This window comes from Nesoenas mayeri (assembly GCF_963082525.1).
Source record: "Nesoenas mayeri genome assembly, chromosome: 6".
NCBI lineage: Eukaryota > Metazoa > Chordata > Aves > Columbiformes > Columbidae > Nesoenas > Nesoenas mayeri.
Genome location: NC_137545.1, coordinates 20846956 through 20919044, shown reverse-complemented (window position 1 = coordinate 20919044; position 72089 = coordinate 20846956). Strand labels below are relative to the sequence as shown.

Here is a 72089-nt window from a genome sequence, read left to right as displayed (position 1 = left end):
AGCCATAACATTGGGGCAGTTAGAGCTGAGCTGTAGGGCAGAAGTCTCCATGGGAAAGAATTGAGGGTGAATCAGTGAAATGCTCTGATTGTGTTTCCCCACGGTGTACCTACTCTGTCACCGGGCCATCTTTCTGAAATCTGCAAAAGACCCAGTAGGATTTTTCCTTCTCTGGGAACCCTGGTTGCCCTTAGGTGGTTGGCACCGTGTCTGACTGGTCCACACAAAATCTGTGGTCTCTTCCTGACCACCATAAGCAGAACTTTGGCCAAGACTTTGTAGAGTTCTTTGGGCTGTTGAGTGGAAGGCACAGCATTATGGATGAAGGCATTTCAATCTAATGCTTTTATTTAGAAATAAAATAATTTTTGAAAGGTACCACCCTTGCATTTCACAGTTGAGTCCACATCCACCTCCTAAGACTTAGAAGATCACATGTCTAACTTGAAGCACCATGATGTAGCCCTTCTTCATGTTCCTTGTCTGTCCAGTCACTAGTCAGCAAAGTTCAAGCATGCTCTGTCCAGTGCATCCTTTTGCTGTTCTGAACTGCAGTGATACATGGTTATCAGTTGATGAGTTGGATGAAACCCATCATTATTCAAATCAAGCATATGTGTAGCTCAAACTGGATAGTCAAGTGTCAATTGGAGCCATTCAGGGAAAGGGAATTCAGTCTTCACAGTCCTTCATGCCCATTCCTGTTTCCTGCCATTCCGGCAGGGAATGAAAACCAAGAGAGTTGGAGGATTTGGCTGGGCCGTGCAACTTCCTGCACTCTGCCAGCTGCAAACGCTCAGTGAACAATGCCGAATTGCCAAGGGAAAAATGAAAGCCCATTAACAGAGTGAGCCCAGGGATTCACTTTTGAGAGGCTGCAGAGCACTTATCTGGTGGAGTGAGACCATTAAGTGCCGCGAGGTGCAGCAACCCCCGCTCCCTGGGTGCGCTCAGTCTGGGGGTGCCTGCGCAGACCGCCGCGCCCCTTGCTGCACCCCCGGGGTGCGAGAGCTCCCGTGGGATCCTCCGGGGGCCTGTCCGGCAGCAGAGCAAGTGGAGGGGGCAGAGCTACTTTGGGAAGGGAGGTCGGGTAGCGGGAAAGCGTCGGCTCATCCAACCTCCAAACTCGCGGCAAGCGCCTCCGAAGTGTGCGGCGGCCCTGTACCGGCGCATCCCGGGAGGGCTCGGGCGGGCTGCCCACACTCAGTCCCGCGCTGGCCGTGGGCAGCCGGGTGTGGGCAGGGGAGTCGGCGATGCCTGGGACCCCCAGTGCGGGATTCCCTCGCCGGGCTCTCATTGGCCGCGGGGCGGGACGTGCCGCCCCGCTCCTGGCCCTATATTAGGGCAATATTGTCCCGGCGGGGCGCGGGTGGTGGTGCTGCCCCGCGGACCATGGACCTGGGGTACTTCCCCCTCGCCTTCCCGACAGGGCTGTGCCGCGGGGCCCCGCAGCCCCCCTTCCCCCCCAGGGCGGACGGCGCCTTCCCGGCGCTGAGCACGAAGGCCAGCGCTGCATCCCGCCCGCCGCTTGCCTGCGAGGGGCCGGCGAGGTGCGCGACCGTTCACCCCGGGACGCCGGGCCCCGGCTACCGGACGTCCCGCGGAGCCGGGACACTAGGCTTCGCCACGTCCATCTTCCTCGGGAGCGGCAACCCGCCGCCACCGCCGGAGCCCGGCCGTCCCTGCCCCTGCTCCGGCGCGGACGGCGAAGGGCTGCGGTGCCTCTCGCCCTGCCCCGAGGCCGCCCCCGCGCCCGGCTCTCCGGCCCCCGCGGCGGCGCCCCGCACCTTCGAGTGGATGCGAGCGAAGCGGAGCCCGTCCGGGAGAAGTGAGTGGGGCGGCAGGGCGCGGGCGGGGGCTGCTCCCATCCCGGCTCCTCTCTGCCCCGCTCCTGCCCCCGTCCCGACCCCCGCCCCGCTCCCTTCCCCTGCCCACGCTGAAGTGCAGTGTTTTTCGGCGTTGCAGGCGGCGCGGCGCCGTGCGGGGGGGATCCTCCAGCCTGCCCCGCACGCACCAGCTTCAGCACCCGGCAGCTCACGGAGCTAGAGAAGGAGTTCCACTTCAGCCGGTACCTGTCGAGGGCCCGCCGCCTCGAGGTGGCCCGCTCGCTGCGCCTCCGCGACGCCCAGGTGAAAGTCTGGTTCCAGAACCGCCGCATGAAGCAGAAGAAGCGGGAGCGGGAGGCGCTGGCCGCCCCCGCCACGGCGCCCGCGGGTGCTCCGGGCGGCCCCGCATGAGACCCCGCCGCTTCCCACGGAAGGATCTGCCGGCTGGGCTGGCAGCTGCCGCCTGCGGGGGCATCCGACGTGTCCTTCCAAGAGGGACCACGCTCCGCTGTTTTTTCTACTGCGACTTATTTACAGTTTTATTGATGAGGATTCAGGGAAAGGTGCCAGCCCGAAACGCTGCTGCTGCTGCTCAATTTCGGGCCGGGTCGAGGCAGCGGGCTGGCGCAGCTGGGAGCTAACAGTGGGTGCCGCTCGCTTCGGGGACAGCAGGGACCAGCTCCGCCAGCTCGTCTGGATGGGCGGGCGCGGGCCGTGGGTGCACGGGGCCGGCTGCCCCATGTTCCCCACCGCCTTCTTCGTTTTGCATTTAGAAAGAGAGGTCCGCAGGCTCAGGCAGAGTTCATGCAGAAGAGTGGGAGAAACCCAGAGAAGGCAGAGCAGAGGAGAGCAGGGAAAACTTCCTCTCATGGGAAGCGGCAGCGACAGTCACTGCTGCCAGTATAAGTCCAAGATCCCCTTTTGAAGAAAGTGCCCTCGTCCTCTGCCCTATCCTCCGCAAAACTGCTGCAAAAAACAGGCTGTTTATACTTGTATTTATTCCTCATTAGCTCCCATTCCCATTCCTTTTCCTGATGTGGCTGATTTAGTCCAAAATCTGTTTAGTAACCGTGAGGGAAAGTTTTAAAAGACCTAAACTCTTAGGACGAGCACCTCTTCCCATTCAAACTGCAGAGATGCTGGAATTTTTCTTGCAGGGGTGCTGGGCTGCCCAGAACCAGCCAGCAGCTCTGCTGGCTTCCAGCACCTCTTGCATGTGCCTGGGCAAGGACAAGACAATATAAAGCCTCTCACAGCATCTATGGCCAGACTCTCAGACCATCCAGCTCTCCCAGGCTTGATTATATCTTATGGTTAAAGAAATAATCCCTATTAAATCAGTTTGCAACAAATCTTACCACATTAAAAACCTCAAGAGCTGTTAAAGTGCAGAAAGATTATTGGGTTTGACCACAGACCTCTGACAGCAAAAGATCAAGAGGATTCCTGGGTCTTTTACTTGGGATACTTGTTCAAAAAGAGTGACAACCACTGATTACCCCATACAAGTGCAAAATTCACCAGTGATCCTCACTTCTCCTGATTTCACCTTTCCCAGAGATAAAATAGTGTCAAAGCGAATGAACTAGATGAGTTTAGACTCTTTTCCTGCCTGTGACTGGGAAAGCATTACAGTAATGTGGAAAAGAATCACATTGGGATTTATGGGAGGGTGATTTTATTTATTTGTGGAACAAAATTATCTTGGACAACTCTCTCTTTGCTCTGGATTTTTGCTGGGTGCTGGACTTTGGAGTGAAGAATAAATCATAGCACCAGGAGAGATGGATCTCAGGGGACCTGTGAGCATTGCGTCCCTGTCTGAAAACCAGCCTCAGATAGCAACAGCTCTTGGTGTTTCTTGGATGCCACTGGGCAAAAGAAACACAGAGAAAAGATGAAGATTGATGCCTCAAGTCAGAAAGTCTGCAATGTAGGGGATACTTATTCTCCATACTGCCTTCCATTCCCCAGGGCACCCCTCTGCTGACAGGCTTTCTTATGAAGATTTCTCTTCTGGTGAGGAACTGGGAAGCCACTTCTGATGGCAGCTTCAGCAGAGGTTGGTGGGAGCCCTGAGAAACAGTATGCTCCCAGAAGCCAGGCAGGCATGTTGAAATGATGCTGTGGCAGCAGGGCCACAGCTGAGCGGGGACAGGAGGCTGCCTTGGCAAGGAGGTGTGTGTCCCCACAGTGAGCAGCTGAGGGAACGGACCTGCCCAGAGGGGAGTGTTTGGTTACACATCATATCTTGGCTGTACCTGGAAAGTACAATAAAGCTAGAGGCTCACAGGGATGTTTTTGTTCTGTATATGGTGGTACAGCTCACATCCCACTGGCTGATTCACTTCATGGGTTATCACTGAAAAGTTCTCAGGACTAAAGTAGTCGTGTGAAATTAGTTGCAACCAAAGTATATGGTTTGCAGTTCCTTATTAAAGTAATGACACCAAACAAGCATTTATGCTGTAGGTTGATCATTTATTAAAAAGAGAAAACAATATTTCTCTCACCTGTTTTTGAGAAGATGCTATTTAGAGCAGAATAAAGCAAAATCTGGTGAAATTTACAAAAATTCAAGTAAATAAAATTTGTTTTGTGAGCTGAATATTAAAGACAAGTAATCTAATAACTAACCCTTTTCAGCTGTTTTTAAGGTCCATTTTTACCAAGTCTCCTGTTAGTACTCCTTTTTTTTTAAAACAAACCAAACCAAAACAAAACAACAATAAATAAGCATAGGCATGTAGCCAAAATAACCCATCTTTCTAAGAGCATATGGTTCACACATAAACTTTAGAAAACAGCTGTGTTTTCAGTTGCCTCCAAATTTGTCACATGTCTGTGGGGTTGCTGGTTTGCCAGCCTTTTATTTTCCTAATGATTTTGACATTTGTGCTAGGCACTGCAGACCAGAGGAATGTTTTCCACACTGCTGGCATGCTTCTGTGCTACCAACAGGAAAGAAAGATTCTCATTGATTTCGACGGTGCTGTATCAGGCCATTAGAGCACACTAAGTCTTCTATAATGAATGTTTTCATGCCGTATATTTCCCTGAATAAATAAATACATGTGCTGGCCTTGTAGCAGTGCCCAGTTCTGTATCCATCAAAATGACAGAGCCTGAATATATGGAGATTTACTTGCAAATTAAGATGAAACCTTACAACTCTTTTATGGCAGTCTGAATCAATTTACTGATATGAACACAACTATATTCTGTCTTAAGGACTGGTACTTAGTATTAAGTGTAATTTCTGCTCACATGGCAGGGCCAGTTTAACAAGACCTTTCTTCATCACAGTTTTAGTAGTATGAGGATTAGATATTGCTCCTTTGCACTGTTCTGTCAGCAAGATACTCAGGAGTTAATGCAAGTCATGTGCCAATTCCTGAATAATTAAATAAAAACCCCCTGTGATATACGTGGGTGCACACATGAAACAAATAAATGATAGAAAAGGTCTAGGATTCACTCATTTAACATTAATCCCAAGAGTTGTTTCTCACACATGTTCAATATGGTGCCTAGCAGCTGGAAAAAGTTTTATGTTGGGCAGATAGAGGTAAAAGCATAAGCTGCAGTTTTCATTGCATTCAGAACAAAATATTCCAGGTTTGCCTCAGTGGATACCCACCACTATATAACTTATCACAAATTATGAAAATACTATTTCCTGGCCTTATTTTCCCTCAAACATCATTAGAAAACACAGAAAGACCATTCTATTTCAGTAGTACACTTATTTTTGCCTACTGACTATTGCTCAAAGGGCCACAGGCTACAAAGGGATATGAACAAAATAAGGCTTTTCATGTGTTCCCATTTTGCCTGAAAGAGAACAAAAATATTGATTAGGAATGCTTCCAGGAAGAAAAAAGTTGTAAAATTACTGTTTCTAAGCAGTATGTATGAATCTAGAGATTTCATATCCTTTGGATAGGTAAGTGTTAACAGAAAATCATACCTCTTTGAAAACCAAGCTTAGGTAAGAACCCAGGCTTGCTTGGGTATCTGGCTTCCCATGCAGAACTGAGTAAGTATGTTGTCGCTCACAAATACAACACAGGGAATGCTTTGCCAAAGGTGAAATCAATGGTTCTGGTTAGTGGTATGAGCTGCATATACACATCTATTTTGAGCATGAAAGAACACAGCAGTAAGCCAGAAAACAAAAATATGCAACCCAATCACCACATTTTAATCTCCTTTTAAAAGTGTGCCATTTCCTCTGTTTATTGGTAAAACCTGGAACAGTGGCTTATGCATAAAATGGTACAGATTATTAGTAGAGGAGAACAGACTATCGCCTCTTTTAAGAAAAATCTTTGGAGGTAAAATTACTTGTCTCTAACAGCTAATAAATCATACTTATGATTTGTCCTGCACCACTCTGTTAGCCTAAATTCCAAGGAAATCCCAAGAACACTTGCAAATCCCTGACAACCAAGAAGAAAGAGGCATGGAGAGAAACCCCAAATAAGACATGGCTATTACCAGTTTATCATTCAGAGGTGACTGAAGTTTAGGGCAAACACATTCTTTTCTATTAGCAATATATGGCTACATATAGCTACACATGTATATGTATGTGACTCACTCAATCTCAAACATCATTTTTATGGCTTTTCCTAATGTCAGTGAACTAGAGGAGTCTTTGGCCAGGGAAACACATCCTCTTGAAAGATGAACCAAATGACAAATCATTCTGCTCCCTATCGTAACGATGTCTGTTATTCACCCCCCTACACAACCACAGCTGTAAAATGTCCCCCAGATAATTTTTGGCAATATATAGGAAAACATACTTCCCAGAGCCAGTGTCCTATTGTATTTTAGCTTTATCCAGAAATAATTTGCTTTTCTTGAGCACCAGCCATGTGAACAAAGTAATTCTCAGCTGTGCAACATGTGAATCTTTCTTGGCTTAAACTTACGCCTGCATAGATGGCAAAAATCTCAGATATAGATACAGCCCTGAGAACTATTTGCAAGCAGGACAAGGCTTCCTTTATACAAAAAAAAAATTAGACCACTGTCCCACAAAAGAGCTTCTCACAATTTGTCTCCCCAAAAGACAATTTGCTCATCCTGGTGATGAGCAAATTGAAAACCAGCAGTTCAAGCAAACAAACAAATACACGAACAAATACAGTCAGTTCCTTCCCTACCAATCTATCAGACTTCCCATCACCTGGAAAACACATCTTTTTTCTATACTTCATCAGAAAGCACTGTGTTACAAATAATAAAACACAAGAAATCCCAGTTTATTCTGGAAACCGAGGCTTTTATTTTTTTCCCCAGGATGGCACAGAATGCCTTATGCGAATGTTTAACAGGTCTAAGTCAAGCAGTCTGGCCCATGGCCCAGGCCTTAGAGTGGGACACCTACACCAACCAGTATGGGGAACACACCTAGCCTGGGTACTTATGTCCTTACACAGAGAATAAAGACCTTTGCAATGCATCAATCTATGTTGCTGTGGGTATTCATAAAATTACACCCATGTGTGAATTCAGTGGATCAGGAGAGCTGCTTCTGCTGGGAAAAAGGAACCATTCCTTCTGCCTGTACAGACTCTGAAGAACATCCACATTCCAGTAATATGACTTTGGTGACATTAGCATAGCAGGAAAATCTGAGAGGGAAGGCTTCCCAGCCATTACTCTTCATCTTAACAGTTATACTACACTAAATCTACATTCCCAATGTCCCTTTTTATGTTTCTTTAACAAGCAAGCTAGATTAAACACAATAAAGTTTAGACTGGTATTTGAAAATAGATAAAAATCTCACTAAAGTTTTTAATGACTACTCAGATCAGATTTTGCCCAGTTACTGTTCAGATAATGGGAACAGATTCTGATCCTGACAATCTCTAGTACCAGATCCATATGTTAAGCACAGATATTGGAATAATTAATTTAAAAACCCATACACTTATGGATTTATAAATTATACCATTTATGTGCGGTAACATTTTCTCCAACATCTGAATGTATCAAATGCAATTATAATTATCAAATAGTGTTAAAAGCATATAAATAAAAAATATCTATCCCTTCAGAAATTCAGCTGAGTAAAAGTGTGGTAGGAACATGACATCAATGGGTTGTCGAACTCATTTTCTCATGCTGGAGAAACTAGACCCCAAAACACAGTGCACATAACAAGGTGACATCTTATAATAGGTCCAAGATTTTGTAAGATTTTGTAATTGTAACCAGTGCTGTGAGCACTGTGACTTTCATTTTAATGTGACCAGGCAGACAGTTAAAAAAAAATGGGACAGAACTGTTGAACACTCTTAATGTCACGTCTCACTTAAGAAATGGATCACCTGGTGCTTCTGGTTGCTTTTCAAATGCAGTACCAAATCAAATAGATTTGGTAATCTGATTTGGAATTTCACAGGTGTGAATTGCTACAGCAAGAGCCACACAACAAAAGGACTATCACAACTCCAGGGCTAATAATAAATGTGAAAGAATAATAAACATTACATCCTGTCTGCATGTTGTCAGTGTCATCTGTGATGCTGCTGTGTCTGTCACCTGTGATCTAAGGCCTGCATCCGTGCTCACTCACCCCAGAGGCAGGTGGCTGTGCTTTCAAGAACTGGATGAGCATGGCTCTGGCCTGTTCTTCTGAAGATTTATTCCTAAAATTAGAATCCATTGTATTTAACAAAAAGGTGGTGGCATATCTGGATGTTGTTGTTGGTGGTCACATCCAGACAGGGACACCCAGATCTGCAGTCTCTGCCAGGCTGCAATTTGTTTCCTACAAAGCCTTCATCAGCCACGGGCCAGCCTAAGCCTGACTGGTAGCCACATGACATAAAAGCAGTGCCACCAGTTGCTCACATTTGCTGGGTTTGTCAGTCTCAGGTCTTATTCTGCATTGATCCCGTCTCCATTCAACTATGTTGACAGTTCAGACTGAGTGGCTATCTGATTCATCAGTGTAAGTCTTCTGTACCAGAGCTGAGGTATATCGGCAAGCCCAGGCACACATTTTACTAAACACATTTAATTCTGAACATCGGACTAAGAAGGCGTCAGCTCTTAACAACATTACTTTTGTAACTTTTGCCAGCCTTCAGGGAACTGAGAGGAGGTGGCAGATCGGGAATGTCACACTTACCCATGGCTGCTAGCTGGACTAGGCTGGAGTTTAGCTAGCCTGTGCTCTCTGCACACTTCATGGAAACTGAATCCGGCTCATGTGGCTCAAAATATTTCTCAATCAGGCATTCCTTTTCCATGCTCCCCTGTTCAAAAAGCTTCAAAGTGCATATTCTTTGCAAAATGTTCTGAAATTTTTGCTGTGCTACTTTTTATTTCTGTCTGCTTCATCTCAAAAAGACCAAAGGAGACACCTGGTGCTTTTCTCACATTTTTCTATTGGTGCCAGGAAAAGGATAAATCTCATCTGCCATGTCTCCTCACAAATCTCAGCAGGTCCCCAGCCTCACCAAGTCATACTCGCTACTAAAAAGACCACATGTTTTTAATCTATATACATTCAAGTTATTTCAGTCAGCATATTTTTTTTCCTTACCACAGTTGTACCCTGGGGAGAAACTATGTCAAGTATGAACTTCTACAGCTGCAATTATGATATGGCAAAGCTTTTCTTGTTCCTTTTATGGAACAAGACAATGATTTTAGATGGAGTGGATTCAACTTCTGAAGTTTCTTCTACGTCATATCTTATGAATCAGTTCTCAGCCTGCCTTAAAAATATAGCAGGGCACTCCCGTATGGTCATGCTACATGTTTAAACTTGAAGTGTTGACAAAAAAAAACCTAGAGAAAAGCTTCTTATTTATGAGACACACGGGGGGAAATGATTCAGAAAATAAAAAGTCACTTCCATGTAAGCTTTTTGAAAAAGGAAGTTTCCCATCTGGAGGCAAAAACTTTACAAAAGGTCATTCACTCTGCAGTATTTAGCTGTAAAAACAGAAAAGTCAGTATAAACAACAGGTTGCTTCTCTGAGAACCAAGAAATCAGGTAGGGCCACTCATGAATGTTTTGCCAAAGTGAGATGGACAACATGAAAATTCAAGAGCTAAGCCCCATCCCGGCTCAGCAGAAACACCACTTGTGTGAGACCAACAATGTTCATGTCCCTGTTCCAGCACGTTGGTCTCTTCCCTAGAGCACTCCCCAAGGATGTGGAGGTTGAACTGGATGGTTTGGACCCCATGAATTCCCTACCAAACTTTCTTCTTAGATGTTAAAATTTCCTGTTGGGCTTTCATATTGCAAAAGAGTCCTACACATAGAACTGGTGAGTGTTTTTTGTAGGTGGGTCTTGCTCGCTCTCTATTTCTAAGATTTTTTTTAAAGAGTTTTGGTTTTATCCCAGGGTGGAATTGCAACACATTTTTAATCTTAAAAACCTTTTGGGATACAGAAACCATTTCCTGCCCAGCTCTATAATTAATCACAGCACATTCTTCTTACAGTGTGCTACAGATAAATAATTCATTACAGCCACCACTTCTCTCCATGCGGGGTAGGTAGTTGTGATCATTTCTGCAGGAAGAATGAGAAAGTTAATTCTTTCTATGCCAGCCTCCAGAGAAGGATTTAGACCCTCTGACAAGGAGCTTGGATGAATTAATAAACCTTCTCAGAATTTACCACACTTGTCCAGAAACTGAGTTCAACAGCAACTCCTTAATTTTCCAGATAACATCTTTAGAGTCTGAGAAGACTTGCCTAACCAGTGCCTACAGTCAAACTGTGAGCAATTATTCTTACTTTCATCAACAAGATTTTGCTGCAGTATGAGCTAAACAAACATCAGGACGAACCTTTACAGCCATCGCTACTGCAAGTTTGAGTCATAATTGCCATTTTGATATTCATGTCATTTTGACAATGCAGCCTTGATCTATGCTTTAAAAAATTATTTGTTGGTGTCTGGTAAACTAGAGATTAAAAAAGGATAGACAAGTATGGAAGCAGTCTGTTAACATGGGTTGGATCCAAGGCAGCCAAAGGTGAAGTCAGTTTGGCAGGAAAGGCAGAGGAAGGCAGTGTGGACCTGTGTGGTGGCATGGGAAGGGAAATGACAGCAAAGCCCCATTGAAGCTGTTGTCTCCCTTCTGGGAGCTCCTGCTTGCAGGTCCCTCTGATATGAGATTTTGTTTAAAAGCCAAATCCTGGTCCCATATAGCATAACCTATGTAAAACCTACTGCTCTAAATCCAACAGTTGCATGGAGAAATTAGCTCTACGTGCAGCTGAGACACTGCCAGGGTGCTGGGGGCATTGATGGGCCTGAACAGCCCCACCTGGGACCCCCCCAACACACCCTGCCCATTGGCCCAGGGAATCTATTTAAAGCTCAGCCCAGAACACTTGCTTTCTTTACTTGGCCATGATTTCTGTTTAGTTGGATCCTAACCTGTGAGCTCATGTCCCTGTCTACATGAAGGTGCCTGATGCCTTGGGCTGAGAGCAATGGGATGAGCTGTGGCTGTAGAGACTCTGCCCTGCCAATCTGCAGAGCTCCCTCATGAAATTTTAGGTAAAGCTGGGAAGATCAAGGCCTGACTTCAAGATCTTGGATGTTTCAGAATATGGGGAAAGCTTCCTCAGCAGCTGCTGTGAATGACAGGGATATGCAAGAGCCTGGGGGCTGGTAATGCCTCCAGTGAGTCAAAGAGTGAAGCTGGGATTTCTGCACAACTGCTTTGATGCCTGCTCAGTGCAGGTGCAAGGATAACAGACGTGCTAAAATAGACTTGGCACCCCTGGAAATCGGACCCTGCTGAATAAAAGAAGGCTAGAAAGTAGGTGAGAAAGGGAGGGGGAATGATTTGTTTAATGGCTTTCATATGCAGTTTGAGATCCCCTGTTTGCTTTCAGAAATGCTATTCTTGTGCTTCTTAAAATGCTATGGAAACTCTTTCTATCCTCATGTGGGTTGTTGGAAATGCATCAACATTAACTGATATATCAGTTAAGTATGCAGTATCTTCTGCAAGTGCAAAGTGCTTAGTGTTAATACTGACTGTTGCACTTTTATAGAAGCATGTTCCTAGAAATCATATCTTATCTTGTTTATATGACTGTTAGAACAAAATGTGTACCTGATTGTTTATTAAAATAAGAGAGTGCTGCCAGCAACATGCAGTTAATTTTATCATAATGTGAAAATCTATTGTAAGATATGCCTGAATTGCCATAAAAGCAGCTTCATTTCTTACCCGTCATGAATGCTGTTGCAAGATGTACATGCCAGCTTCCCAAGGAAGTGTGCAGGTGCTGCAAAGGTGGAAGTTTGGCCTCAATTTTGAGTTCAGTTTCTCATATAAAATGCAACCTCCTTAAGAAACTCACAGGACTGTGAGCGTAGCTGAAAAACTTGCAACTTGGCTTGTACTTGGGTGACTTTGGCACCATTCCTCACACTGAAGAACAGTGAATTGCAAGAGATGGCTGATAGGCAAACACTCGCATTAAAGATACACCAAATGTCCTGTGAGATCCATTTGATTACGCTAGTCTAGATCCATCTGTTTCTGTTGCTCTGTGTACTTTGCCAGGCTGTTTAGTGTACAGAGAACCTCTGGCATGAAGTCATGCTGAAAACACCCTCCTGCTGCTGCCTGGCACTGGATGTGTTGGCAGGGAAGGACTTACTCAAGTCTTCCTTCATTGCAGAGATTCCCAGCAGCCATAATAGCTTTTTAAAGACACTGACAGGCAGCGTAATGCAGAGCAGCCCCCAGGATGCCCTAAGTCACACCAGAGGGGCAGTCTGGCTGTGGGCCAGGTGAGGAGAAAGTGTTTCAGTGCTGGTTTGTTTGCTGTCTCTTGGCCTATTCTCAAACACCACCCATACCACACAAGCAGTCTTCAGAGATTTCACTAATCAGTGGAATTTCTGCACAGCTCTCTTCCAGAGAGAACCATTTTTAATTGAATCTATGACTGTCACTCTCTTCCTGTGTCTTGGAAAGGCCTGACTTGTTAGAGACCTGCTCCATGGAAATGGAGAGCAGTGGTTTGGGCAGAGGCCCCCAGTCGTGTGCTGAGGATGCTTGGTGAGGTCTGTCAAGCAGCATGTGGACCCAGCTGGTTGTCTTGGGATGAAGAAACATCATACGGCAACACAGAACAACTCTGCAGTGTTCTCTACCACCTGAACAGTGCTCCAAAGAGGAACATTTGCTATCAGTGTTTGGCACACAGTACCACTGTGTCCACCTTAAACTGGATTTAGCCTATAATGTGCTTCATGAATGTGAGAACTGCATGTTGCATCTAGCAGAACTCAAATTTGGAGAAACTCATTCAAGTGCCTCTGCTTTCTGGTGATTTGTTTAATCTTATGTCCTGTCATGCACTTGGCCAGGTAGACTGTAATGTGAATGGCCAGCAATAGTGGATGTGTTGAAAAGCAAACAGTTTGAAAAAATGCAGGAGATCAAAAGTCTTTCATTGTTATCTGTTCTCATAAAAATATTCCTAACAGTTCTATCAGCAAAGGACTTATAGTGCAGGTATAGATATGCACTATTGATAGCCATATATTTTATTAAATATTAGCATAGAACAAAATAACAATACAAATTAAATATACATGTTAAAAACTGTCCAAATAATATTTAAGGAACTAATAAGAACAGTGTGTGTGTGCTGTGTGTTTTTTTTTCTTCTAGTCAGTAGATTATTCCTATTCAAATTCCATTCTATTTAAAATGAAGTTTATGTACATATGGCCTGCTCCTGTTTCCCCAGCAGACAGTTTTACCCTAGCTATTAATAACTTACCTGGTAAAGGCAGACCATGTGGAGAGATGGGCTATGAGAAAACTGTACTCCATCTTTTGGGCACGTCTGAAGTAAAGTGAGACACTTATTAAGGGGTAATAGTTTTGCTAGATCTCCCCTGGTTGACTTTCTGAAATGCAAAGCCCAAGGGACAGCCTAATTCTACCTTTTGGTTTCCCTTGAAATCCTGTCTGAGACTGCATCCTTCTATCCACACTGAAATAAGAGGGACTAGCACCTTGGGATATGCTGTTACGCCTTTAAAATCTGTGAAAGCTAGGGAGCTTTCCATGGTGTGGAGCAAGAACTACCAGAAGTAAGTTTGGCAATGATGTGGCCAGCTGAAGAAATGATTTGTGTGCAGGTCCTGCAGGAAGTTGGGCTCACAAGAGTGATGCCTTTCCTCAGAAAGCCAGGGGATGAGAGAGGCATATCGAATAAAGGTGAAGGTGGTGATGGAGTCGATTTCATTGCTACTATGTGTCATTACTGGAGATCTCCCTGGAGGGTTTCCTACAGAATACTCTTCTTAAACAGCCCTTTCGGTGAGAGCAGAGAGGATGACTGGGAATGCAGAAACAAAACCCACCATCCTGGTCTCCTGTCTCAGAGAAGGGAGCCTCAGCATCTGTGTCCTGCCATGTGTCAGCGGCATGAGCTGAGCTCCACTTGGTTTTCCTCCTGTTTCGGCTAATTCGTCTGGATTTCTTGATAGATTTCTGTTGGTATGTACTTGTTGATACTTGCTGGATTACTTCCTGATTTCTGCTCCCTGACTTAGTTTGCATCAACCACCTCAATTTCTGGAGATGTCTTTGTATCAAACTGAGCTTTATAGAGAAACCTTCCTTTCTAATTGGGTGCTAATGTGAATTTGGCCTAGCTCATACCTAGTTCATGCTCAGCCTTATCAGGACAACATTTGTACCAGGTCTTATGTTTTTAACTTTCTAAGTACTGTTGGTGATGAAAGGACTCAAATAGGACACACCAGCTGTTGCAATTTCCTAATATAAAGCCACTCAAATTCTCAAGACTGCTCAGAGTTTCTGTAATTTTGGTGCTATCCAACTTAAAACTGTAACTAGAAATGTAGCTTTCATCAGCATTTTAAAATAATCAGTCCTCTTCCATATCACTGTTTCCAGTCCTCGGTCCATTGTTCCAATGTATTTACTAGCTCTTCTGCTTTTGCTACTGCTCTAATAGCATGCTTCCACTACCATGTGAAGAATATATTTAGTAATGATGTGTAGTGATTCAATAGTTAAGTGTGACCAGAGGACCTTCACATACTTTGCAAACATTAATACACTTCCATATTTGTTCATATATTCTAGTACTTAAAAGATTTGATATCTTACTTTACAAGACAGAAATATCATTGTTATCTGTCCTTCACAGTAGAATAAGTCTGTTTGATAGAATGAGATATTATTCTTACTAAAGTGTGGCTGAAGAAATGAGGATCCAGAGGCGCTGTAGAATAATGGAACAAGTCTTTTACATAACCACTATCTTCTCTGCAGTCTGCATATTGGATGCATTTTTCCAAGCTTCAGATAGTCTTAATATTATAGATTTAAAACTAAGAAATTAATGATTGTTTAAAGGCAAGGTGTGTATCTCAAAATGCAGAGTTTATCTGGAACCTTAACCTGGGACAAAGAAAAGGCAGCTGTACCCTTTATTGAGTTCCTTTAGTTATAACTTATTGTCCCCAAGACACTTCAGGAAGCAGTTTGGTACCAGGATGTTCAAAAGAAGATATTCAGTAAAGAAAGCACCTAAGATTTTCAGAACGGCCTCCTGTCAGATTCAGATAATTTTATACCCACCTTGCCCTCCCCCCTCCATAATTTTTGTTTTAAAGGTCAAAAAGGTAGTGGTTCAACTGGTACACTGGAACCAACCTAGGTGAGCAATATATTCAAAAGCTGTATAGCCAGAACTAACACTTTTGTTCATGTTAGTATCAGGGAAGAACTGTAACTTGCAATTCAGTTAGAGGATGGTCTTTCTCCTGCTTTCAGGCTCTAAACCATATTTAGCCACTTTGGATATCTTCAGAGAACAAATAGGATTAAACCCTCATGTGTGTCAGAGCTTCACATAAATGAGTGGCAGAAGAAGTTAAAATGGCTTGAGCCACCTTTCTTGGGAGATTCTAGAGCTGGTTACAGCATTCCCAACAGGTCTTTATGCACTGAATTAAAAAACAAAACAACTTGTTGGGATCCTTTCATAAAAAATGAAATATAAAATAGTCTGAGCTTGCACATTGCAGCATTTTAGCTCCTTAGATATTGCCTTTTGCCTCTACATGTCAAGTGGAGCTCGTTAAGCTGACAAGCTGATTTTCAGTAACAGAGATTCCCTGTGACTGGGTTTTTTTGTTGTTGTTGTTAGTTTGTTTGTTTGTTTGTTTGTTTGGGTTTTTTTGGATGTTGCTCTACTGGTCCAGTGCACTGGTCCTTGTTCCCTATTCCTCTCTGTAGGACCACAGCGTAAGTTGCACACATGTAAGATGACATCAAGAAAGAGCTGCAATAGGTCTGCAATTATCCTTCTGTATATACTTATTCCGTTTCTCTACTAGAACAGAGGTGCAGCGCCGGCAGTACTTCAGAGGCCAGCCGGGCGGGCACCGCTGGAGGGTCTGGCACCCGGCTGCAGTGACAAGTGCCCCGGCTCCCCGGGCACGGGCTCCAGCCTCGGCCCCAGAGCCCACCGCGGTGCGCAGCGGTGCGATAAATGTTCTCATCTGTCAGGATGTTGGCCAGTGTTTCTTGCTACCATCCTACAGATTGTAGTTTCGCTTTCACTCCCTGTGCGGTTTTGTTTCCAAGTTAAGAGTTAGCGCCCCACGGCTTAACACGCCGCCGCACCCCGGGTCACGTTTGCACGGGATGTGACTTCCAAGGGGTTATTCCTCAGCCTGGAGTAACCGAGGGCAGTCACCACCTCCCAGAACACGGTTTATTTGTTCCCAAACACCTTTCAGCGTTTCCCTCCTCTGCCCCCCGAGCGCTGTGAGCACAGCCCCGCACCCGCAGCGGTTCACGGGCTCCCGGTGCCCGCCGGGGGAGCAGCCCCGCCCGGCCGGCGGGGGCGGGGCGGGCCCCGGATGCAGTTGCTGCCCCGGCGGCGCGGCGCCCAGTTCCTGTGTGTGCCCTCGGCCCGTGGCCGCCCGCCGCGACATGTCGCTGGTGGCGGAGGCTTTCGTGACTCAGCTGGCCGGTGAGGGGCGGGGGCGGGCGGGTGACGGCCCCGAGAGCCGCGGGCGGGCCGCCGCAGACAGGGCCGGGCCCGGCCCCGGCCCCGCTTCGTGTCAGGCGCCGGGTCGCGGCCTGAGGGTTGCGGCGGAGCCGGGGCTGCCCCGCTGTGGTGCGGCGCCGAACCCTCGCGGCCTCGGTTCCCTGGGTGATCTCTGAGGACGGGGCTGGGGCGCGGTGGGAGCGGGGCGGCTGTGGAGGGTAAGGCCGGGCCGCGGGAGCCGGGGGTGCGGAGCAGAGCTCGGCCCCGGGCGCCTTTGCCCTCGCGTCCCCCGCCTGGCGCTCCGAGGCGAGGCGGGGTCACCCCGCGCAGCTCCCCACAGGGCTCAGCGGTGCAGGTTCACCGGGCCCCCTCCTTTGTGGCGTCCCTGACGCCTCGCTATGCTAGGGCACATCTTTATTTTGACTTAATAACTTATCTGCCTTTATTCACATTTTTTCACTGGTCCAAAAAACCACATGGTATTTATAATTTCAGCAGCTGGAGTTGTGTCCTGCTCTGTGGGAGAGCTCACTGCAGTGCCACCCTGTCTCTCCCTGCTTCCCACAGGTGCTGGCTGTGTTTCCTGTGTTGTTCTTGTGAAGCTGAGAAATGTAGCAGAACCTTTGGTACTCCTTGGTGCTCTTGTGATCTGTGGCTGCTGGGCCGTGTAAGCTGGATGTGAACCTTGTCGTAAAACAGAAATGTGTATCACTGCAGAGTTATTTAGCAAAAGATGATGTTAATCGACTCTCAAGGAAAAAACATAAAACAAAATTTGCACCTTGGATAATTTGTGGCTGGGAAGTTCAAAATATATTTAATATGTTGTATGCTGAAAATCAGTGCATTGGCCAGTTGCTCCTTGCTTGTTATTCTCTGTTCCTGATTTCTTGCTGCTATACAAGCTCATAAACAATAAATACTGCAAGGAAACAGTATTTTAATTGCTACTGACCTGTTGAGGAGGAAGCTGATGTTTTGTCCTGGGAGCTGGGTCTTTTGCCGCTCAGTAGAGGCTCCAGTGTAAAAGTCCGAGTTGGATTCTTTACCATGAGTGTACAGTTTCTAGAGCAGGCTTGCCCCTGACTGGTAGTTAAAGTGATGGATCTTGAATCTGGGTGTATAGAAGTACCCACAGGCAAGGTTGACAGTTGCCCTGGGCTCTTGGGTTTGCATTAATTAAGTCCTAGATAAGGACCAGAGCCCTGGGTCCTCGGGATGTGGAGAATACTGTCATTAATGTTGCTTCATGCCATTACTAACTAGCCTTTGTGATCTCTTTAGTAAATATTGTTTATATTGTGAAACGCATGTGAGTAGGTGTTGATTCTGCTTCATTCCTCTGCTCTGCGACCTTTATGGATATTCTAGAGTGACAGCTTGCTGGTATTTACTTTTCTTCTGAAATTACAAACTCAAAACTATAGTATATGTAGGCATCTAATTGCTCTCTTATTGAATGTGCTGGTTTTTTCCACAACTTCCTGCTAAACAAGCAAATTGTTGTGAAATACAGAAATGACAGCTCCAAATTAAGCATAGCATAAGGAAAAGGCATGGTTGAAAAACTGGAAACAAGAAGACAAAGTTCTGCAACAACTGTCTGTCTCTTTGTTGAAGAATTCTTTGCCTGTTTCTGGAGAGATTCTTACCTCCCCTCTGGGGAGGCAAGCATGCTGCTTATACTAGTCTTAGGCTGTCATGTTAACAATTGTACTATTAAGGTGGTGCTTTGAGGGCATCAGAGCTGATCAAGTACTTTTGGACCCTCCTACAATTTAATCAGCTTAAAACAGTAGCACCTCATCTTGTAGCTGTCAGTAACAGGTTAAGTGATGCTCATTTTCATAGGTAAAGTAATATGTAGGCATCTAATAGAAAAATACTGGCAATGCTCCTCTATTTTTGTGGAGCAGAAATGATTGGTGCTTATTTTACTAATCTTGTACTTCTGATGGGTATGCAGCTACTTACTGTGACTGTACAGTACAAGTCCTTGTTGCAGATCTGTCCACTGAACCATTCTTTAAAATAAAATTATGACATTGCCTTTGTTTTCCCAAAAGCAAATCAGTGCCAAAAGCATTTATCTGCTTTGAAAAATGAAAAAATACCTTTGCCAGTGGGTCATGGCCTTCCTAGCTTGTCTATATTTTGTACCAGTCCCAGACTGAAAACAAATAATGGCAAAATCACTCCATTGTTCATATGGAAGATTTTTCAGGTGAGGGTGGGAAGCTTTTCGTAGTATGTTGGCCAATACCCACCACACTTCTAGATTTCCTGAGAGGCACGGACACAGAGAGTATTTCATTTTGGTACCAAGAAGATATAAATGTCCTGCAAATGTAAGAATATTTGTATGGAAGAAAAATGATGTATCTTCAAGGAAAAAATACCACTTAACAGTGTCACTTGTTTTAGTAGTGTCTTATCCCCATATCTGTGGTTGTGAATACTGTCCTTCTGTTAGGTATGGATGGAAATGTAAGAATGATTGATAATTTTTTCCATGTCCATAAAAATGAAATTTGATTGGCTTTTCATTAAGGGTCCTGTTTGTGAAGACAATCGCTTTGTCATGGCAGTTGCACTGAACTACGCTGCTGTAACATGCAACAGCTATAATGCACAGGTCTTTGGAGGGAGGTGTTTGAAGACAATCATCCCAGCATAGTTCATTTTCTAGAAAGGTTTTAAAAGCTGAAGGGAGGGTTTTAGTGGAGAAGAGTATCATAACTCTCTTTTAGACACTAACTTGCTTGTGTATGTATTAGAATTTTTTTTTTTTTAAAGTATCTTCACCTTCTCTGCGCTTTATGAATTCACTTCTGACGTTCCTGTTCACTGTCTTGGCACAAATTGAAACACAGAAAATACCATCTGAACATAAGAAAAACTTTTTTTACTGTGAGGATGGTTTAACATTGCAGCAGGTTGCTCAGAGTAGTTGAGGAGTCGCCATCCTTGGACATGCTCAGCAGTGAACCAGAGATGGCCCTGGGCAACCTGCTGCAGCTGACCCTGGAGCTCCAGAAGTGCCTTCCAACCTCAGCTGTTCTCTTACCCTGAGTTGCTCAGCTTGCGTGCGTTGCTGCAATAATTCAGCACCCTCTCTGTGCAACGTGCATTCACCTGACCATGCTGAGCACAACCTGCTGCTGTAATGCATTCATGATTAAATACAAAATGATGACTCAGTCATGTATGTGGAGTAACACAGTTGCTTTAGTGCCATTCAACTGTTTGCTTATTCAGAAGTGTAAAGAGGTTGATGCTGTGTCTCAGGGAATAATAAAATGATATTTCCATACCTTCATGAACTGCAAGCATATTGTGTCATATTTTAAATCATCCATTTCTGAAGTGTAGAAAGTATTAATTGGATAATATGGTAGAGAATTTGTTTAGTAGCTCAGCATCAATCACATATTAATGGGATAGGAAATGAGTGTTTATACTGTAAGAAGAATTAGAGTGCCAGCTTTCAAGTGGTCCAGAACATTAATCTTTCTAACTCTAGTAGTTTTGAGAAGCTGACTGCTCAAATAATCTATAAAAGATTGTTGAAAAGATGTTTAATTGATCACTAAATTACTCAATATGCTTTACTCTCCCCTTCCTCCCCCCCCCATTAGTTTTAGATCAGTGATCAAAACAGAGAAAATATCCTTGTTTGTCCTTTGATCTCTGGAAAATTACTTCTGTTTATTGCTGTTGAGTTACGTCCAAGGGTTTAGGCTACTTTTAATACTAAGGGAAATGAATGCAGTTTGAAAAAACAGATGCCCTTCTGCCTTTCAGATATTTTACATTCTTAGTGAGTCTACCTCCAATGTGACATGCCAGAGCAAAAATAAATCTCTGACGTGCATGTTTTATGTATTAAGACAAGCTGCAATTTGGCTGCGAACAAATACATAGGAGATGAAACGTGACCACCTAAATTGTTGCTGCATGTAAAGACATAACATTTAACCTGAATATGCGTTTTGTGCATCAAAATGTGCATGGGTAAATGTTAGCATTTCCTGCACGTGTAAGGTGAAAAAATAGTTATTCTTTCTTAATAATATGTTGTTCTGTTTGCAGCACAGATTGTTTAAGCCTATTGCAGAGGTGCTTGTAGTCCAGAAGAGGTGATTTGGAAATAACAAATTTGTCAGGCTGTATGATTTTTATTTTACAGTGTTCTTTTACTTTTTTTTTGGGTAGTCAAACTAAGAAGAATCCCTTTAGCTCTTGTTCAGTTTCAATAAACAAGTCTGTTACACTGCTCTTGCCAATTTGTGCTTAGACACCTATGTTTTGTGACTTGATTTGAACCAATCCTTTAAGTAGATTGCCTATCTAATTTGTTTTAGGTCGGGGAAAAATGACTTTCATTCACAATTATTATAGTACAGTACATCTTTCATTTTGAGATACTGTTATTTCTTGGTTTTAAGAAGCAATATAATTACAGTTTATAATAGGGTATGATTCTATAGTTGTTTCTGGCTCCATTAAGACTAAGCAGTCTTTCTCTAATCAGCTTTTTATTGTTACATGTTTCCTGCTAAAGTAATATCTTACTTTCTCATGCCAGAAATGAGATTGCTCTAGAAATACTGGTAGCAAAATTAGTAAATGAAAAGTAACACATATTTTGTTATTGTCTAGTTTGATATGCAAGTGAGCTTTCATCAGCTGTAGAATGATTCAGATATGAGTGCTGTTTAGGAGCCTAACTGTTCAGTTCACAAGAGGTTGTAGAACAACTTTGAAGGGGGATCCAGATTTTGCTTCCCTTTCTTATTCCTTTTTTCTTTCTGGTCTTTGGATGCTCTGTTCCCTGACTGTGCCCAAGCACTAACCTTGTATTTTCCTGTGGGTTTGGACCCTATGAGCTGCGTCCTTTTCAAAATAAGAATGAATAAAAGAGCTTGGCTACTGTCCTCCTTTGCTCTAGTCAAATAGGTGTAGCATGGTGCTGTGTTGCCAGGCATTTTCAGCTGTCTCTTCTGAAAGTCAGTGAGAAACTGCAGGTGCATGCAAGCCATGGGGAGGACAAAGTCCTCACCAGGTTCTGAAATGTTTATTATTTTAAATTTCTGGTCTTTAGTTATTAAGAAGATGACATAGATGTCGTGTGAACATGCATGTGTTAAGACCAACTGCAAGAAGTTACATGTTGTAGTAAAACCTATGAAGTGTGTAGGAAGGAGTGGAAACATCAAAGGAAAAAATTACAATGGTGCTGCAAAGAATGCAGGAAAAACTGATACCAGTCTCTTTTGGGGTGAAAACGACCAATCAAACAAGTAGAATGAGCATACTGAATTGGAAAGTAAAAATGCTGAGAGATGGGAATTTTTAACAGTTCTACCTTGTAGTTGTTGTCTAATTAAACTGAAGCCAACGTAATGCACCCATCCCTGGCATGAGCTTCCAGAGTCCAACTGTATGTGTATTTTTTTTCTTTGTATTTGAATGTGCCATATTGGAGAAACTGGATGCATTGAAGTGTGTTCAGTGAAAGCCTTGAGGAAGATTGTGAGGATTAGATTAAGAGAACAGGATAAACATTTTCAGATATTGAAGCAGGGAGTCTGCAGTGTTTCCCAAAGGTGAGGAAGAGCCTGAGTTGTGCTGCTGCAAATACCATGGTCTGTTTTGGGCTGACTTAAAGGCTGCAATCCCTAAAGCAGCATCTTCCCCCTTGCTAGCTGCAGTGCTTGGCTGACTGACTGCGCCAGTGCTAACTGTTTGCATTTCTACCCTGCAGAGCTGTCCTGCCTAGAGATCTCCACTATTCTTGCTCCTTTGCAAGACTCTGGCACAGAGAGTCTCTGTTGTCATCACTTGCTGTCTCCTGGTACTGCTGTGCTAAGGGCTGCAGGCAGGATATGAAAGTGAGAATGAAGGGGAGCCCAGGGGAGCCAGGGTTGGCTAGGCAGCAACTGTGTGTGTGTGGAGAGCAGCTTTCAGCGCAGGTATGGGATATTGAGGTCCTGTCTGGTGGGACAGATGTGTAGGATCTCTGTTGTGGATCAGAGTAAGGGTGCTGTGGATGAGAAAGCAGGGAGCTCCTTGAACGCTTTGCAGAAGTGATGTTCGGACTGCCTGCCAGACATCCTTAGGGGAGGAGTTCAGACTACTGCAGAGGAGGGGATATCAATCTCAGAAAACTTTCAAAGGACAGATTTAACGTACACAAACATGGATAACATGGCTAAGAAGCATCCCAGTCCAGTAAGGCACTTAAGGCTTTTGTGAGTATCACACCTCCACTGTCCTGCTCTGCACAGCTCCTGTGCTTGAAATTTCACTTCTTGAGTCAGTGCCAAAGAGGAGCAAAGGACTTAAGTAGCTCAAAGGGAAGATATTGATTTAACGATCTATAAAAAGCTATAATTAGGAATTACAGACCTTCTTCAAGATGGAGCATTTATGCTGAATATCAGGAATAAGTAAAATAGCTCCAGCTTGTCAGGACTTCATAAATAAATCTTTTGAGATCATTTAGCTGGAACACTCTCTTATTTTTCTGAAGAAATCCAGATGTTGATTTAGGAACAGCTTTTATTTACGGATTTGATTTTGTTGAGATTTTTTTTTCCTCTTCTGATGGAGGTGCAATTCTGTAAGTGCAGAGATGCTGAGCGGTCTCCCAGGGGTTTCCCCTGGCAGCGAGCGCAGTGAGCACCAGGAGGGCTGAACTGTAGGTGTGTATGCTTTGGAAAGTCAAAGACAGTAGCAGAACTGTACTCATGCTTGAATACATGCAATTACTAGCTTTCTTGCGGGCTGAAGAAGCAGACTGTGTCATACCAAATGGCTGCTGCAATAATGTCACACATGGACTCTTAGTGGTGCAGCCACAGGAAACTCAAGTTTGAGAACTGCTGCTGAAATTGAGTCTTTACGTTGACAGTGTGCTTGATCAATAATTACTGAACAGTCATGATTTATCTGAATTGTAATATCTCTGTGAAGGAGGCCTGGGATGAATTTAAGCAAATGATGTAATTATTTGATACATGATTTAATGCATACTGTTTAACTTGAGTTAAAGTTGGTTCTCATTTGGCAAGGCGCTGTGAAACTCTTTTTGGTCCTTTGTCAGCAGAGCCAGTGAGTTGCTGATGCTTTCATTTTTTCTTGGCCCTTGTTAGTTTACAGGATCAGGCTGATTACATGAAATGGATCTGTACTCAGTGTGGGTGGGTTGAACTGGTGAGTCCTAAGGCAGCTAATTCACAACTTTCTCGTACTTCCATTATTGATCACCATTAATGTACACGATGTATATTTTTAACTGTTATGGTTCCGAAGTGGCTGCATCTTCAATGTATTAATACCCCTCCACTTATTTCCTGTAATAAGGATTTAGAAACACATGAATTCCTGGAATTTTCTTTTTAAACAATATTGCTACTTGCAGATATGACCTATTTATATTATGAAAAGAGAATGAAGTGAATATCTGCTTTTTCATGCATCTTGACATCAAGCGGCTGATAATCCTGTTTTCTTCTGGAGTCTGTGGGCTAGCTTTCCATGTGGCTTTCTCTGGGTTACTACGTCTAGAACTTAGTGAGCAGCAGTTCCGCCCCCATAGCACCAGTCTTGGGAAACTGAAAAGGGTAACTTTTTCTGCTGATTGTTATGTTTGCTGCATAATGTTTGGGAATTTGTAAGTAAAGTTGTTGGATGTGGATGTGACCCAGATATAAGACTAAATTTCCTTTTACTGTTTACTCTTGTGAGAAAACAGTTTTGAGGTATCTCATTATAATTAAATCAAATTTGTACCTGGGGAGAAACTAAAGGAAGCTATGTGGAAATAATATGTAAGTTAATCTCTCCGGCTGTAATATTGCAATACAGTGATTCAAATTAATGCCAGCTGGTTTTTTGTTTGTTTGTTTTTAATAGAGGATCTCTTGCCTCTTGGCTGTTTAACAGGCCTTTAATGCCATGTGAACCAAACTGGTAAATACAGATGTTTTTACCTTTTCCTCTTTTTATGCAAGTTCAATAACAAAGTGTTTTAAGAAGAATATAACAGAATGGAAACTGATCCATGCAAATGTGGTAACTTCAGAGAAGGAGTAATCTTTATTTCTATATGATCCATAAACAGCTTCTTAATGTTTTCAGGAAATTGCTTTGTCTGAAAAGATCAAATGTTCCCGGGCCAGCTCCCAGCCTCATGTACGTAGCAACACAGAGTGAACTGCATGGAAGAGACTGTCAGTAGACCGAGTACTTCATTTACAGAAGCAGAAAGAAGATATCAAAGGATAAATTGCTGGCATACTGAGAAGTCAGGAAATTTGGGGCAGAGATGTCTTGATTTGCTTCTCACTGTATACTTTTAGTACTTGAGAAATTATCAACAGCACAGTAACATTCAGTGTTAATTCTTTAGCCTTGATTCTTATTAACCATAGGCTAGTTTTATAACAGGAGATTATTTCTGTCTGCATTGTCTTCCAAAAATATCTTTGCCCCACCAAAATTCTATGGTATTGCTAAGAGCTGGGAGCAACCTAATTTCACGTTGGGTGTTTTCTTACAAAAACTTTAAACCTGATGGTGACTTCATTTCCCATGCAGGAGGGAGCATCTTGATGCCTGGATCCAGAGGTCTCTGGTGTTTGTCTGTGCCCGATACTCAAGAATGCTGCAGCTTGACAACAAGCATGCTGAATGAGTGTCAGACTGGCAGGGCAAACCATGCTACACACCCTAGTATTCATACTAGGCCGCTGAAACTGCTAAATTGTTGTTCAGCGTATTCCACAATTTAACACGTGAAGTACTTCGTGTCTTTTCATTCTCACAGTCAGAGTCTTATTTTTTGAAGTAATGGGATTAAAGGCATAACCGTAAACCATTTATTTCATTACAGCTTTTTCATCATCATGAAGTTGCTTGGGGAAGGTGGATGAAAATGTCTGTTTCCCCCCATCCCTCCAGGCAGCACTAACACAGGCTGAATAGTTTCCCAGTAACTCAGGAGTGTAGGAGTTGAAACCAAGTTTTGCGCACTCGTAAAAAGACTCAGAATAGCCTGGATAAGGAGTTGCTGGGGCTCAGGCACTGCAGAGTGTCTTGACATGTGGTGCTTCTTCTTGCACAGACTTCACTGGAGGAATGTTATTGCAACCTCTCATTCTCTGAGCTAAAGTTCACCCCTGTGCAAATATAGGATGTCCTGTTTTGAGAGCAGTAGTTGGAGCTGAGCTGTGCACAGGCCTCAGGTGAGCTACTGATCCCCTGCTGATAGTGGGGTCTAGTGCTCTTCAGTATCTCTTCATACAGCATGTGTGCATTCCTCTCGCTTACTGTCCTGAAAGTATTTGGATGGATAAAGTCTTATGATTGAAATAGCAGTCTGAAACATCTGGAAATGTTGAAATAAAAATGCTAATTGAATATCTGTCTCTGGCTCAAGTAAAACATTTTACCACAAAATCTGAAAAATGCACCTAATGCAATACATTTTTAGTGGCAAACAGTTTGATGTGACTGTCATGCCCCATTCTGGGTTTTAGAAGTTTTTTTGCAAGAGCAGAAATGATGTATTGGCTAAGTTATTCTCTGACAGGACAGGTGAGGACTACAGGAATCTGTTTTAATAGAGAGTTACGAACCCGAGTAATTAAAACTCCACTGGGAACATGCAACACACCAGTTCACAGAATTTTCTTCTGAAAGTCTAATTTGACACCTAAGAACTCTGTTAACATTTTCTATGCTAAACTGTTAATAAGTAAACCACTTTGACTAACAAACATGTTGAGCTTAGTGAAATTTTCATGCAATTTTAGTAATCCACAAAGCCAAAGAAAGTTTTATGTAAGTGGTCTACTTGCCATTTGAACTTCTCCAGTTGCTGTGATGCTGCATCTGCCAGATTCTCAGCTCCTACGATAACAAGGCATACACAGTGATGTTTTCTGTCTCCATCTCTGTTTAATTCTCACTTTACAGTAACTTTTGAACTCAAAGCTCATTTCAGACAAATTTAACAGGAATCACTGATCCCGCAAATGTTTTTTTCCTATAACTGGCTTTAAAACAAGCATTGTGTTAGTCAAGAAGCACAGAAAGACAATAGTATGCTTGTCCTGAACTAAGAGCAGACAATCCACATGAAAGACTAAATTTTTGAATTTGTTAAGCATGGTAAAAGCTTCAGTAGGGTGGGAAAACAACTTTACTAAAGACTGCAAGCCTGAGAGACAGACCCGTTGAAAACCACACAATAGTAATTCTTGTGATTATGGAGGCACAAGGAAGAATCAAATAGTTCTGTATTCCTGAGATATGTAGAGAAGCTATTTCTGTAAGGCATACTTCCAGGCAGTTGTTTCATCCTATGAGCAGTTAATGGTAAAAATGTCTGTTGCATAGGATCTAACACGTACATGTGATTCTGTGTTGAAAGCTTCTGAAACTGAATTGACATCACATTTGTTAATTTTCTCTTTATATACCTAGCACCACAGTAGCCGTGGTTAGCAGGAAAACGAACATCTACAGAGCAGAAGATTATAGTTGCCAAAGGATAAACTGGATTTGACTTCATTAGTGCACAAATGATAAGTTTGTGAGGAGTTATTATAGCATTAATCAACTTGATGGATTGGAAATATGACAGAACTGAAGCAGCATGTAATATTAGTGCCTATTATTCTACAAATTATGTCTTCACCTACATTCATAAGGCAAGAGTCATTGCTGTGCATTAAAGATGCTGCACACTTTCTCCTCTTGTGGAGGCATGTGACATCCCGTCAGCGATTCCTGCTCCGCTTTTCTCCCAGCAGGGTTCTGTCTCCCTCAGCTGCCTGTTTTCACCTTACAACTAATTGAATGTGGCTTGGGAGCTGATATTTGAACTTAGCCTGCACCTTATGGACCTGGACCACTCATGTAGCAGTGTGTATTTAAACTTGCTCCATCAGAAAAAAGTATTTCATATTCTAAACAGCTCAGGTGAAAAAGAGTGAGTAGATATTGAAAGAAATGGGACAGATATTTAATTCCTTGATTCTAGAGAATTACTCAGGCTTTGTGCACGTACCTCCTGGTATCTTTGGAATATGGTCTGCTGTGTGCAATTCTGAATGCGTGCTGCAGAGTGTTTTTTCTCAGATATAAGTAATAGTGCGTGAATCTTAGCGTGAAGTTGATTGTTTTAAAGTTCAGCCTGTACAGTGCTAGCAAGAAAAATTATCTGCTCTGTCTGCAAAGAACTGAAGGCCTTGGTTCAGGCTCGTGAGCATGTGTCCACCTCATCCAAACGCAGTCAAAATTGTGACCTCTCTCTGGAGACTGTCCGGTGCCAAGTGCAGGGGGTGTTATTCATTCATTTTTTTAGAACTGCTGAAATTTGGAATTTAAGGTGTACTAATAATGAAGGCTGAGATTTTAATGTTGCTGTTTGTCCTCATTTCATTTACTTATCCAAAGACATATTAGCACACAACTGAATAAATGGATGCGAAGATTTTAAACTATGCTTGTCCTTTTGTTCCCTTAAGCTGGGCGTGTGTTTCTGTTTATACTAAGACTGTGGGATAAAGACTTCATATCATGACTAACAAAATTAGGGTCAGCAGATAGGGTTCCAGAAAATCTGTATGCAATCAGTAGAATGTGGAAGGAAAATTTAAGCTGATAAGGGCAAACAATTTACAAAAAATATTCTACTTGTGTTTTATTTTATAGCATGGATATAGCATGCTTTAGCAGCGGTATAGTTTTAGATTCTATTTGCCCTGAAGCTGTTTTATATATATATCTCTCTTCATGGCTGCATATAGCTTAGTGCCAAGACTGGAATTAGTATTTGAATTTCTTGAAGTATACCTAGTATACCTGTTGGAAAATGAAAATTTCACTTGGTTTTTGTGGGCCTGAAGTATTTCAGCCACATGCTTGTGTAAAAAAAGGCCACTTCTAGTTTGGACCAGAATCCAAGAATTAGATATAAATATGACATTTCAGTCTGAAGAAAGTAAGGCAAAAATATTCTGTAGAAATGGGCCCATGCAATTTGAAGTTTTTGACATCATTTTGGGCATGTAAAATGGATATTTTTGGTGTCTGTCTGGAGTATTTAAGATACCAATATATCTTCGTGACTTCGATACTTCTGTAAGTCCAATGACTTAGATACTTGTGCAAGTCCAGAACTGATAAGTTGGCTAAAGTATAGTGATAACTTTCTTAATTTCCTCTTTCCATTTGTTCTTGCAAGACTTCAGTGGACCTGAAGAAATGTATGTTAGATTAATTATTAATACTTTGAACAGTTAAATCTGTAGTACTACAGACACACTACCTTAGTCTCTTCTTATTTAAAGAAGTAAATGTACTTCAAGAATTTTTACTCCGGGGCAAAACGATGATGGAGGGGTGTAAATCCAGTAACTGCTATAATAAAACATAAAACATTTTTTAATGACACTTAAATGTGATTAGTTGCTTTCTCATGCCCATACTAGCATAGCTTTGAAAGACCTTGTACCTTAATGTTAGAGGCAGTGACCTTTGTAAAACTGTGTACAGTTATAAGCTTTACAGTTCTATGTTACTTCCATAAAAGTTCATGAGTATGAAAAAAGAATCATAGTTAGAAAATGGTGCATTTTTTTTTCTTTGAGTTCTGAGGGCAAATACACAAAGAATGACCTTACTGAAGCCAGTAGTATATTTCTGTTTGAACCACATATAGTTATCAGAAGACATTGTTGCTTTAACAAAAATAATTTATGTGATTAGAGTGTTAATTTTGTTTACAAATAGCTGGTTTGGGTATAATGCAGGGTTTGAATTGGCATTTAAAAATAGATTTTTAATCAGACTTAAACAAGCAATGTAATGGAGACAAAACAATGTGATGACCTGTTATTCTGATATCTTAATACTACCATTAACAGTGAAACAGTACTGATTATTGGTTTTGCCTTCCCAGAAATTCAGGTGGTGTATGATTAAGTGCAGTGGCTCTCAACTGGAAGATGCGATTGTCTTTTCTTCCTTCCTTTCTTTTTCTTTTTTTCTTTTTTTTTTTTTCCAAGACTGTTCAACTGTTTTGAACACCTGATGATGCATTTTTTTTTCATGCATATTGATATTCCCATTTTAGAGTTGACCAGTACATAATTTAAAGCAATAGGTGATCCCAGCCATCCTGTGGGTAGGTTTCTAACATGCCTGAGCACCTGGCTTTGTAGGTATTATGTAGGGTCAGCAAGGATGCAACTTGAAAAGGTAGAAAGCTTTTCCACGTCCCCAAAGCATTCTTCGCACTTGGTTTGGAGCTTTGTGTCTGTGTCCTCTGTGTCTTGCTTTGTTCTTTCCACAGTTCTTTGTTTAATACCTTAATAAATAGTTGCTCTAGAGAGTGGCCAGAATTGTGATGGGAATGTGCACGAGGATATCTCTATGGGGGAGGGAAAATAGTTGCTTTAGCTGCTTGAGAATTACAAGGCCATTCGGTAACGTAGCTTGAATTCTGTCTTTTCTTGCAACATTACATTTTGGGACTTGGTTTCCTGCTCTGTGTTGTCCCTCTGTGAGGAGGAGAGAAGTACAAGGAGAAGAGAGTGACAATGGGACATATTTGGGGCAGGTTGAATCTCGCATCAGCATTTTGCAATTTGAGTTCCTGCTCTAGGTAATGTTCGTGTTAGCATCTGCAAGCACATTGTTGTGTGGCTTGCTTAATTAATTCCTGTTCTCTCCACAGCCGCAGAGCCTTGGCCTGAAAATGCTGAGTTGTATCAGCAACTGAAGGGTGGGTACACTAGTTTTTGCAATTAATAATTATTTTTGGAAAACACATTAAATATGCACTAACATAATTAACTGCAAGGAAGTGCAGAAACTGTTAAACAAGTCCTTTGTGTTGTTTGTCTGGTCAGAGGTTTTAGCTACACTTGCATCTGCCAATATAAACCAGCTATTCATGGCCTATAAGGTCCTTGGTTTATTATTGACTCATTATATTGGCTGCTGTAGGCAGTGTAAAATGATGTGGTTGCAGGCACAGTTGGCAGATTTACTGCACCAATAGCTGAGACAGCAGATTTTTGAAGTCTTGTGGTAAAGTGGGCTCTCAGTAAAAAGGAACTGTTAAAATGTATAGGCTAGGATGGTTCAGGCTCCCTTTAGCAGCTCTTCATATATCATCAGATCACATTATGGCCCCCATTTGGGGCTCAGCAGCCTGCTACAGTTGTCAGAAGACTGCAAAGTAATGAAGACTAATAGGTAGCAGCCCTAGTCTTCTAAGCATGGAATTTTTATTGCAGTGAACTTGTCATCTTTCTTTTGTGTGACAGACCTAGACACAGTGTGCAATATTAACTGCAAGCTGCTTTTATAGGTTTCTGAATGCTTTTACTTTTTAGCCAGAGGAGTTATGAAGAAGCGTTTTTATTTAACTTTGATTAGAAGAAGAGTAATTGGCATAAAACTCAAGCATTTGGGTTTTAGTTCTGAGCATTTTTTATTGTACATTGTTGGTAGTGTATGATAAATGCAGTTGTATTTGCAGGAGAAATATTCCTGGTATTGGTTTTTAAAATATTTTTTTAATATTCGTAGCACAGGTTTTCTAGTCCAGCTGCATAATAATTATATATGTACTTCTTATTTTATGCATAAGAAATGCAACCCAGAATGGCTTACAGTTACAGGTCAGTAGCTAAATGGGCACTATTTTTTGTAATTGTGTTTTTTGTTTTTATTTTTTCTTTCAACAGAGGAACAAATTTTGCTTTCTGATAATGCATCTTCCCTTGCTGTTCAGGTAAAATGTCATATTTTCTAAACTAAAGATGTTAATTCCATTTTATTTTTTTTGAATGATAGTCTAGCTAAAGTAACTGTATTTAGCGGAATGAATAATTTAAGTATTATTTTTGTCAAAATCGTTGACTTATTTCCTCCATCTGATGTCATTTTTGCATTGTCATTGAAGTGCCAGAGCCTAAAGGACATGAGGATTTTGAGAGTCCTATGTGAAGTGCCGCTGCTTGTACTCGTATTTATATTGGTCTATATTTGTACAGTATCTACCTGTCTGTCTCCTCTGGGAACTGTGCATGGTTCCCATCTTTTGTCACTTGGTATGCTAGTTCATCTTGTAACATCTTGCATGATGCTTGCTTGTTATTGAATTCTCAAAGCTCATACTGTCCCAAACTCGAGCCGTATTTGCTTCATGCTCCGGGCATCAGATCTCTGCATGTCTTTGATAGGTTTTATCAATTTCATCAGGTATACAGAATTGAGATCCAATGTGGTTTTTAGAAATAGTCTATATAATTGACAAAGTTGCATCTCTAATTGACTTAAAAGCACCTCTGTGGCTATGAAGTCTGCGTAAATTCCATTAACCTGTTAGGTTCACTAACCCCAAATCTCGAGGGGATGTTTTCCCCATTAGCAGAGAAGGCCTGACTGTCAGTGCTGGTGAGCAGGATGTCTATAAGGTTCCTGTTCTTCAAAGCAACTTTGCTGCTGCTTTGTGTAGCAGGGAATTGCACTGTTCCCCTGCTTCTTGCTTTTTGTGTGTGGTCTCACTCAGAGCAGCTGGAGTGAGCAGTCTTTGAGGGCTTTCCAAAAAGGTCACATCCCATTTAGCCAAAATGGGACACTTGGAGACCGTAACTGACATTAATGGTGAATTAGGATCATTTGATCATGGTAACTACTTCCAGGATCTCGAACTTTTTTTGTTCCAGTATGGCAATCTAGAGAATACCTCCAAGAGTAAATTCTCTCACAGCAAGAAAGTACCTTTATCCTTTGCTGGAAAGATGAGTCGTCTTTGATACACCAAATAAATTGGGCAGTGTTTATTTGTTTGGTCCGTGTGTTTTATATTGTGCCTCACAGTAATGCAAGTAAGTGTTTTTGTTGCTCACTTCATCTCAGTGTACCTTTTTACTCCAGCAACTGTATTTTTTGTGGTTCTCATGAATTTTCTTACCAACTAACAATATGTCTAGGTGTGGCTTGCATTTAAAACACAAAGAAAAGAAGCAACAATATAACCCTAAAATTTCCTTTTCTAATGCATCATTTTGCTTTACTGTTTTGAGTCCATTCTTATCCTACACATGTCATTTAGATGATAAATTAACTATGATATATTAAAAATGCTTGTTTTTCTTCAATATTCTCTAGCTGGACAGCTGATAGTAGCCATGACTATAAATATGGCTCTGGTAGATATCTGATCTTAAACTTTATAGAACAATTTCGTATTGAGAATCATATCTATTTTGAAGAATCTGCGTAACATGGTTGTGACTGTGAAAGAATAGCTATCCTTGGTGTCTTTGATCCATTTTTAAATACTATTAGGCTCTGTAGTTATGTATTATGAGCTTAGTGATCAGAAAGCTTTAAATATACCTGTGTGTTTTGTTTCTATATTTTAGAATTTACTTTTTATTCTGATGAGAGCCTGTTTATCTTTTTACTGGATATATATATATATATATATATATATATTTTTTTTTTTTTTTTTTTTTTTTTTTTTTTTTTTTTTTTGGTAGAGGGGAAGGTTATTTTCCTGAGAAAGAAGTAGGAATTGGGGTTAGGAGCAGAAATAGGAGCTGGTGCCTGGGAGCTATTTCCCACTATTGCGGTTATTTTTCCCCCATTACTGATTTGGGGGCGCATGAGTATCACCAAAGCATATACATAACTTGTTCATGGCTTGTTGAACTTTCGTGTGATGAAAATGCATCAGAACTTTGAGTCCCTCTGATAGAAAGAGCATGGGGTGTCAGCTGACATCCAATGTTTAAGGAACATAGTTCACAGCAAGACTCTAAATGTGCTGCAACTGACCTTTCTCAAAATCTTACAGCGCCTCTTTGTAGTGCTGCTCTGGGAGAGATCTCAGAGCATATATGATAGAAAATAAATAATATTTACATATAAATACATGTAAAATAAAATACATATAAAAATTAAAATCCAATGCCATAGTAAGTAGTCAGGGTAGAATTTGATTGTTCTAAAATGAATGACCCTGCAATACGGATGGCATTTAATGAAGCTCTTGTCAACAGAGCAGATGAAGCAGACAGCAGAGCAAGTTACTCTCAGTGTAGGTGTAACAGACTGTTGCAGGCATTTTGTTTGAATTAATGAGTAGTGAGGGCTGCAGACTGAACATTGGGAGTTGGTTGAGTCTTACTGTTTTAATGATGATTGAACTTATGACTTTCATTGTGCAATGAAATCTGGATTCCTGACTTCAGCTACATGTCAGATAATAGAGGGGAGGACAGAGTCTTCTGGGAATTGTTAAGTAACTGTGGTGGCAGTGCCTCCAGTAGTTAAAACCCACCAAAACCAATGAAAAAAGTAATCCCTCTCACCTTGTAGAATCTCTCTGCTGATTCTGTCAGGGTTTTGCTGTTGTCTATTTTTTAATGCCTCTTTTGCCCATTGTTGTTCTTGGAAACAGACTAAATTAACAATTAATTTGTCTTTTACTGGGTTCAGGTTCTTTGTATGTGCTGAAAATGCAACATAACTTCAAATGAGCTAGTGCGTTATCTCTGGTACATCTTGGTGGTTGCACATGTTTGCTAACTTGATGTAGTGTACGATACAGTCCTGCTGAAATTGAAGCCCATTTGATCTTAGGCCGCAAAATTTTAATATTGAATGAAGTTTTATTTTCACTGCAAAGCAATTAAAATCAAGGGAAAATACTAATCAGTAATGATTATCTAACTACAAGAAAGAGAATGTTGTACATAGAATGAAGGTTGTGTTCTTCTTGTGTTCAGCCCTGTTCCCATTAAAGGTAATGAAAACACATACACCTCCTGGGTAGCAGGACTTATGGTTAAAAACGTTCTCCATTTATTTATTGTACAGCTTCCATTATACAGCATTCCTGCTTATCAGTTTTATTATAATAAAAAAAGCCACCAAAACCCAGAAGCAAACACACAACTACATTTCAATAACAAAACAACTCCACAACTTCAGGGAGGGAGGACTGGAGGTTTGAATGGATTAAAACGGAATTCCCGCAGGAGAGCGTGTTTCGGTGTGAGGCAGGGAGCCTGTCCAGGGCTGGTGCTGGGCACAGATGAAGCGCTTGTGTTGGGTGCCTGGGTGGAAGTCGCAGGGCTGAGCAGGAGGGAGGGGGTTAATGCAGCTGCGCCATGCCTGGCCCCAAAGGGCAGCGCAGCATCTCTGCGCTCTGCTCCAACTTGTCAGGAGGAGGAATGTGGATGTCGAGGCTGCCTCTGTTATTACAGGTTCTTCTGAAATAGTTATGCAGGTAGTCTCAGAGTCTTGCTTAAAAAGCTGTCTAAAACGTTCAGGATTGTGGAAATTCTCATCTGTCCTGAGGTTATAGAGCCTGCAGCTCATTATGTTAAGATATGTATTAATTGCTTGTGAAATTGATGTCCTTGTAAATGGTCTTAATATGTTCCAGGAAAGCGCATTTAGAATTGTCTGTTCTTAGTCCTGAATGACAGAAGGATGTTTGGGCAATTTAAAATTGTGTTACACAGACCAACTGCTTATTTACTTCAACAAGTAATCAAATAAACGTGTAAATCGCGCATGATTAATTGCCCTTGACAGATTTGTGACTTTGTGTGTGTATGAATTGTGGTTTGGTTTTTCTCTAGACAAAACATTAGCAGAAATTTGAACTTGTTGCTGAGGCTTGAACAAAGGCTTGGTACTGAAATGAAAATCTGACAATCTTTTTTAAAGAGAATAAAAGGTGGAATTCTTCATGATGAGAAATGCAGTATCAACATAATCAATCTAGCAGCATTGCTTTGTAGCTGAAAACATGCTTAAATCCCAAGCCATACAGGTACTGTTTGTGAGTGAAACATCTTTCATATAGTTCTAAGATGAAATTACCCCTGAATGAATAGCATCTTCATTTATCTTCAAAACCTCTGTGCTACCAGTGAATCTACTCTTTCCGCATTCTACAACAAGAATTACATTATACCATTAGAGCAGTGGTGTGCTGCAGTGTAAAATAGATTGTTTTGGAGGATGAACGTGGCTTTGCTATAAATTACATTCACAGGTACACAGGAATTTGTTATTTTGTTTAAAATAGTTGCAAATATAATTAAGCTCTTAATTTATGTTAAACTACAAATGTGGCCATTACCATAACTGGATTGGGAATTTAATCTGTCACTCAAAGAATGATACTGAACAGTTTTCATTTATAACCTTAGACACACTATTTCAGTTACAGGGTCTGCAGCTGTTTGATATGAAAACTGAATTATTCTGTAGATTCGTTCATGGTTTTTAATTTTAAAATGTGTTCCTACAATAAAGTAGAGAATAACTCTTTTGTTTGTCATCACATATTGTCCTTTGTAGGATCATGAAATAATGTAAAAATGAAAACAGAGAATGCCTTTCACTCTTTCCTCACAACGGTATTGTGTGAGTGCTTTTAGAAGTGCTGCTGAAAAAGAGATGGCTTGGAATGCCTCGTTCTTTATTAAAAACTAATAATGAATATATCTTCTTCAAATGAAGCCTGGACTGTGCCATCTGAAAACAGCGTTCCTCCTGTGGGGATGTAAGTTGTGAACTATTTGAGTCTTGGCATAAGTAATTTCATTCTTGCCTCTGATCTCAGAAACTGCAATCTGGATATGATTTACATCAAGTTGTAACTCATTTTTAATGAGTATATGTATTTGGTCATGTGTATTATTCTGAGAGGGAACTGGAGAGGAGGAGGAGAACATTGTGATGGAGCTCTGACAGGGTGATTCGCTGCCTGGTATGTGTTATGTTTCCCACTGATGGTGTCTGAACAGCCCTTCCTTAGCTGGGGAGGGCAAAGAGGAAGGGGGCGAAAGACTAAAAATGGCCCCTAAAACAATTAACAGCAGGAATAAATACAAAACGCCCCCCTCCCTTCTCTTATTCCTTCCCATTGTATTTTATGCACAGTCATTTTCCGTCCTTGTCATCATAGGAAGACGCATGCCATCACTTTCTTGCGTTGCTTTGAGAGCGGCAGCAGCAGCAGCGGAGATGAGAATGTCAGTGGTGTGAGAAGAGGAGGAAGAGGAGGGTGGGGTGAGTTGCCCCGAGGCTGGCTCTGGTTTCTGGGCTCTGGGCTTTTGAGCTGTGCTACAGCAGCACAAAGGTGATTGCTCTGATTATTTTTTAGATAATTGCAATCCAATGTACTGCCTACATTTTGAATTGGAAATTGGCTGGGCTATAAGAAAACAAAACAAGCCTTAAGTTGATTGTGTCCTTTAAGCAATGCTGCTGTTGTAAATGTACTCTGTAATTCTGGCAGGAGATGTCACCTGCCATGATTGAAATGAATGATGGGCATAAGATTGTTGATTAATTTTGTGACAAGTATCACCTCAAAGCTTCCTATCAGTCCTTTTCACATAGCTGCTGATACTTCATTCTCTTCAGCAAAAATATGAACTGGCTTGTTCTGTGCTGACTGACAACAGAGTGACTCAGGGTGCTCTCCAGGAGGAGAAGGCAGTGAAATGCAAACCATAGTCCTGTGTGTAGGGCAGGAAAGGTACTGAGAGGCTTCTCTGTGCTTTTTCTTAATTCACAACTCCCACACTCTTTCTTCCCTAGTCTATAACAGTAACTATTGGGAGGGCAGGAAAGGACAGACATTATTCATCTGGTGGCACCTTTTTGATGCCTCTTCTCTCTTTCTCCTCATGGACTTGCAGCAACTCTCGACTTCCCTGTCTCTCATCTAAAACAAGGTGCACAGAGGCAGCAGCAGCTTTGTAGACTTGGTACTTTCAGTCTTGAAGAAGAGAGGTAGCATTGCTAAAATATATTGTTTGCATTCCTCCCTTTCCAGCTGCCAGAAGAGTAGGTGATACTACAGGTAAAGAGGCTGGAAGAGCATGAGAGGGGAGACTGTTAGTCTGCAGGGAAGAAAGACAGAAAGCAGGCATGGGAGGGAAGCTGACAAACCCTATTAAGGCGAATCTTTAATACCTTTATTTGTTTCTCACATTAACCTCATGCAAAGAAAGGACACACTTTGTTCCAGAATTAACTTTGAGAAAAGTTTTTGTAGCAGACTTTATAATGAATGTGTTACTAAAACTGGACAGTTTACCAGGCGTCTGCTTCAGTCCTTGACCATTGCGGATACTGCACAAGAAATCGGGCCCCTGTTTTTAAAATGACAGAAATGCAAATAATCGGTGGAACATATGGATAAAGGAGGCACTTCTGCTGATGCCATGGGAATAAACTCACTTCTTCCCAATCTGAAATTTCATTGTTTCATGCTGCATTAACTAGTATGAGCCATGAAATTACTCATTTCTTTTAAAAGCCTGAGCATTTTTGTTTGATGTCCTTCAGTTGTAGTGAATTCTGTATATTTATGCTTGAATGAAGTTTCCTTTATTTGTGTAAAGTTTGTTGGGCAGTCATCTCTGGATGGGAAAATAAGAATGTTGATCCCTTCTCTTTATTAATTGATCCAAATAGTTACCTCTTTCAATAGGTGTTAAGCATAAAAATAAAAGTTTATCCTTTCCAGCAGGAATTCAGTTCTCCTTTCCTTGCTTAGAGTTTGTTTGGAAGAGTGGTTTTCAAAGTATCCAGAAACATTTTCAGTGAAGATCTTTACAGTTACTGTGGACTGGAAAACGTTAGATGAAGTAAAATGTACCAGTTTTATTACAGACATGAAAACTGATTTCCTTGGCCCCCCCTCCATTCTGAAGAACTACAATTGCTGTACTATTATTGCATGAGAATCCTTGGTGCTGGAGGAGATTGAGGCCTGCAGTAGTCACCTTGTTTGGTCTGTGCTAGTACAGGTGGGGTTTTTTGTGGTTGTTGCTGTTGTTTTTTGGTGGGTTTTTTTTGTGGGGTTTTTTTTGTTTTGTTTGTTTTTTTGTTTGGTTTGGTTTGGTTTGGTTTTTTTTTTTTTCCAGTGGAGAAAAGAGCAGGAAATTTAATACTTTTCTTGGGAATGACAAGCATCTTTGCAAGGTGTGACAGGCCATTCTCAGTTCGGCGTCTTCTTTCTAGTTTCACTGTTACTGACTTGCTTACCATTTTTAGGTTAATTTTCACAAGGGCTTAAATTCAGTTGGCCCCTTTTAGTGCCTTTTTAAGGTGATCAGCTGAATTAATGATGTTAACAATCTCTGATGTACTAGAATGAGCCCAGGCCCTTGGTCCTTCAGATTGCTCAGCTTTTGATGCCATGTCTTTGAAGGGGTGTTGATACCTTCATAAATCTCAGCAGAACTGCACGGGGGTGGTTTCAGCCTTCCATCTCTCTCCCTTCACTCCAAAAGTGCTCAGTGTAGCTGAGCTTATTCCCATTGGTTGATGGTTTCTCTCGCAAGAAAAGCCAGGGTTTACTTGCCTGCTGAAATTATGTATGTGAGGTAGCCAAAGGGAAAGGAGGTGCCCTGAGCTGAAATAATCAGTGTCCCACTGCATCTTTTATCAGAGTTGGAAGCCATGGCGGTCTGATACCATCTGCACACCAAATGTGCTGGTTCTTGACAGTCTACATGAGTGCTCAAAAGGGGAACAAATCCTCCCTTGATCACTGGGCCAAAGTGTTAAATGAGATCAAGACTTGCAAAAATTGCTGCTTTGTACTATATTCTTTCTGTAGGGTTTCTTTGATCTGTGCCAGTTTCAACTATTTTGGTAATAGTTCATTGCACTTACTACCTAACATCAGTTATTGTCTAAAATATTATTTATCTAGTTGAATGCATCAGAAAAAAAAATTGACGTTTTGACAGAGTGGATGTTTATAACAATGCATTGGACATGATCCTTGGCTTTCTCTTTTTCTAAAAGACACCATAATTTCCATAAATATGAAATGCATTCACTAGTGCTTATAAAGTCAAAACCACCTGTGTTGTTAATGCTAATAATTTCCAAAGCCTGTCAGTTACATCAGTGAAAGAATGTAAGTGCTCTCATGGCAGTGCAAATTTTAAGGCTTATTTCTTAGGCTGAGCCTTCGTAGTTTGCGATAATACTGTCTCCTCTTATCAGTTGACATGTATTTTTTAGTCAACTTGAAGGCTCTCCAGTGGACCATTAGTTTAAGCAGAATCAAGAAATGAATACTGGCCTACTTGTCCAGGTGGTTATTAGTTCAGCAGTGTATATCCAATAAAGATTAAACTTCTCTTGTATTATGGGACTTTCCTTCATTTTCCTGCAGAACAATGTTTAAGGGGCACTTAAAATTGAATAGGTCATGCTTCGTATACAAATTACAGCTCAACATAATTGGTCTTTTAATTCCCTGGACTTTTAAAAGATGCAATAGCAGTTACTTTTTTCTTTTTTTTTTAAGTTAGGTTTATTGTATGGCATTAAATAATTTTGTCTTCAACTCTTTCACTGTTCTGTTTTTTCTTGTTTTGAGTTTCATTGCTATTTCACCACTCATATTAAAGCTGATCTTAAATACAGACAGACTGAAGTGGAACAGCTGTTGGCACGTGGGTGCTGAAGGGGGTTGCTGACCCAGGCCTTGCAGGGCTGCTGGAGAGGCAGCTGCACTGCTCAGTGTTTCTGAACCTCACAGGAGGACGCCTGGGGCGAGTGCAGAACTGGATGCATTTGTCTAGTTTTAATCTTGAGTCACTTTTCAGTTTCTCAAGCTCAGTCCTGGTGAGCTATGAAACATTCCATCAGAACTGAAGATGACCATTCCAAGGAAGTTTTCTCAGGTTTTTGGTTTGGCGTTTACTTTAGGGTCTTTATTATGCAGAGTAGTGAGCATATTATTTAGTTAGTATTTGTTCCCACATTAGAGCTCACTTCTAGTTCAACCTCCTCTCTCCTCTTTTATTTACAAGGTCCAAAAGGGGCACATGGAACCGACATGTCTGCATTTCTGAGGTGCCGAAATGGCAACGTACTCTCAATCCCCTTTGCACGAGGCCAGAGGCTGAGGTAGAATTTCCCTGCCAAATGTAATAAAGGTCAATATTCCCTGGTCTGTGGATGTTTATTGAGGAGAAGGAGAGAGAGAAAGGTCAGATTCAGATTTTTGATGGAAACTTGGCTGGACACTGAAAATATTTATAGTTTAGTCTCTATGCTGAGGACTGTTTTTCAGAGTGACAAACTGCGTGTTTGGTGGTAACCTTGTACTATGTAAGAGCCAATATACAATACTATGTGCAATAGGCAATAATTTGCTGAAGCACCTCATGTAACCTAAGTGTTCTGTGCTAGTGTCTCATTTTTGACACGCTGACATGAAAAAGTAAAAATAGTTTTCCTGTTAACCTCCTTTTGCTTAGATGTGTCTCTGCGCTTACAAGCTTTCTAGTCACTCATGCATTGTTCTAACTCCAGTGCAGTTCAGACTTTTTCTTCTTCTGCACTTGCAGTGAGACTAGTACATGGCAGTTACAAAATGCAGAATTGCAGAGTTAATTTAGTGCCTTACTGCAAAAGATGCTCATTTGGTAAGCCTAGATCAAATGAAGTTTCACGTATTTTTGAGATGAAATTAAGCTGCTAAGGATTAAGTAGTATGGTAGAAGTTCACTCCTCCCACACAAAAATGAAATTCTTTGGAGCTGCTGTTTGATGCCATCGGTTCCACTGTTGAGATGCTGTTGTGAGCTGCTGGTAGAGCTTTCAGGAGAATGAAGTCTGTGTACTTGTAGGGTTAGAGTGTATGTTTTTGGTGGGATAGATCATGTCCAGCAATGCCATAGGAGTATTTAATCTAAACCAAAGTCTTTGCATTCTTGTCTCTTAATTCTTTCCAAAGATGTTGTGTATGGTGCCATAGTTTGGGCAGAAGACATGATGCACATAACAGTAGCTGGAACAGTCTGGACATTGTTAGGTCCTGCAGAGCCAGCAGGCAAAGGAAGAGATCCTGGAACAAGACAACAGACTGATGCCTGAAATTCCTGTTTAAGAATTAGTCCTTCGGGTATTCTTACTGTTTGCATGGAGTTTGTGATGCTCAGACAGCAAGAGCCTCAATTTTTGTTGGACTCTGATGGGTGCACAGACTTAGAAATCGGGTGATCTCAAATGTGGCCAGTGCCTTGTATTTTCTTTGGGTGATAGTTGCACCCTTAAGCAGTAACAGAGGTTCTGGTTGGGATGAAGCACCCTAGAGACCAGCTTACTGCTAAACAGTGCAGTATTATGTTGGCCATGACTAGTACCCTCTCTTCACACATCTGTCTATCTCTGTCTGCATGTGTATGTATAGTAACAGGCTCCCAAGCAGTGCTTTATGTCAGAATTAGGCTGAGGAAATCAGAAGATGTAGAAACCCAGGTTTCTGGTGGATTTTACAGAGCCTCCACCGTTGTGAAGTGGGTTCATGTCAGCTGTAATCCATGTCTTGTGTAGCAGCTTGTGACCGTAGTTCCTTGCTTTAAACTGGGATTTGGATTTGAGTTAGGTCATTTAAAACTGCAAGAGCCAAATGTTGTAATGGACTGTGCAGTTCTTGGATTTGGTTGGAAAAGGACCAAAGCTTTTGGCATTTTTCCCTGTATTGGGTTAGAGTTTGGGAATAAAGGACTTGAAGAATGCAGAGGAGAGGAGCTGTTTGGGTTCTTTTTGTTTGCTTGATGGATGCTACAGAAGCCACAAAATTAGGAACAGGACTTATGCCAATGTTAGTTCATGCCTTGTGGTGTCATTTAATGCAGAGGTGAGCAATCTCAAGGTTAAGGTTGAGGTTACTATGATGTCTGTGATTAAAGTCTGAGAATCTAAAGCTGAGAGTGCAGTTTACTGCCAGATGCTGCAATCTGAAGAGTAAGGAGGAGATTCATGTAGAAGGTGCTGTGTTACAGCAGCATTTTTCTTCATGGTGGTGGCTGCCTTGGTGTAGGCTTTTTTCACCTCAAGTCACTGTGAATAAATAGATATAATTTTGGAATCTGCAATTTTGACCTGTCTAATCGCAAAGACAAAACGAATGATAGGGCTTAGCTGAGTTGTGAGAGACTCTAGAGATTAGGAGGTTCTGTATTTAGCATGTTCTGTTCAAATTGCAAATAATTTTCTTGATATATTGGTATTTCAACAGAAACACACTAAGGATTTTGTAGTGATGGCAGGTGCTGACAAAGATCAGTATCCTACTGAGAATACTTTGAATCTAAGGTTACAGATAGAAAGAAACAGTAAATTGGTCACTTACACTCTCCATGATACACATAAACTAAAGATAATAAATAAGTCCTCCCAAAGCAGACTTGTGGTCTGACAGTATCATAGAGCAAAACTTCTGGCAGCTATTGTAAATATAATGTGGGAAGGTGCTGTGTGTGTTTGCCACACTACACAACATGAACTTGGTTGGCCAGCTCTAGCCAGAAGTAGTAAGTACCATGATTTTCAGGAGGAGCAAAATGTCACTTAATTTTGTACAGCCACAGCACTAATTCTATCTATCAGATACTGCTTCTCTGCTCGTCTTGGAAAAAACAGTAAGAATAGGTGAAACTTCATTAGAAGAATTCCAGTCAATGACTGGATCATAAACAGTTGTCTAAGGAAGTTAAAAAAAACCCCTTGTTTTTCTCTTACCTACCCTTCTTTCTTCCTAAAAGCAGCATTCAAGGAGCTGTACTTCATCAGTGTGCGCTAGGAGCTGGATGAAACATTGCCAAATGTATTGAGAAGAACGTGCTTGTTTGTCACTGGTATATTAATGCTTTTTAAATGCTACTCTTTGTTTGCAGGCCTTTTTGCAAATGTGCAATCTGCCAATCCGGGTGGTTTGCAGGGCGAATGCCGAGTACATGTCACCATCTGGTAAGTGTGGCCTTCATTTAGATTACTACGTTATACCTCCATTTTGATACCATGGCAACTGTGCCTTGTCTTGCTGATAACAGTCGGTCAGTGCTACCCGGTGTGGGTTGTCTCCCCGACTCCTCTCCAGTGCACTTTCTCCTCTGCAAACAATTAAAACAGTCAGATGCAAAGTAACATTGGCACAAAGTGTAACTGTGCCAGCAACTGCAGTACTTGTCTGTGGCATTCAGACAGTTCACATGCCTGATGGAAAACTTCTCTTCAATGCCTGAGAGTTGTGTCCTGAAGCAGAAAGATGTATGTGGCTTTTTTCTGCATCCAGGGAGTATTCCAGTGAATGCTATTGGGTGGGGTGAGACCACACTGGAGAAAGATTACCTTTTGTTACCTGGTCTGAAAGATGATTGCCAGGATGTTGATACAGGAGAAGACTGAAGGATGCGTTGTCACTGTTAAGGGTGACGGGCGATTTAAGATCTTCCTCTGATCCATGAGACTGTCAGGAAAGAAATCCAAACCCACCAACAATAAATTATGAATTTGAACAGCACAGACCATACCTTTTGCTTGAGGTGACTGGTTATCTAAAATCTTTCAGAGCCCAGCTCCAGAAGGTTGCCTAAAAGACAGAGATAATTGCTGAATGTAGGGTGCAAAGCTCTGGCAATCTTCACACTCTGTCCCAGATTTTTGTGATGAGAGGAAGTACTTACTAACCGATGACCTGCCTCTGGTGGATGACTGCCACGTGGAAGTGCCTGTCAGTACATGTCTGCCAGCTGCATGGCTTCTGCTGCTGCCACTGGTATTTTGGTTAAAGCAGTGGAATTAAGCTGTTTTTAAAATAAAAGTTGCCTGGCAGCGCTGAAAAAACAGCAAAATATGCAGGTATCTAAATTATTTCTTAGTAAATGAAGGTAGCTTTGAAATGCTGAATCCATGTGTGGAGGAACATCTTGCATATGCAGGAGTAGGACTGGTGACAGTTGCACACTCTCGCTTCTCTGCTGCTCGCACCCCGTGCCCACACTTCTTGTCATCTGATGTTGTAATGTGAGTCTGAATGCTTCCTTCTTCCGCTGTAAACAAGGAGCATGAGGGAAAATGATCCTGCTTCAATTTTAAATGTAGGTAGAAGTAGATGTATTCTTTTTGCCCTTGCCCCATTTCCTTTCTTTATGTTTGTTCTTTAAAGATAATTCAAACAAGGTTTTCATTTGTTCCCCTCTCCCTCCCCACCATCCTCTGTCTCACAGCAGCAAAGATCTGCATCTCTTTGTTTAGTGCAAAGGTTATTTGTCTCCTAGTCATTGTAATGACAAAAACCATTCTGAGGGATTCAGAAGTACAATACCACAGGATTGTATTGGTGTGTGAAGTACAGTTGGACTGAAACCACTGAATTCTGCAGCACACCAAGGTCTGCCTTTCCTTCCGCAACATGCAGCATGTGGATGCAGACGAAGCCTTTGTTGGCGTGATGCACCTCATTTATTACCCTTAGGCTGATTGAGACAGTGAGGAGTGAATCTCATGGTACAAACCATGACTGAATCTTCAGTTAGCCTGAACTGTGTGTGGGTTTTTTGTTTTGGTGGAAAGAGTGAATGTGTTGCCAATAACATATTTGGAGTCAGGCAGGTACTGATCTTGCTCTGTGAGCTGTCTGTCAAGAGCAGAGTTTTCCCACAGGAAGAGGCAGAAAGGTAAGAGTGTGCTGTGCCACACTGCACTGGGCAGGCTCGTTTACTGCCTTGGGGCATGAGGATGTTCTCAGTAATACAAAACATCCAGCATTTATCTCCATTTTATCGACAACTTCAATCATGTAAGTAATCCTTAAAGATTTAGTTTTAAATTTAAGGTTGATGTTTGCCAGTTGTATTTGGATGAAGGTTTTCAGAGTGATCAATGTAGTTAGGGTGGACTGGAGCAGGATCCCTCAGCTTCACATGCTGAGAGCTGGGAAAAAGGGGCATAAGGCAAATTCTGCCATGTGATAGCAAATTCTGCTTGCTGTAATAGGGCTTCCTCTTGTATCTCTGACTGCTTTAAAGCTTTGACTCAGTTTTGTGTGTAAGAATCAAGCAGAGAAGGTGGTCCATACAGACTTGGCAGCCCTTCACACTACCACCAATTCCATCAGTGACACAGTCATTTCCCAGTTTCCTTTTGAGGACTGATTTTTAGCCCTGCTCCATGCTGAACCCTCAGGGCTCAGCTTCATAGACTGAACATTGAGCCTTACCGGGTTTAAGCTTTAACCCCATTTAGCTTCCATGATGATGGTGCAGCTTCTTCCCCCTCGCAGCCCCCAAGATCCTGAAGCAGTGGGTCTCATACTGAGAACCTCGTCCCGACCCCAGGACCGTGGGGGCTTGAAAATGCCGGGTCACAACTGGAGGGTGAAGACTGGGGCAGCCAACACGAGCCGGCTGGCCCAGTCCTTGGAAATCTGGAGGACTGGAGGAGGGAGAGTTGAGATCCTGCCTGGTTGCATGTGCGTTTGCACTTCCCCCTGCTTGCTTTTCTGGGCACAGTGCCACATCTCCTGTCAGCCTTTCGGCAGCTCGTTCCCTGCCAGTGGGTTAGCAGGGAGGGTGGGAATGCATTGTGTCATAAAACTAGCCAAGGGCTCTGTCTGCTTTCCTGGGATTTCCCAGCTGTACTTCAGAGAAACATTGAATTAAGTCTTTCCAGCAATGCAAAATCCATTATTAAAGCACAAGTTGATAGATCTCAGTAACTTTGAATTACACAATTGCAAGGCTTGTATGTAAAAGAGGCTCAGGAGGAGGAAGAGCAGGAGGAAGATGTTTGTTAATAAAAATGTTTGCTGGATGAGCTTTGTATGTTTGAGCTTTACCTGTGCTTGTTAGGAAAAAACTGATGTTCAGGCGTACCTGCAATATTTAATTGCTTTGAAAATTGTAAATTATGTTTTACAGGTATAAAAAGCTCTTACTAAAATCCATTTCTCATTTTACAGGCAAAGTACCCTTTATTCATGTCGGAAATCAAGTAGTATCTGAACTTGGGCCCATAGTCCAGTTTGTAAAAGCCAAGGTAATAGTACATTTTTTCATCAATTAATGAGTAGCATGTTAATCTTCCTTAGCATTGTGCTGATTTGATTTGCTCTTCCAGAGTGTTACTAATTTGTTAAAACAGAAATATTTGTTAGAACAGAAATATAGTGCCATTTTAAAATAAATATATCCTGGAGCAGGAGTTTGTTGGGCTGGAAATGTTTTTCTTTGTCATTTACTCAAATTCTGGCAGTAAATTCTATGTGGGATAGCTGCATACCAGGGCCAGTTTCTGAGACTGTTATTCTCCATGCCCTCTCCCTGGGTCTCAGAGCGTTTAAACCCTGAACTGATTGGTTTAAATCCTGAAGTGTCAGATGCTGTTAAAATTTGCCTTTGCTTCTCCCCTGCCCCATATTTTTAAAAACAATGTATTTTCACTGAGCAGTTGACATAAATTTTTATTTACTTCTTGTCGCAGAAACACACTATCCAGGAGACTGTGTGCTCAAACTGTGTTCATCTATAACCGATACTAATCTACATTTCCTGTGGACTAGCTATGTTACGTTACTATCATTGCTTTTTAATTCTAAAGGACTCTATGTAAAAATTGCATATGTAATCTGTTATTGAGCTATGTAAGAGATAGGATTGGAGCCAAAGCTCATTGACTTCGGAGGTCCTTGGGTCAGGCATTGCTGAATATTCCAATATCCTTTCTTACATGTGTGTCTCTTTTTTTCTCTTTTCCCCATTAGGGCCATTCTCTCAGTGATGGGTTGGATGAAGTCCAAAAAGCTGAGATGAAAGCCTACATGGAATTAGTCAATAATATGCTCTTGACAGCAGAGGTACAGCAAACCATAGTAACTCCACACACTGGCATAAGTGACTATAGGCAAGAAAGCTTTAGGATTTTTTCCCCTGTATTGGAAATAATGCTTGTTCTTAGATTAGGTCATCAACTTCTGAGGTGAAAGGAGGCAGGAATAAATTCTCTGTACTCTATGGATTGCCTGCTGAAATGTTGTGTAGAAGCAAGCCACCCGTGTGATTGCCCTGATCTGCCTGAAATGTGTCCTGTAGCCATAGAAGTAACCGATTTCCACAGACAGAAAATGCTGGTGTTTCCTGGGGTCCCACTCCACAGCTGGTCGGGCACCCCACTATCTCCTGCCACAGCTGGGGGCTCCTGTGCCCAGTGGGAGGCTGGAATCCCCTGCAGTTGGCACCCGTGGCCAGTTGAGGTGACACTGTCCCACTGTGGGAGCCATGCTGGACATGCTGGCAGGCATGGGCTACAGGACTGGGGCTTGTGTCTCAGCTTGGTCCTGGTGCTGGCAAAGTAAGGACTAGCAACTGGGCTTTTTCCCTCCTATGTTAATTTGTTTTCTGCATTCAGAGGCCTAACAGGAGGAATGAAATGGAGGTTTAATCTAATATAGAAAATAAAATTCTGCTAGTGAGAAATGATTGTCTCTGTATTCTGCTTTATTAGGAAGTTTTAGAAAGTGTTCTTTCTGTTCCCAGCTCTATCTCCAGTGGTGTGATGATGTTACAGTAGAGGAGGTGAGTGGTTCTGCAGCGTTTGTCTTAATTAAAATTTAATGAGAAAACACTTTTGCTCACAATTTTAAGTCCCTACTCATAAATGAAACATTGAGATTTCTACCATTAATGATACAGTCTTTTCACTTTAATTTTGCTTGCATACACATTTTAGGGAAGTTATGTCATTACTGTAGGTAGCTGACTGCAAACTAGATACAGGTTTTGTGTATGTTTCTGAAGTAATAGGTTTAAATGGTTATGCTGAAAACTGTAAATTCTGTGCAAATAGTTACAGCATATCATGCAACTCCTTTTTTCTTTTTTGGCTATCTTTCTGATAGAAATATGTGAATATTAGTTATTTTGTGCATAGAGGTATCTGTATTTTCTTCTATGGTAACACAGTACCTTTCCATTTCCGAACAAAGATTACTCACCCGAGGTACGGCTCGCCTTACCCCTGGCCTCTGAACCGCATTTTGTCCTACCAGAAGCAATGGGAGGTAAGGCGGAAGATGAAAGCCATTGGATGGGCTGGCAAGACACTTGACCAGGTCAGTGTGAAAAGCGACGGTTATTTCTTTACCATGTTGGTTTGGTTTATTTTATTTATTTTATTTTATTATTTTATTATTTTGTTTTATTTTATTTTTTTTTAAGGTTTGGAAAAATAGATGTACTAAAAAAATATATTCTGTACTTAAAACATTATCTGGAGTCATGTATTTGCCTTCAGCAGCAATAAATCTTAAATTATGTGCACTGTGATGGAGTGGGAGGAAGGATGTTTTACCATGCGTGTACGTCTCTGGTGATGTTAGTTTAGGCTGGAGTCCTGAAAACAGATTGCAAGTTATGGCCCCCACTTCCTGCATGGTGCTCATAGGCTTTGCACAATTGTGGCTTCCTTTGTCAGAGGTCTGAAAAAAAAAAAAGCAAAGCAGTTTTAAGGTATAAGTTAGTACCTTTCATTAAGCTAAGTTATAAATGTTATGGGAAGCACTTAATCAGAATTGCTGTATGTCAAATGTTAGATTAAGTAACACTTACCTACCTGTCTACTGTGTAGGTTTGACTGACTTTAACAGCTTTTGATGTTCCAACATTATATATGTCTTGTTCCCACCATCAGTGCAAATACAGCAAGGAGGTTATTTTTTGCAATGTTGGTATTTCCCTGATGATACGGATCTTTTATCTCTTGTGTGTTTTGATAGGTGCTTGAAGATGTAGATCAGTGTTGTCAGGCTCTCTCCCAGAGACTAGGAACACAACCATATTTCTTCAATAAGCAGTAAGTTAATCTTGACTGAAATATTACATCCAGGAGTGTGAGATATAGATATATATCCACACACACAAAAGTATATATGGAAAACTCCCATTTTATTTTAATTCTACTTGATTAGTTGCAGAAATACAAATGTGTGACTGGAATATAAACATGCCATTTCAGAAATAAGTAATCAAAGGTTTTAAAATGAAAGTTTCTGTGTGTGGGTTGTTTTTTTTTTTTTTAATTTATGATTTGGTTTTACTCCTGCTTGTCCTCTCTACAGGGTAGCACGACTTAAATTGGCTGGAAATGTACACCTTTGTACAGTTAATTTCTTATTAAAAAGGATAAATTTAAAGCTTTACTTGTATTTCTTTGGTAACATTCTCTCCTAGGGGAGTGAACACACGACTTGCTTGTCTTGCCCATCTTATCACTGGGGCAGCTCTGAATGGACTTAGCATGAGGGTACCCGTGACTTTTAAGAACTGGGGGAGCAGGTAGCCTGCTGTCCTTAAAGGATTGGTTGCAAAGTGAAAGCTGAGAGTCACATTCCCAGGGGAGGAAAAAAGGAACAACCTGTCCTTCATGGGCTGTCCTGTGCGTTCACCTGTTTCTGCCACTTGCAAAATGCTTTTTTGGTTTTTTTCTTCAATAATTTAACATTTTTGAAATGTTACAGATTTAAGTAGCATCAGTCTGGCTGCCTCTTGTCCCTGTGCACTGGCCAGACTAGAAGTGCTCAGGTCTGGACTTCAGTTAACTACATTTGGGCAGGGAGAGGACTTTAAGCAGCAAAGACACAACAGAAAAATCACCAAAACCATATGCTGTCTTTTAATCTCTTCCAAGTTGAGACATAAATTGATTTGATACAAAAATATGCATTACAGAAGACAAGTTTGAATTCTTCTTTATTATGAATTGCATCTTCTCAAATCATTGTTAAAGATAGTATCTCTTAAATTGTAAAGAATTATAGTTTGGGGATTTTGTTTTTTGTTGTTTTTTAGCCAGGCTTTCTTGGTACAGTTTCAGCCTTGAAGATTTTTAGTGTTCTGAAATTCCTAAGAAAGGATGTGTTCTTAGTTCAGTATTTTTCAATCTGTGACTTCTGGGAGTCTGTAGGAGGTAAATAAGCAGCCTGTTCCTAACAGATTTAAGTTTGCTGTACAAGGGCCCACATCTCCACTGGAAAGTTCCTAGGCATCCACAAATAGGCCAAAAGAAAAATTATCATCATTTAGAAAACCCTCGTGCTGCTTACCTTGAACACCAGTAAATGAGTCTCAAGGTATTAATATATTTCCAAAAAAATATTTACACATGGGCTAGATATATACGAAGGTCCAACATGGCAATTCAAAAGGCTTGTACCTAAAATAAGGTAGGACTGAGAACATTCAATAGACCACTATTTCCCAAAACGCCCATCTTCTTCTGTGTACTCCCCTTTTAAAAAGGAGATGTTTCCAGCTGCTGTCACCCTGGAGCTCCTTTTCTTATTCGTTGAATAGTTCCCAACAGTTGGAAAACACAAAACGGGAATAGGGGTTTTATGTTTGCTGGTTTGTTGTTTATTTTTTTTTCCTCCCTGCTGCTACTTTTTTCCTTTGTGAGACAAGATCAATTATTTAATATATATCTACAGCTACAGAGGAAAAAGAACCCCCCCAAAAAAACTGATAAGCATTTGCCCTTGTTATAGAACTAAAAGGTGGAATGTGGTTTGATATTAGCTCAGTAACTTTGTCCCTTCTAAGAAGTGGTGTTTCCACATTTCCAAGCTAGAAAAAAAAGCAAATAAAGATTCCATACTAAGAACTAGCAGGATTCTTACATGCTGTATGCACAGTTTTCATATATTTGGTAAGTTCAGTGGTGCCTGATTTCTTCCCAGTTCATAGACTGTGTGGCTATCTAAATTTGCTCAGAACAGCAGAGTTTTTCTTGATCAGAACTTCCCTTCCTGAACCCCTGTTCTTTTTTTAATGTTTGTTTTTACAGACCAACTGAATTGGACGCTCTGGTGTTTGGGCACCTGTTCACAATCCTTACTACTCAACTGATCACCGATGCACTCTCTGAAAAAGTGAAAAACTACAGTAATCTCACAGCCTTTTGTCGGCGAATAGAACAGCAGTACTTTGAGGGTCAGGATAAAGACAGCTCTGCAGCCGTCGCAGCCAGGTCTGCCAAGAGGTCCTTACTGAGATAAGCGTGCTGTGGGGTGCAGTGGAGTGTGTTTCAGTTTGAGGGTTTGTTGTTCAAGGGATTGATTTTGAGAATGGAAACGTGTGTTAGCTTTTTGAAGCTGCCAAAATCATTCTGGAGCAGGAAAAATCTCTAAATGCAGTTTTTGTGTTGTAGAATATTCTGTGCACATTTAACCTGAAATGACTGTATGAGCACTTCCACATTAATAGACTGTACACCACTTAACTCTAAAGTGACCTTGGAAAAATATTGCATCTATATTAAAAAAATAAAATACTTTAAAAAGTTTCTCTCTGATCTTTCTAAGTGCCTTTCTTACTAAGTTTTATGTATCTGTAATTAATGTCTGTGTAGTTAATGAGTGGGATCCCGTTGGCAGGACACCTAGAAGACAGTTGTATGGTAAACTAGTTAAAATTATTAAGCTGCAAATGAAAGGACTCATTAGAGATCGTAAGTTTGCCTGCCTCAGCCAAAATGCATTCAGGAACCGGGTGATGAAAACATCTTGGAGCTCTGCAGCACACAAGTGATGTGATTTTCTTCAGTCAGTTCTTTGTGTCAGAGCAGCTCCTGGCTGTCATTACTACTTCTTATGCGTGTCCTCCTGCTCTCCTGCTGCTTTTATTTCTTGTTCACCTTTGGTTTTTAGATTTACTTTTTTTTTTTTTTCTTTTTTCCTCCTCTTCATATGATTTCTCAGTTTTAATCCTCAGCTTGTCTTGCTCTTTGTTTAAGAAATGAATTTGCTAGGTAAGAGTCTGTCTCATTCTTTCCACTTCCAGTATGTTAACATTGCTTCTGAACTTTGATGTACTTGCTGGGGTGGTTCTGTAGCAAAAGGACACAGTGTGAGCCCGTGGCTGTGTCACGGTTTAACTGCAGCTGGGAATCAATACCATGATAGCTGCTCTGTCACTTCACCCCCACCCCCCCAATAGGGGAGAGAATTGAAAGGGGAGATTAAAAAGTTTAATTAAAAAAATTATATACATATAATGAAAATAGAATATAAAATAAAAGATAGTGCAACTCCTCACAAACTCTGCACCCAGCAGCCAATCCTGGGAAGAGAGACAGAGATCACCCTGGTCCCAAACAGCTGATCCTCAGGAGAGACAGAGAAAAAGACACCAAAAGGCAGAAAGGCCCAGCAGCCAACTGCGAAATGGGAGAATGGGAAAAGGCCAAATTAAAGGAACTCCCAAACAGAACTCAGCTGAATTGCAGCAGAACTGGAATGGGTCCCCCAGCCGGAACAACCAACTCTCCTTAAATATGAAGCATGACGCTAATGGCATGGAATATTCTCATTGATCAGCCTGGATGTCAGTCAAAATCTGACCTATCTCTGCCCCCCGCTGCTCCTAGCTGCTGCCTCACACCTGCAGAAAGCTCAGAAAAGTCCTTGGCTCCCAGAAAACAAATAAAACTCATTAACTCTGTCCCTGAGGTGTAATCTACTTTTTCCTCAAATTAAACCCAAACAATAACTGTGGTAGCTATGAAAAAGTTTCTAACTGCATGAAGAAAATAAACCCTTTTAGTCAAACCAGCCCAGGCTGGCATGTCATGGTCCTTCTGCCTCCCTATTATCCCATGGTTCATGTAGGCACAATAATACAGCAGTAAACAAAGAAATATCATTGTGGTGCTCCAAAAACCTTGGCACTGTATAATGTTTCCAGGGAGAATGCCTGTGTGTAGGCAAGGTCTCGATTTGGCTGGTATTTCTTCAAATGCATTAACCATCACCACTCTCTTCTGCCTTGTGAGTTGTACTTGACACTTTGCCAAAAGTGCCAACAACCCCATGAATGTACTGGTGGCAAAACCAGTCCTCACGCACTTGGGAAGTCCTGGACACAACCAGCAATCAGGTCAGGCTGTTTGGCTAGTTGGAACCATTGTATTTTCTTGTTATGAAATATATTAATTTGACTATACTCCTCAGTGTCAGAATACTTAATGGCTTGACCTGGTTATGCAATGGTCATGAGATTTTTGGCTGCCATTTCCTTCTCTCTTACAAACTGAACAGAAAGGTGCCTTGGCGCGACCAGGTGTCTGTTGGCTCTGGCTGATGCACCGCTCCAGCTTCCCCACACCATCTGCAGGGCACCGCGCTTGACAGCTCAGACGGGAAACGGAGCGGAATTCTTACGGCCTGCTTTTTGATACAGGAGACCTGCTGGAGTCTTGGCCTTTTATCAAATCACTCTTGCAAGGAGAGGAAAATTGCCCTTGTCCTGCATTTCAGTCTTAAAATTTCACATGTGTATGTTGAATGTCTTTTCAAACTAAAACCATAAAACTCTTGACTGCTTAGTGACAATTTCTGCTACTGAAGGAGTCTGCAGCTGAGAACCCAGATATTTCTTTCCAACCTCCTTTTCTGCATTAATGCAACTTCTGAAAAAAATGGAAAATAATTTGCTGTGGGGATTTTCTTAGTTTGAAGAGACTATTTATGATATACACTCCTTTGAGAGAAAAATACTCTCTAGTAGTCTCTAAAACTAGCAGTGTCACAGTGATAGGGAAATCCTGTGTGAAAACTGAAATATTTTAATCAAGAAGAATTAAACTTGCCTTTTATCTCTTTCTGTTTACAGACCATCATTCGTGAGTAAAGACTTTAACCTAGCTTCTATGGTTTGGGCAGTTCTTTTGCTACCAGTAGACGAAACTATAGTAGTAATTTACCTAATGGATTTCGAAGCCCACCTATGCACAGCCATTAACTTACATGCAGCCTGATTAAGTGCAAGTGGGCATGTATTCCTCCTCTTTCAAGGCTGCAGTGCTCATTAGCCAACTTTTAACCAAATTTTAGCAGTTGCTTTGAAACAGCGTTGAATTAAAACATGTTTTTATATTTTGGCAAGGTTTCTGTGAGGCAGAGCAAGCACTGGTAATGCAACACCGAATGCTGAACAGAAAGTTATTGCAAATTCTGCGTGGTAACATATGGCAAGCTTTGTAACATCAGAGGATTAAAAAACCCACCAAGGCAGTGATATGCATTAACCCGCTTTGAATGTCTCCTCTAGAAAATATACTCAAATGCTGCGGAAGTGGTTCAGCAAAAGATACTGATCAGTGACAAACAAAGTTTGTGAAAATCCACCTGAGCTACTCAGACTGCACTTAAGGATACATAGACAGGCAAATTACACCAAGAGATTTCAATATTGAAATAGAGAACAAGCAGAGACTGAGATCTGGAAGCTAAACGGAATAATTTCTGAAAGCTTAACTACCTCATTTCTTGTGTGTCACTTTGCTAATTTAATTAGTAAACCAAAATTTAAATGGGAAAAAGCATTCTTTACTTCCTTGACTGAAGAGCAAACTTCCAATATGGCATGTTTGCCACAGGGCTGGTTTGTAGTTCAGGCTGCACCTCATTCTAGGCAGTATCTAAATTTAAACCTATGAGGAAAATCTTGGTTTTGCTAGCAGTGGTGAAAGTAGCTATTAAAATCCTAGACAAAGGACATACTTTATTCTTGTTAAATACAAGAAACAATTAGGATTTTTTTTAAATGACTCTACTGGCATGACTTGTGCTAGAGAGCAGACTGAGCTGAGCACTGAGCACCAAAGCTGGTAAACCGTGCTCTGACCCTGGGAAACCGCAGTTCTATAAAGGACATTGAAGTTGATCACTCCTGAAATGCTGTGCACGCATCAGGAAAACAGTGAAAAGTTGAAACAAGACCAGCAATAAAACCAGTTCAAGGTGTAAAACCAAATCCAAACCCAACAACCTTTCTAACAAGGGAGCTGAGCAAGTCAACCAACCTGCATTATGCCAGCCAAGACTTTCGATTAGCCCGAGCGGCCCTCTCGTAGACAAGGCAGAGCAAGTGCGGTCCATGAGAATTTTACCTTTGGGTTGTTTCTCTAGATCTGTGACTGAAACACAACTGCTGCACCAGAGGCAGGAATCGGGCCAGGAAGGCCTATGGTCTGTCTCATGTAACAAGATAGTGTGGATGATGATTTTCTTTCCCAGCTTTTCAAGCTCAAAACTCCCAAGTTCCCAGAGGCTACTTTAGGTGAAGAAAGTAGACAGCAGGAACTTCTTAGGTTTCCCAAAATTAAGACAAAAAAATCAGATTTCTAACAGAAAGAACATCAGGAGCAGCTGCACCATGGCTTAAGATACAACCTCTGAGTATGCCCCACCAGGAACTGCAAGTCACTCAACCAAAACAGTACACAAAGTCATAAAAGCACCCATAACTACAAGTGAAGAGACATTACTGAGTCTGAACAATGTATAACTTGCCCATCATGGTTTGCTTCTCGCAGTCGTTTTGTTCCATGAGTTAATACCTTCATATAGAGAGGCTCAAGCTTAATGTTACCTGGAAAGCAGCAAATGCTTTCCTTGGCTGATGGAGCTAGAGCAATTGGGAAGTCCTGGTGAGAACAGGACTGCCCCTCCATGCCCAAGTTGCTTTGCTATATTTTGTTGTTGTAGAAGTGACTAATCTTGCTCAGCACAGACCCCGCTCCGCACAGTTACCTGCTGGACTCTGGTGTCTGCTCCTGTCAGAAACACGGGGTGCCAGTTCCAGATGCCTGAGCGCACAGCACTGAGTGTACCATGGATCCCCTGTACCACCGCATGTACTGCACAGATAATTGACCAACCATCCTGCTCCACTGCAGGCTGTGGCAAAACAGCTTGTGATTCAAAAGGGCCCAGGATTTCAGCCACAGGTTAATTTGTGGTATTGGATCATTGTTTCCAGCTGGCAGCCCTTCCTGAGCCCCTGGTTTCCCTGTCCCTCTCTGAAGAAAACTCTCCTTGACTGAGGAGTCTCTGATGCTACATTTTATCACGTTGTGAGGTTTCAAGACAAACCTTATGTGAAGGAGCTTCAGTGGTAGCAGCTTTTGCTAAGATGTATCGCTCTTCACAGGTCAGTTAGTAAAAATTACAGTATTGAGTGGTGTTAATTAGATATTCATCTGCTATTTTCTCTGCCTTTTATTTTATTTCCCCTCTCCCTCCCCAAGGAAAGAAAAATAACCTGGCAATCTCCTGCTTCTGAAATGTACTCAAAGCTTAGTGTTGTGGAAAAAAAAGAGCCTAGCATGGCCCTGCACATGGAGAATGCTGCTGAGCTGCACTTAATGATGCCTCTTAGGATCAGCTGTGCTGCTAGAAAACGCTTCATTTCCTGTGGCTTTCTTTCTTTACAAGCAGAGTGCAGCTCCAATGGCTCTCACAACAATTAGCACCCACTTGTTCTGCAGGTTTGAAGTTTTTTGCATTAGTCAGGTTGAGAAATTCATGGTATTAATCATGACTGAAGTTGTTATTTATCACCTGCTGGGTGAGAAATAATAATTTTGGCACTACTGGGGCAGCAGGCCAGAAGTACCAAATTAAGTAAAACATCTAAACACTAGCAAGGATCATTTCTCTGATTAATGAATTGTTACAAAGAAAAAGTGCTACTCATTATCTGATCTTAGGATAAAAGTAGCAGTTGGAAGTAGAAAGCATTAGCAAAGTCAGGCTCTACCCTGATGCCGTCTGAAACTTTGCCGGCCGATCTCTCTTCCATCGCTCACTAACCGCTAACACGCTCTCCCCTGCGTCAGAGCTTTGCGATACTTGGCCTGCACTCCCAACTCCGACTTAGTGAAAAAGTAGCATTTGGCAGGGAGTTCAAGGTCCCTTGTGTAATCGCCTCGAAAGAAACATGGAAATGACTTTAACCTTCCAGGGCTTGCCTAGGCTGGAAGGTTTTGCCATAGGAACAGCCTGGAAAAACACCATTGTGTGAAGGCAATAATAGGGGTGGCAGGGAACAAAATCAGCGACATCAATAGGATTAAGTTTATATCCAGGTAACTGTATCCACACTGGGGCCATTAGTCACTTACTGGATTAAAAGCACCCACAAATTCCAGCCACCTGATCACAAGTATTTCACATGTAGATACAAAAAGTGTTGGCCTACACAGAAGTGGTTAGATTGAAATGAGGTCTGTGGGTGCTGTCACAACCCTAAGCCACTAAGTCACCATGACATGCCACATTCTCTCCCTGTTGTAGGGAGTGGAGGAGCTGACTGTGTAGCAATGCTCACAGAAATGCTGTTTTCTGGGTTCATAAATGAGATGTATAAACTGACTCCTAGCCTTGAATACGATTGAAGAACTCAGCTCGGGAGACAAAGGCCGACACTGAAAGCAGGCAGAAACTTTAGCTGCAATTTCATTTGCTTGTTGAGGCTTACAAGAAAAAAGAAAAAAAACCCAAAGTTTGAGAGAGTTCACTTTCTAGCTCCAACTAATTCATTTGCTGGAAAGAAGGCATGGCCTTTTTCCATAGAGAGCATCAGACACTCCTATCTATTGCTGCAGACTTCGAATTTGGTCCTAGTTGAGGTGAAGAACTTCCCCCTGCCGACACAGACTGCCCTGCTGACATCTGTGGCAGCCACAGTAAGCCCTGTCTACCAAGCCAGTGTGCCCAGAGGCTGACTTGAAATAGTGAGCTGACATGAGAGGTCAGCATGAACTCATGCCTCTCCTGTTTGACTTAATGTTGACAGTAACCCAGTTTGTCAGAAGAGAAGTCTTTGTAAGCAAGCTTTATGTCACATAAATGCTCTCTCATCTAGGTTTTTTGTTTTGTTTTGTTTTGTTTTTTTTTTTTTAACCTAGAACGTTGTTCTGCATTTAAGAAGAAAAGTAGAGATCTTCAGGATCAAGGGCATGATGGTCATCTTCCCTACAAGCACTACTCAAATCATCAGTCTTCTGGGGTTTGTGACCTCAGTTCAGCGACAAAGATCAGAAACAAGGATTAATATGTTGACTGTTCATAGAAAATAAAAGCAGTAGCAAAGGGCTTGTTGCAAACAGAAGACCGTCTTCCTAAGCAGGCAGCCATCAGAGGGTATTTGAATGAACCTTGTAGCAGGTGCTGTGAGGAGGAACCAGTGCAGCTTAGTCATGAAAAATTCTGTAGAGCTGGAAAGAAGACCTGCCATCACCCAGCTGCCATGACCCAGTCCCCAGAGCATCTTCCTGTTCCAAGTTTGTCTTTGCTCAGTGTGAATTTACACTTTCTACCACTTCTTCCTGCCAAAGATTTGTCAGCAGCAAGTCCATCTCCCTAGTCACACATCTCAGGTTGTCTCTGTCATCCTCTCATGGCTGGTGACATCTCTCTCTGGTTTTAGCTACAAAGTATGATTCTGGCCAGGTTTTCTTGAATTTGAGGCTATCTATTGCTGTTCACACCATTCTCTCACTGCTGAGATCAGCATTTTTGTCACTGATGCACAGGATTATTGCCTGAGATTATCTCATGAAAATTATCCTTCATCTCTCAGATGTTATCACTTGGTCTGCCAGATTAAGAGCTGCCCATTTTCTTTTCTTGTCAAGACAACAAAGACTTCCCTTCAGGTCCACTGCTGTTTCTATCATGATACCTGCAAATTCCTCTCTAAAATTCCTTTGCAGTTTCTGTCGGTTCCTTCCCTCAGAAGTGCATAGCATCTTGATCTACGATGCCTCCTAGCCAAGAAGTATATAGCTGAGATTACTGACTATCTCCACAATCTCTCATTTGCAGCTTTAAGTCTGTGTTGTGGCATGTTTAAGGAACCAGTTGATGAAGATCGGTAGTTTGGGGGCATTATGGGAAGAGCATGTTTTTATCTACTTAAATAAACTTTTCTCCAGCATATTTTATTGTAGGTTATGATATTTGGTAAAAAAAAAAATTGTGTAGATTTCTGCCTGACTGTGAGTTGTGTTTGACATGCAAGCGTGAGTGCAAAGGTCTTGCTGTTACGCCAAGGCACACTTGTGGCAAAGCCTAAAGCCACTGCTGCGGGAAATGCTGCCCATCACCTGATGGAAATGCTTTTGACACACACAAGACAGCTCCTGCAGACTTGTTTCTATGGAGGTGCTTTCATTTGGTTCAGTGCATCTTCCTGGGGCCTGTCCTGCTGCCCCATCTCCTGACATCCTCTCGTGCCTTTGCTGCTGCTTCAGGGTCTCCCTGCTCTGGGAAAAGGAAGGGGCAAGGTTTTCAGCCCTGCAGACTGCATTCCTTCCTCTGCTTCAAAAGAGATTCCTTGTGCCAGCAAAATCACCTTAGTGTGAAAAGAGAAAGCAGATGATTTCTAGGATTTGTTTGGGCAGACAAAAGCAAGCCTACCACCTTCTGTTCCATGTATCTGTAGTGAGTCCAAATGCTACTGCCACAGGAAACACATTATCTTTCCATAAACGGTGATACCTAAAATCTGCTCTTCTAACTCACTGATCAGAAACAATTCCAATAACAAACTAATTCGTGCTGGTTTTTTGTTTGTTTGCTTGGGTTTTTTTTTTTAAGTTTGACAAAATTCACCATTTGAAAAATGGAAAGTAAGATAAAAACTCATTTGGAAAATGCAGTTCTTTCAAATCTCTTGGGTATTTTTGTACTATAATAATAAAAAATTACCAATGTAGTAATAAACTGAGATTTACTGAGAAGTAGGCTGAAAAAAATCTTCATAGGGCAAGGAGCAGATTCCTCACTCCTGAGGGGGTTAAAAGTGCAAAATGCTTAAATGAGACTTCCAAAAGAGGAAAAACTGGTAGCAGTAAAAGAATGGAGTTCACTTTCAACCCTTACATCAGCTCAGTGAGTTTCTCAGTATATTGTCCTCCTCACCACAACGAATTGGAGCCATCTCTTGCACTGAAGCCAGCAGAAGTTGTTTGATGCATCCCATTTGAAACGTCACCGATCCGCAATCAAACGAGTGATTTCTAGCCAAAGATTACAAAATACTTGGCAAACTTAGCCAAGTGGATGAGTCAGACAGAAAAACCTGCCTGACAGAGGAGTAAGTCAAGCCACAGCAGTTGCAAGTAATTTGTCCCAAATGTGAGCAGGGCAAAATCTAGAGCAGGAGGCTGGAGGCCGGGTTCCCAGCTCCATGCTCCAACCACTGCACTGCATTCTTTGCTGCTTTTTAAACCACAATGGCCTCTGAAAATCACCCTTCAAAGGCATTTCTTGGGAGTAATAAATGAACCATCAAAACCTAAACAAAGAACACAGCAGTTGAGATGATGCAACTTAACAAACAGAAATGACTAAGATTGCCTTGCTCTCTGCTTATTTCCTAAAGAATAAAGCCTTCTCCCTTCCCCTCTCCTTTACAGCCCCTGGGGATTCACCCAGGAGACAGCACCACTTTCCTCTGCTTCCCCATCTTTAAAATACATTCATTCCAGTTTTCAAATTGCTATTTTGTAGTGCTAAATCTCTACCCACACTAATTTCTCCAGGTCAGAATCTGACCCTGATTTGAACAAAATCTGGAGTCAAATATTCACACCAGAATGCTTTTGCCTTGCTGCATGTCAGATGCCATCTCCCTGCAAATGTTTCACACACCTTGGAGTGCAGCTTGTGGAACTGATGAGGTGAAGAGCACTGCAGAGCAGCTCTGTGCTGGTAATCACAGGACTGAAGAAACACATACATCATCTGCCACATAGGTTGGCATTTCAAGCAAAAAACCTTCACAACGTGTAAGATGTTGGACAAATGATGGCCATATGCATGTTTGTCTCTGCGCAGATGTCTTTGCATTCTCAGCTAGGAAAAAGCTGAGGAAGGCTTTTTTTGCTGACAGTTTAATATTAGTGACACAGTTTATGTCTTCTGCAAAAACAATAATGGAGGATAAGGTGACATAAATTATTTGCAAATCGTTTGACATATGCAGGGCATTGTCCTTGCAATAATCACCATCAGTCTGTCAGTTTAAGATATGAACCGTGCCACTGCCATTTTATATCATTGTGTTAAGCTTTCACATGTTGTAATTTTACAGATTTGTTCTTTGGAGAACACTGCAACACAAATCAAATTGTATTATGCTTAGTCATATGCTGCGCAGAGCACCTCCCTGCAAGGAGGGGTGGGGATAGATGAGGAGCAAACAAACAGTCCTAGATAAGAGGCAGTTCCTCAAAAGTTAGGATTTTTCCTAGATACCATTACTGAACTTGTGTGGTCATTATTCAAGGCAAGAGGAATTATTTAAATTCATGCTAACATCAGTTGCTGGCTGCATGAACAAAGTGAGTACTGGAAAGCACCAGACTGACAGATCAATTTAAAACACCCTTGTCTATTTTGTTTCTCCATAACAGTCAGGCACAAAATTTGTTTCTTATGAATAACGTGGGTTTTTCTAAAGTAAATACACTGATTTCTTTGAAATTCACAAAAGATCCCTTCAAGACCTGATAGGTGCCTGTAGTATTAACTCTGCTTTTTATAGACACACAGAATGGTTCTGGAATAGCAATGAACTCAGCATTGTCTCTTTCATTCCAGGCAAATTAATTCCTGTGGTATAGTTTAAAAAAGACGTACAGTCAACTGCTTATTTTTAGTCTTTTTTTTTTTTTTTTTTTAAATTTGAACTGCAGATACTGTGGGTATTGTTCACAAGTGTATTTGAAGTGTATTCAGTGCCAGATACCTTATATTAACCATTTGAGAAACGTACCAGTATGCAAGTATGTCTTAATTGGTAAAGAAGCCAGTAGGAAATACTGTAATATACATTCTGGAGTATCTCATTTCAGTGACTTTTACTATATTTTTAACAGAGAAACATTATTTGTTTTCCCCTGGGAAAGTTGCCCATATTCAGTTGTCAGCAGAATGGAATCCTTCTGCTTCCAGTGAGCCCTTAAACTAGAAAGATTTATTGCACTTACACCCTTGAAAGAACATATCTTTTTCTTTGAAGGCAGCCATTATCACCATCCCATTTTATATCTTTTCTGATAAGTGCAGGCAGTAAAGCAGATAAACTCCTTGCATACCAATTAAAGACACATGCCCACTAAGGCACTGTATACTATCAGAGATACTCAGAGTAATATTCTTCCTAGCACAGTAGATATATCTAAGGAGTTTGACTTTTATTATTCTTAGCTTTACACCTCTGACATTTCTAAAAACATGAAGGAAATTAGTAAGTTCTCATCCAAGACTCCATTGTCTAATCTTGCCCCAGTGCTCATGAATTATGGAAGATGACAGATCAGCTGATGTCGTACAACAGGCTATTTTAAAACTACCCTTTCCAACAAAACCTGGGCCATGAAAGGCTCACCACCAAATTTCATGCAGTCACCTGACAAAATATTGGTCTCATGTTAATCGATATCTTAAGTAATGGCCTCAGTTCCTCACACCAAAGATGTGACCATTTTTATGCACAAAAGATGTGACAGTGAGAGCCCTGAACCTCAGGAAGCCTGCTTTTTTTTTATTCTGAGATGGGATGCTGAAGTGCAGTCCTGGATTTTTTCATTTCGAGATCTCCACAGGCTAAATGAGGGCTCAGTAATGCTTTAATGTTCTTAGGCACAACCTCTACCACCTAACTACGTAACTGCTGTTTTTTCTGGTGCCTTTTCCCAGGCGGGAAAAGGCTTTTGCTTATCCTGAACGGTGAGAACAAGAGGATTCGTACAAGAAGGCCCTCCCAGCTTGGACACTTGCAATGACCAAGATGTAACAACCAAGAGCCATATTAGCAGCTGCAAGCCCAACGGTTGTTGTTGTCTGACCGGGGATGTTTGACTGGGCAGTAAGAAGCCATGCTGTCTATGAAGCCTTCAGCTAGGACATCTCCCACAGCCTCTCTGTCCCAGTTAGCATGCAAATTCTCTGGGGTAGGAGCCATTCTGTTGTATTTCTTTTGAAATAAGTGAAAGCCCCGGAGCATTACCACAGGCAGACATCAGCGACGCCGGCTTGCTGGGAGGAGAGGTTCGGGAGCGCGGCTGGGCTGGACAGGCGTCCAGCGAGCGGCTGCCCCGCTCTCCTCCCACCGCTGGCACTGCTGCCAGCTCTGGGCTGCCGCTCCCCAGCCACCACGTGCACAAGGAGCCCCACACGCTCAGTTCCTTTTTCCTTCTGTGCTCCAATTTAAAATAAATTAGTACATTTACTCACAGCATTATTGTTGGGTGGAAAATAAACTGTCTGCAGTATTATCTGTGAACTTCTTTTTACCGCTTCAAGAATCTCACCCAAGGTTTTCCCTGAAGTACAGTGTCTGAGTACATCAATGAGTTCCTTGTGCATAGTGGCTGAGATACCAGTTTTCTGTCATGGTTCCCTTTAGATAAGAAACTATAGAGAGCAATACATCTCATTCAAAACATCTGAAAGAGCGGAAGATACAGAAAGCACTAATCAGTAATTAATACAAATAAAAGAAACAATCTTTCATGTAGCTGGCAATAATAACACTCCAGAGTTTGTTCTAATCCATCTTTTTGTCAAATGAAGCACCAGGGAATTTGTCTGCAACAATCAGACTATTTTCAGAGTCTTTACTTTGATTTGCAATATTGGTTTTAGTCCTATGTTAACACAGGACTCAGAATAAATAATCAAAGGGAATGGTTTTAACACTGATAAGCTAGACTTTAATATGCCGAGGAATTTTGCTGTACTTTTAGACCCAGCTTACAAGTCAATTTTCTAAATTAAGAAGTTCCCTTTTCCCTTTATATAGGAATTGCAAAAGCGCAACAATATTCCATTGCACAAATACCAGTAGCTCCCTTTCTTCCATATTAAAGCACTGAGAGCAGCTGGAATAAGGGGCTTCTAGTCTTCCTCTCCAGAGAAACAGCATCTTGGAGAACATCAGACAATCCTGAAATCCTTTAAATAGCCCCATATTCATTATATTTAGTGACAATTACATAAGTGACTTCCTGACTGCAAATATGATTCATTACTCTGCAGCAGAATACCTCTAATAGACTATGCATTGAGTTGACCCAGAATAGCTGCTGAAGAACAGTTGTTCCTGAACTACTCCATAGATAGATTTTTTGAATGATTAGAACCATATGTAAGAAGAACAGATTATCCTGCTGTGTAATTATTTAGCACTACCCCATAATCTTTATGTAAACTAAATTTTAAATGTGGACAATAATAAGGAATGTTTAATAAGGAGTTTTTAGGAACAATTTGTCTGGAACTTGCTGGGAGATTATAAGCCCTACTTTAAATTAAACAATTTGCATTCAATGCTTAGTCACCCTTTAGCTCCATTATTACCATTACTTTTCAAGTAGGAAAAAAAAAAAAAAAAAAGAGAAAGAGAAATACAGAAGTAATTTTTTTTTTCTGAGTAAAAGGAGTAGAAATTGAGTATTTCCAACTCTGCAAGACCTGAGGAGGCAGCTCCAGCCCCTTCCCTCTCTGCAATAACATAGACAACCCTGCTGAGGACAGCACTACCCCAGGGCCGGCAAGCCCATCTTTCACAGGGTGCTGCTGCCCTGTTATTGATTTTGATGCTTACACAATGCTGAACATCAGGGTTTCACTGCATACACCAATCAGGAAGCCTAGAAGTGATCTCAAAAGATTATCATGTGTCCACTCCGCTGCTGCAGAGCCCTCTGCCATGCAGACAGCCCTATTTCACTTGCGCGCTATCGCTGTCCTCCCAGGACGGGATTGCTCACAGACCTGCACTGAACTTCTCCAGGTCATCCTCAGCATTGAAAGCAGAGCTCAGCAGCACCATGTGCCTGGCTGACACGGCTCCCCAGCACAGCCCTGGCCTCGACTCCCGGCCACAGGGCTAAGGCTGCCTGGCGAGCACCAGTGCCCCTGCCAAGGGGTTCTGACACAGCCAGATCCCTGCCCTCGCTCCCGGGGCACGTGGAAAGTAAAGACAACGGGAAAATCAGAGTCTCACCACCCCTCTGTCACTGGTGCCAACTACAGTTTATCCGTGAACTTCAGAGAGGCTAAAATTTCACCTGATTGTTCAGGATTTCTCCAGGCAAGGCAGCCAGGTACCCTCAAGGGGAAACCCAACCCTATCAGCTTTCAAAAGAAGCCACAGATATACTCCATTGCCTTTATGGAGATGATACTAAACACATGTGCAGTAATCTTCTTTCAGCTCCCTTTTTAGTCCTTTTCATAGCAGTTGCTTGGCATAACCTTCCAGACAACAGCTGCTGCCAAAGAGGAAGGCTGGGAGGCCTGAGCCACGGTCGATATGAAATTATCCAGGTGGGTGCTCTCAGCTCAGCTTTAAAATTTTTATTATTTTTTCAGCTTCCTGTCCAAGTGTTGTGTCTGCTCCCTTGATTAGAGCAATGGCAATTTAGACTAAACCTCACATCACGCAAAGGCTGATGCTGCTCCTGAAAAACCGCACTGATGGGGCCTCAGAGTAACCCCAGTGTTCCAGTTTACTGTGCATCTCTCTGTTCTAGCTTGTAAAGCGGCATTCTACAACGCCAGTATGTAATCTACAAAACATCATAAGTAATAATGAAACGTTAAATCAGATTAATTCCAGGCTTGTTTTCCCTTGATAATAATACTGTTAATTATCTAGAGACAAAAGTAAGACAATCGTGTGTAAACAAAGCACAAATAATGTCAATAAAATTCAGAGGAAATATTTCCAATATTAATTTTGTAATACAGAGTATTCATTTTGTAATATGGTGGTGACATAAAATATGTAGCAGCAACAAAGAGAGGAATGTTGATGGGCTGCCAAAGCTGTTTCTCCTTAAAATGCAGATTGCTCTGAAGCAGTTAAGCTCAGTACTGAGACGAGACTGCCTACACAGGCATTTTCAAAGAGCTCTTTCAAGGCCGATGTGCCACTTTCAGCTCTGACATAGGATCAGAATTAAAGCTTGGGAATCACATGAAAACGCAGCCAGACTGTGTGGGACATCCTCAGAGAGTAAGGCTATAATAGCTATTTTTGTAGTCTCATGAAGTGTTCCCATGCTTGCTGTCTTCATATCAAAGGTTCTCTGTTTACAGACAAAAATATGTTGGTGCCAGGCACAACTGCCATGTGACATGTGGCCATTGGCAAAACGAGCCTGTCTGTGGGTTATCGCTGGATCTAATTAAAGGAAGACGCAGGCTACCGAGTTGAGGTCCTTTTCATCGGAGCTGAGAGGACAGCAATCTCCACAAGAGCCACAAAGGAGGACAGGCTCATTTTACTGATTGCATGATTTCTGAATTAATGGTCAGGAAAAGAGCCGTCATTGCGCCTGCGCTGGCAGGCTGCTTCAGAGAGCTGCTGCTGCCTGGTCTGCTTGAGTGTGGAAACAAAAGCTCCTCAACACACAACCAGCAAGGCAGGAGCCTGGCTGATGCGGTGAGCCTTTCCTGGATCGATTTTACAAGGCTGAGCGTCTGATACATAATGAGTGTTCAATAAGCTCAAATAGAAATACTTGGCAATGAGCAGGCTGTTAGTCAAACCAACACTGCTCTAACTTTTAAAATAGTTTTTTTGTTTTATTGACAATGCAGGTGGTGGAGACAAAGCAAAGCAGGTCACAATATAAGCCACAGCACCATGTAACTTTGGCTCCTGGTTTTCCTTGTGGCTCCTGGTTTTTGGGGCTGCAAAAAAACTCACTAATTCAATCCTAGCAGCTAAGCTGGAGCTGCTGGCAGGAAAGGGGTGAGGAGTAAACACTGTTGAAGAGCAACGGCTGAACATGTGTTTGACAGGTGGGAAAGCCTGATTCAAGCCCTTAGTTTTGGAGGGCACTTTTTGGGGAAGGTCAGGGCTTAAGAAAACACTGTTGTGCTGTTTTTGGTGCATGTAAGAAATCTGTCCTCTTGCAGGATTTCAGTAGCCTTACAAAACTGGAGCAAGCTCCAGAGCTAAAATTGAATTCACAAGCTGTAGCAAGATTGCAGGCTGGAACAAACTTGCAAGCAACAACCTGCTTCCAACATCCCATTTGAATGTAAAGCTTACATTCCTAAGCTCTTCAGGATCACAACAGACTTCTAGCTAAATTTAACTAACACCAGACTAGAATCTGCTCTACGTGGCTCACATCATCTCTTGCCAGGCGATACTGAATCAAGACATAGACATACTTCAGTGTCACTCTCTAATACAAGAGACTCATGAGTCTCAGCACACTCCAAGTGCAGTGTCTACATTTGCTTCTGTGGCAAACTCTTCTGCTTTCAGGTGACCTCCACTTGTAAGTGAAAATCTCAAAAAAGACAAAACTAAGGCAACAAAAATGAAGAGCCAGGCTGGTGCCTTGTTTCCAATTTGCTACTCCTCTTTGGGACCCAGTAGACAATCTGAATACAAATAAATTATAAACCTCCATTAAGCCACCCGGCAGTGATGTCCTTGGGCCTTCAGCTATAGTTGAGCACATTGCTGAATATCAGCACTGTAACGTTGCTCTTGGACATAGTGCGGCACCAGAGCAGGTCATCCAGGGTGGTTGCCAGAGCTTCATCCTGGGAGGTCTGGAGATTTTACTCTACAAAGCCATGGCTGGCCTGATCTGGAGATGGCAGTGGCCCTGATTTGAGCAGGAGGCTAGAGTAGATACCCCAGTGGTCACCTCCTGCCAGCAACTCTGAGGCTGTCACCCTCTGTTGGTCTTTTGCTTCAGCTATCTGGAAATTTAGAGGGCAAACTTCTCAGTCATGCATCTCTTAAGAAATTCTCCCTTGGGTATACGTGCACTTCCACTCTTCCCCAGGAAGAAACACAGCTACTTGGCCAACAAAAGAAACCCCTCATTGAGACCTTGTTTTCAGGAGTTCAGACAATAGCCTTTGTAAATGGACATGTGAGAGCTGATACAGACAAATAAACTGAGGAACTTAATCATATCATATTTCTGTCTGACCAAGATAACCTATATTAAACTGTTAGCAGTCATTTACATATTTAAACCAGTAGATCATAGAAAGAAAAAGAAAAGATAGAGTTTAATCACATGGCTCAGTTCTACTGAATATATCTGTGAAGTGGTATTTCTGGTTATTTGTGAGCAGAAAAGCATTTACTTACTAAATTGTTTCTCACTTATAGTCATCATAGACCTAGGACTCAGTGATTTGTATGTCCAAAACCACTAGATAATCTGACTGTGTAATGTGCAGAGAATCTCAACTGTCAAACATTTTCTCAAACCCACAGGATACATCCTGTTGTTACGGATTGTTGCAATTACAGAAATGGCAGAAATGGTACCTGTGCATATAACTTTAAAGTAATTGATTTGTTTGCATTTAAGGCAAAGCAAGTAAACTTGACTGAGGTACTCCTAGGATATCTATTCATATTTGGCAGAACATTCAAAGTATACTTTTCAAAAATCCCTTTAATTTCCTTGGAAGTTACTTACACACTTAAAATTAAGCACTGGAACAGGCTGCCCAGGTAGGTTGTGGAGTCTCCTTCCCTGGAGACATTCAAAACCCACCTGGACATGTTCCTGTGTGACCTCATCTGGGTGTTTCTGCTCTGGCAGGGAGATTGGACTAGATAATCTTCTGAGGTCCCTTCCAATCCCAAACATACTGTGATACTGTGATGCTGAGTGTGGTAGATATTTTCACAAGAATAGGAACATACAGAGTAACAGAATAGCATAACGAATATCCTGACAGTGTGACAATGCATGGAAAAGTTTTTCAACATCTGTTTTTTTTTTTTTATTTTTTTTAATTTTTTTTTTGACAGGAACAAACCAACCTATTTTTATCTCAACTTAGTATCAGAAATGGTTAAACATAACAAAATAATTTTGAGCCAGAGCAAATCTCAGCTGTTCTGATTAGGATTTTAGAGAACAATAAACTGTTCAAACCACAGTCTTGTAATTACAAATGTGAGGTGATTTCAACCATGCCACCACTTATATGAGAAAAGTAGAAATAAGATTATATATATTTCTGTGTATTAGAAACAGAATAAAAATGCTCACATGGCTGGAATGTTATCATGGAAGGCTATGTACTTTTTAGGAAATATGGGTCAGCAAGGGGAGGTGGAGGAGTTGCACTTGATGTGAGAGAGCAATTCAAATGTCTTGAACTCTGCCTAGGGGGGGATGCCGAATGAGTTCAGTCCTTATGAGTAAAAATTAAGGGACAAACTAACAAGGAGGACACTGTTATGGGTGTTTGCTACAGGCCATCTGATCAAGAAGAGGAAGTTGATGAGGCTTTCTACAGACAGCTGGAAGTAGCCTCACGATCACATGCCCTGGCTCTCATGGGAGACTTGAATCACCCTGACATCTGCTGGGTGGGCAACACAGCTAAGCATGCATGGTCCAGGAGACTCCTACAGATCATTAATGACAACTTTTTGACACAGATGGTGGAGGAGCCAAAGAGGAGAGCCGTGCTGCTGGACCTTGTCCTAAAAAACCAAGAAGAACTGGTTGGACATGTCACGGTTGGGGGCAGCCTCAGCTGCAGCAACCATGAGATGATGGGGTTCAGGATCCTGCATGGAGGAGGCAGGACAATAAGTAGGACTAAAATCATGGACTTCAGCAGGGCAAACTTTGATCTCTTCAAGGCCCTGCTTGGAAGAATCCTATGGGATAGGGCTCCAGAAGGCAGGGGAGTCCAAGAGAGCCGGCTAATGTTCAAACATTGCTTCCTCCAAGACCGATGCATCTCTATGAGGAAGAAATAAAGGGAGTAAGAGGCCATCATGGATGGTCAAAACTCAGGTGGAAGAAGGATGCTTATGTAATGTGGAAAAAGGGACAGACCACCTGGGGGAATATAAGGTGGCTGTCAGAGTATTCAGGGATCCAGTGAGGAAGGCCAAGCTCCACTTGGAAGCAAATCTGGACAGGGATTTCAAGGACAACAAGATATTGTTTTTTTTCTTCAAGTATATTAGCAGCAAAACGAAGGTTAGGAAAAATGTAGGTCCACTGCTGAATGAGGAGGGTGCCCTGATGACGGATGATACAGAGAAGGCAGAGTTACTGAATGCCTTCCTTGCTTCCATCCTTACTGCTAAGACCGGCCCTCAGGAATCCCAGACCCTAGGGACGGGAAAGTCTGGCAAAAGGAAGACTTTCCCTTGATTGAGGAGATCAGGTTAGAGATTATTTGGACAAACTGAACATCCACAAATCCATGAGCCCTGATGAGGTGCACTCACAAGTGCTGAGAGAGTTGGCAGATGTTATCGCTAAGCTGCTGTCCATCATCTTTGAAAGGTCCTGGAGAACAGGAGAGGTGTCCGAGGACTGGAAGAAAGCCAGCGTCACTCCAGCCTTCAAAAAGGATGACCCAGGAAACTACAGGCCAGTCAGCCTCACCTCCATCCCTGGAAAGGTGATGGAACAACTTATTCTGGACATCATCTCCAAGCATGTTGAGGAAAATAAGGTTATTAGGAGCAGTTGGCATGGGTTCACCAAAGGGAAATCATGTTTAATCAACCTGATAGCCCTCAATGATTGTACAACCGGCTAGGTAGATGATGTAAGAGGAGTGGATGTTGCCTACCTTGACTTCAGCAAGGCTTTTGGCACAGTCTCTCACAACATTCTCATAGGCAAGCTCAGGTCCCTTCCAACCCCAACCATCCCCTGATTCTGTAATTTCTCTATACTAATTCCTGAGATGTCCCTTCCTGTTAACTTCCTAAAAGAACCCAGAATTATTTAACAAATTAGGAAATATTTAATAAGAAACTTCCTCTCTTTTTATGGTATGCCTTTACCGAGACTTACCGAGCACTCCTGAGATACTTATTCGTGGGCTAAAGCTATACAAATCAGCCTAAGGATAGTATGTGTGTACATGCATGTTTGTACACAGACTCAGTCAATATATGAGGAGTTCATACTGCTGTAATAAACTGGAATAGCAAGAAGAAAACACAATGATCAATAACTCAGAAGAAAGAGGTAAATAGGGAGGAATTACAGAAACATTATGTGCTACAAAAGGTATTTTCCCATTTTTCACTTAGTGCTGCTTCATTCTCATTAGATGGTAAAATCAGCTTTGACATCACCACTTAAGACCAGTGTGGTATTAGAGCTAAATGCTACTTCACCAGTAATCTGTTATTATAAAATGGACTTTTATATTGGAATATTCAAATATTTGTATTGGAATAACTACATACTGATTTGGTTCTTCCACAAAAACAAATGCCTTCCTAACAAGTGGGGACGACATGTTACAGTGAAGAAATATCTAAAGCTATTTATTTACAGCATTTATTTTAGTGGCTTCTTGGAAAAAAAAAGTTACATATTTAAACTGTCAGCATCAGCACACGGAATTTATTTTCTCTGTGCCAATTTAAAATATTTCTTTCCTTCTTTTATATGTCATGGCTCCAGGGCTCTTCACAGCAGGG

At 41.8% G+C, this 72089-nt stretch overlaps 1 protein-coding gene across 5 annotated transcripts; it reads left to right on the top strand.

Moving 5' to 3' along the window:
* The first annotated feature begins 16797 nt into the window (after nucleotides 1-16797).
* Nucleotides 16798-52098, top strand: MTX2 (metaxin 2). 5 transcript variants are annotated; one of them, XM_080346804.1, is made up of 11 exons: nucleotides 16815-16872; nucleotides 17458-17557; nucleotides 30644-30691; nucleotides 31662-31708; nucleotides 43668-43740; nucleotides 46733-46809; nucleotides 47534-47626; nucleotides 48306-48344; nucleotides 48755-48880; nucleotides 49544-49620; nucleotides 51610-52098. In XM_080346804.1, the coding sequence occupies exons 5-11, from the start codon at nucleotides 43680-43682 to the stop codon at nucleotides 51818-51820; spliced, it is 684 nt and encodes a 227-aa protein (XP_080202930.1). In that variant the 5' UTR covers nucleotides 16815-16872; nucleotides 17458-17557; nucleotides 30644-30691; nucleotides 31662-31708; nucleotides 43668-43679; the 3' UTR covers nucleotides 51821-52098. The 5 variants fall into 5 exon arrangements, with proteins under 5 accessions (XP_080202929.1, XP_080202933.1, XP_080202931.1 ...); XM_080346803.1 differs by lacking the exon at nucleotides 17458-17557 and having other exon boundaries at nucleotides 16798-16872; XM_080346807.1 differs by lacking the exons at nucleotides 17458-17557; nucleotides 49544-49620 and having other exon boundaries at nucleotides 16798-16872; nucleotides 51610-51727.
* The last annotated feature ends 19991 nt before the right edge of the window (nucleotides 52099-72089 follow it).

Bases quoted from the DNA above. Each gene is read 5' to 3' on its own strand.
- MTX2 (XM_080346803.1), top strand. From the start codon at position 16,833: ATGTCGCTGGTGGCGGAGGCTTTCGTGACTCAGCTGGCCG. The intron at 16,873-30,643 runs GTGAGGGGCGGG...TTCTCTCCACAG, and splicing joins TTTCGTGACTCAGCTGGCCG to CCGCAGAGCCTTGGCCTGAA. The intron at 31,709-43,667 runs GTAAAATGTCAT...CTTTGTTTGCAG, and splicing joins CATCTTCCCTTGCTGTTCAG to GCCTTTTTGCAAATGTGCAA.